Here is a 72,089-nt window from a genome sequence, read left to right on the forward strand (position 1 = left end):
CACCATAATGATCTTGTTGCGCTAGCTGGGATCTCTCTCTCTCTTCATCTTACACTAAGCTTTCCTCATTATTTGTTATTATGGAACCCATGATATTTACTTATTCGTTTACTATTGATGGTTATGATGTAACTGTTACAATAAAATTTTTTCCTCATATTATTGTATTAAAAGACTCTTCTCCAGTGCTAACAGATGATGAGTCTGAAAATATGGATATTTCCCTTAATCTGTGAAATACTCAACGACTAGAAATTTATTTTGATTTACTTTATTGCTGGGTTACTCTTTTCTGTAGAAACATTTTACGGTTGGGTTTTTTTTCTGTATAAGCACTTTACGGCTGGGTTACTCTTTTTTGCAGAAATACTTTACTGCTGGGTTACTCTTTTCTTTTCTGCAGAAATACTTTACAGTTGGGTTACTCTTTTCTGCAGAAGTACTTTACAGTTGGGTTACTTTTTCCTGTAGAAATACTTTACACCTGGGTTACTTTTCTGCAGAAACACTTTTCCACTGGGTTATTTTCTGTAGAAACATTTTACTGTTGGGCTATTTCTTACAGTATGCTTTTTAACCACACTGATGTGTCTGCTGTAGGGATTGTTTATGAGCCATTCTTGTAAGTCCCAATCTAGGCCCAAGGCATAAAATACAGTGAATTATTTGGATCTTCGCCAATAGCCTTTGGGCCGTGCATCGAGCCCATAGTTGAGTTTCGGTTTAGGCCCTCGACCCAATATAAATCTCATTTGTCGGAAAGGAAACTTTTTTGCTCCCGACAAACCCTAACACAACCCGTTTATTAAATGGGTCAATTGTGTCAACCTATTTATCAGATTTTATAAAAATGAAAATTTTTTTATTAAAAAACAAACAAATAAATATTTTTAATATAAAATCTAGAACTAAAAAATAACTGCATCATAAATAATTATTCAAAATTAAAGCATATCTCAATATCACAAATAATCAATCACAATATTTTAAAGAAAATAAAACACAACAACTAATAAGTTTATATACCTAGAGTTTGAAGGGTATATTGGTAAAATGTTATTTAATTAAACGAGTCAGACAAGTCAAACAGGTTTCATGAGTTGAACACTGTCGGGGGCGAAAAAATTTCCTTTCCGACAAATGAGATTTATGTTGGTTAAGGGGCCTAAACCGAAACTCGACGAAGAGCTCGATGCACGGCCCAAAGGCTATTGGTGAAGATCTAAAGAATTCACTGTATTTTTATGCCTTGGACCTAGATTGAGACTTACAAGAATGACCCATAAACAATCCCTACAGCAAACACGTCAGCGTGGTTAAAAAGTCTACTGTACGAAATAGCCCAGCAGTAAAATGTTTCTGCAAAAAATAATCCAGCGGTAAAGTGCTTCTGCAGAAAATAACCTAGCCGTAAAATGCTTCTGCAGAAAAGAGTAACCCAGTTGTAAAGTACTTCTAGCCGTAAAGTGCTTCTGTAGAAAAGAGTAACCTAGCCTTAAAGTGTTCCTGCAGAAAAGAGTAACTCAGCCGTAAAGTGCTTCTGCAGAAAAGAGTAACCCAGCCGTAAAATGTTTCTGCAAAAAAAAGTAACCCAACAGTAAAGTAAAACGAAATAAACTTCCAACTGCAAATGCTTCACAGATTAAGGGAAAACATCCATGTTTTCGGACTCATCATCTGTTAGCTCTGAAGAAGAGTCTTCTAATACAATAATATGAGGGAAAAATTCTATGGTAGCAGTTACATCATAACCATCAACAGTAAATGAATAAGTAAATATAATGGGTTCCATAATAACAAATAATGAGGAAAACTTAGTGTGAGATGAAGGGAGAGAAAGAAATCCCAGCTAACGCAGCAAGATCATTATGGTGCCAAGGCATGCTCGTGGATGTAGTATATATAATGAGTAGAGAGAGTCATTTGTGAGTAGTATGAGTAATGAGTGAGAGTGTATAGTACGGCTGCTGGGATTTTCTGCTGGAGGTAGATGAGTGTTTTTAAGTAGAAGTATGAGGGGTGTTTTTGAGCTAGGGGCTGAAGAACTCAGTTTCTATGCTTGAAGCTGAGAGCTTAGTGACTTAGAACTTTGCTGGAGTTTAGAGAAAGCTAGACAGAAGGGTTGAGTGAGAGCGCTTTTCTCTGAGTGTATTTCTTAATGTGTTCTTTTTCCCCCCTTGAAGCATTAATGGAGAGTTCCATATATAGTTGGATTTTAGGGGGTAATTAGCAAATAACTTCTGCTAAATCTTCCATAATCTTCAAAAAATCCTTAGAGAATCGTTCCTAGGATTTTAGCTAAGAGTGGTAAGCTCAACTTTTGGAAGATTCTTGCTATTTTGGGTAATAATAGCTGGGATTCTGACTTAGTATTAAATGTTGATTGACCTTGGCTGATGAGATTAGAGCATGCATTAGACTAATGATTTTGGTTATGCTGCTACTAGATCCAAAGCTCTCTAGGGCAGATTGTATCACCCCAAGCCAGGTGTCAACCATGGAGCCCTTGCTGGGAACTCTACTGGGATCCCATTGGTGCCCTCCAAACCACATTTTCCTAAGTTTCCCTATTAGGGGTTCATGTGTTTGGTCCATGAACAAGAGAATACACGTTTTTTAGCATGAAAATAAGCTGATTTCAAGTCGTTCAGGAGCTTTAATAGCCTGGTCATGGCTGCTCTTATTTCTTGTCTGAATGGGCTGGAGAAGAAAGAAGGGATAGCTGGCTGAAGCTTCCTAGCTTTCTGTCAAGTCACCTTCAGCTTTATGTCACATGAGAAATGATGAAATTTCAGCTTGTGAGGGAAGGGTTTAACCTCTAATGGACACGTGTCCTCTTCTGACCTGATTGGACAAGTTGGAACCTGATGGCAGTGGGCTCCAGCTATTGAATTGTACTGAGTTTTGGCTGATTAGCTCACGTGAGCTTCAGCTGTTGGGATTGTGTATGGGTTGGGCTGGCCCAGTTGGGCTTTGTAATTGAGCTTCTTTAGGCTTGGTTATCCCTACAAAATGATGAGTTTTGCCATGGGTGATATACATGGACTTTTATAAATTTTGTAAGAGAGGTATTTCTTGAGAAGTTAGTATTTATATTTCCCATGAGTGAGATATTTAGTATATGTGAAATAAGTGTTTAGATAATATTTGAGTTTTGTAAATATGTGCCAAAATAGCATTTGAGCTTTATAAAATAGTTGCCAAAATGATATTAGACTTTTAGAAATAGTTGCCAAAATAATATTTGGGCTTTTGTAAAATAGGTGCTAAATTAATATTTTGGGCTTTGTAAAATAAATGCCAAAATAGTATTTGGGCTTTTGTAAATAGTTGTCAAAATGATGGCTTTTAGAAATAGTTGCCAAAATAATATTTGGGCTTTATGAAGTAGTGCCAAATTAATATAGTGCCAAATTAGTATTTGGGCTTTGTTAAAATAAGTGCCAAATTGGTATTTGGGTTTTGTTAAAATAGGTGCCAAAATAGTATTTGGGCTTTGTGAAATAAATGTCAAATTAATATAGTGCCAAGTTAGTATTTGAGCTTTGTAAAATAGTTGTCAAATTAGTATTTGGGCTTTGTTAAAATAGTGCCAAATTAGTATTTGGGCTTTGTTAAAATAGTGCCAAATTAGTATTTGGACTTTGTTAAAATAAGTGCCAAATTAGTATTTGGGCTTTGTGAAATAAATGTCAAATTAATATAGTGCCAAATTAGTATTTGGGCTTTGTAAAAGAGTTGCCAAATTAGTATTTGGACTTTGTAAAATAATTTGAGATATTTGTAAAAATATTGCCGTGTAGTAACGGACTTAGTAAATGTGCCATGTAGCAACGGGCTTTGTGAAGGTACTGTGTAGCAACGGGCTTAGTAAGGTGCCGGGCTTAGCAAAGGTGCCGTGTAGCAACGGGCTTAGCAAAGGTGCCGTGTAGCAACAGGCTTAGCAAATGTGTTGTGTAGCAACGGGCTTAGTAAGGTGTTTTGTTGGGCTTTTTGGGTCTTGCCCACAAGTTAAATGATTTTGGGCTTTTTGTGGATGAGGTATAATTTTGTGGCCCAATGTTGGTAGCAATGTGATGAGTATTTTTGTGAAAACCCAAGTTCGATACGATGTGGGATATAATGGGTAATATTTGTGAGAGAGCCCAAGGTAATTTGTGGGGTTTATATATAGGGAATATTTGTGGGAGCCCAATAATCATGGAGAATATTTAAGTAATATGTGGGAAATATTTATGTGGGCTTTGAAATAATTCTTAGGCTTGTGTGGATATTTTGTGAGTGGACTAAAGAAATTAGGGGCTTGAAAATTTGTACCTCAACAAACACTAACCCAACCCGTTTATTAAACGGAACAGTTGTGTCAACCCGAATATGACACAAACCCATTAAGGGTCCGTTTGGATATAGCTGAAAACTGAAAATTGAAAAACACTGAAGCAAAATAATTTTTTAATGTGTGAAAAACACTGTTCATGCCTAAAATCACTGTTTATGAACAGTGACAGATGCGCGTCCAGAAAAAAAGGGCTGAAACGCAAACGCACTGCATTTTAGCCCAATCCAAACGTTACCTAAGTCTCAACCTATGACTTGATAATTTTGTGTCGTGTCGAGTTTGCGGGTTGTGTCCAATTTTGCCATCCTTACGTTTGAGATTCGTTTATTTTGGTGAAACTGAAAACTTTTTGGGACGTATGAAAATTAGCTGAAATAGTATAGTAAAACTTATAAATAGTACCAAAAGTGCAGTGAGACTTATGAATAATAGTAAAAATAAACTGAATAGCAAAATAAGTTGGCAAAAATAATCTTTGCCAAACAAACACTTGCTGTATTTTTGAAGCATTCGATAAATTTTGGATATTTCTTTTTTCTTTTTTAAGGAAAGACTTGGGTTTAATTTTCTTCTTTCTACCAGTCTTTTTGGAGTGTTTGTTAAAGTTTTTGGATAAAATAATAATAATAAAGATAAAGAAGCTGAAGCTAAAGCTTGTTTTGATTGTTTATCCTTGGAGGACACCATTCTTGATTGGTCGATCTACGCTTATATCAGCAACATCCGTAGTGTTTCTCTTAGTTTTAGTTCTGCTAAGTTCAGTTGGGTTCGAAGCTTGGGCGATGCAGCCGTGCATAAAACTGCCAAATTTGCTCTAATTTCCTTTCATTCTTTTTATTTCACTAATGGTAATCTACCTCTTGTTATTGATATCAAGTATGCTTGTAAGGCATATTACCTTTCTTGTTCTCCTTGTTTGGTTTAATGTTATTGCAAATTATCAAAAAAAAAAGAGAAGAAGTTATACATTATGTAAGTTTTTTTTTTTGTTTTTAATAATCTTACATCATTTAATAGCTTTTTGTTGTTGGATTAATATAAGGCCATAAGGAGTAGAGCCACACTAGGGCCCAATGGTGCCCTAGGCTCTCTAATTTTAATAATTTATTTCTTATTGCCCTTATAGCTACTACTTTTTAATTTAGATTTTGCCTGTGATTTCTGTCAAGGTCTCATTTGGGTCATCTTGACATTGTTATGTCTAGGAGGGAAATACTGGGTTTTCTGGTACATACATTGTGTATTAGCACATTGGATTGTGTGTGTGTCTTGTTTAAGATAGAGTTGGTTTGGCTTTTGAATTTTAAGGAGAACCAAAGTGACAATACTCCTATTTTGGTCAATTTGGTAAAAAGGTCTGGTTTGCAACTTTATTAAAGTTCAAAAAATGGAGAAAATATTGTTAGGGTAAGTTCCACTTTTTTAAACAAAAGAAAGCTATTACAGGACAGAAACTTGTTAGTTTTCTTTCCAGCACTCTTGGCAATAAGAATCACAGCCTTAAAGCTTCATTTTTTTGGAATCATAGAAAATATTTAAGTATATGCACATTGCGCAAATCTTGCTAAATGAAGTATTCTTAATGTTAGTTGAGTTATTGGAACTACCCACCTGAATGTTGTGACAAAATTCATAGCCCCTAGCTTGGTTGTGTTGACTTGAATTATAGGCCAAAACATGATCTTGTGTATAAAAAGCATATCATCAATGTAGAGAATGGTGTGAGTTCCAGTTAGTTTAAACGGTAAAGTCTTTTTCCTTGAATAAGGAATCTAGGTTCAAATCCTTCCTACACTAAAAAGAAAACCATTAATATCTTGGCTTGATCAGTTGATCATACAAAACAATTATTATGGAATAGATGCCATAGGTTTCAAATTGTATCATATCTATATAATGAAAAATGTAGAGAAGAAGATTCAGTGGTTCTAAAGCAAAACACCTTATCCAAATAGTGCAGCACCAATGAGCTGTCTACCATTATAGTCTGACAACAAAGACTTTATATTTTGAACAAGTTGTCGGCATTCATGAATAAGATTTAAGCTGCTAAAGTTGGCAGCAGCGTTTATTCTTTAGAGTTCAGAGCTCTTGTTGTTGTACTACTAAGTGGCCTGAAAGAAAAGATTTGTAGGTTTCTACTGTTTAGCTCCCTAAACAGAAATAGGGGGGAATTCAAGAAAGAGAAGATGACTTAACATATTGATATGTATAGATTCTTCTGGGAAGCACGGGTGCGGTGTTTGGGCCGCCGCACCCGTGTCCGACGAGGCTCGACGCGGGGAGGTGCAGGCGACGCCACTGTCTGCGCGTCCGTGCCGCGTCGGGCATTAAAATAATAATATTTTCGGTGCGATTCTCGCCGATACGGCGCCGACGTGCGCGAAATCGGGCTGCCGCGCGCCGATTCGGCCAAAATCGGTCCGTATCGGTCGCAACACCGATACCGGCCGATATGGCCGAAATTCAAAAAAAAAAAAAAAAAGGTGCGCAACGCACCATTTTACATGGCCGAAAAAAAAAAAAAACGCAAACAGTGCATTTTGGAAAAAAATTTAGAAACCCTTATAGTTATAGCTCTCACAGATCACTCTCAGCCAAAACTCTCTTCAATTTTTTTTCAAGTCCGGTTCTGCTCTCAAGTCTCAGCCGACCCAGCCTGCCTCTTCAATCTTCACGCTTCTCTCCCACTCTCTGCCTTCACTCTCTCTCCCATTCTCTGCCTTCACTCTTCAACACATCTCATTTTTCAGCGCTCCACTTCGTCTCCCTTGCTCTCTGTCTCCCCTCATTGTCAGGTATCATAGCTCTCACACTCACACTCTTAGTTAATTGTTAATAGATGATTTTTTATTTAGTTAATAGTTATTATGATTTGTGATTGTGTTGTGAATCTATGATGAGCTGATTTTTTTATTTATTTTATTTTATTTTTTGTGAGTCTTGTGACACAATGGTTTAATTTTTTATTTAGTTAATAGTTATTATTACTCAGATTTGTGATTGTGTTGTGAATTCTGTGATGATCTGATTTTTTTATTTTATTTTTTTGTTAATCTTGTGACACTGGGGTTTGATTTTTTATTTAGTTAATAGTTATTATATATTTGGAAATTATTTGTAGGTTAAATTGAATCTGTTGAATTTGCAATGGATGAAGCTACTAGCACAAAAAGTTCACCTTCATCTAATGAAGGAGTGCCAAATGATGAAGCTCCTCTTTGGCAGTATGTGACTAAAATAGAAAAACCATCTGGTTCTACTGTTAAATCAGGTGGAAACACACACTTTAAGTGCAACTATTGTGGTAATATTTATTTGGGATCCTATTCTAGGGTTAAGGCTCATTTATTAAGAATTGTTAATAAAGGTATTAAAGTATGCCCTAGTGTGACACTGAGCCATAGGTTGGAAATGCAACGAATGCATGATCAGGTTGAGAATGATAAGTTAGAAAGAGAACGGAGAAGACAAATTCCCTTATCCCCACCTCCCCCAAGCCGTGGGCCTATTGGGAGTAATCCCTCATTTTGGACACAAGAAGAGAGTGATAGTACAAATCCCTTTGATGGTAATAAGAGGAGGAAGGTTGTGAATCCTACAGTGGAGAAATTATTCCAGAATAATGCTAGACATGAATTGGATAGTCAAATTGCTAGGATGTTTTACACCGGTGGGATTTCGTTTAACTTTGCAAGGAACCCATATTATCGTAGTTTCTATTCATATGCTGCTACTCATAGCATTCCAGGTTATGTTCCTCCTGGATACAATGCCTTGAGAACAATACTTTTGCAAAGAGAAAAAGCTCATCTTGATAGACTTTTGAAACCAATTAAGGACTTTTGGGTTGAAAATGGTGTAAGTATAGTTTCTGATGGATGGTCAAATCCACAAAGGAGGCCTCTTATTAATATTATGGCTGTATCAGATGGGGGTCCAGTGTTTATTAAGGCAATTGATGGGTCAGGTGAGTTCAAAGACAAACATTATATTGCTGGGGTGTTGAGGGATGCTATAAAAGAGATTGGACATGAGAAAGTTGTCCAAGTCATCACTGATGATGCTAATGTGATGAAGTCTGCTGGAGCTCTTATTGAGGGTGAGTATCCTAAAATATTTTGGACACCCTGTGTTGTCCACACTCTCAATCTAGCTTTGAAGAATATTTGTGCAGCAAAAAACACTGAAAAGAATGAAGTTACATATGAGGAATGTAGTTGGATTACACGTATTGCTGATGATGCATCCTTCATACGTGTTTTTATCATGAATCATTTAATGAGGTTGGCAATGTTTAATGAATTTTGTCCATTAAAATTGCTTCAAGTTGCTGATACTAGATTTGCTTCGGTTGTTATAATGCTAAAAAGGTTGAAGTTGATAAAAAGATGCCTTCAAGCCATGGCTATTAGTGAGCAATGAGCTTCTTATAGGGAGGATGATGTTGGAAAAGCTCAAAAGGTGAAGGAGATGATTCTAAGTGATCTTTGGTGGGATAAGATTGATTATATCCTTGAATTCACAGCACCAATTTATGATATGATACGAGTAGCTGACATAGATAAGCCTTGTCTTCATCTTGTGTATGAGATGTGGGATTCAATGATAGAGAAGGTGAAGGTAGCAATATATCGGCATGAAGGCTTGGAAGATGATGAGTATAGCTCATTTTGGAGTGTGGTGTATGATATACTTATTGATCGTTGGACTAAAAATTGTACTCCACTACACTGCTTGGCTCATTCTTTAAATCCTAGGTAAGTACATTTATTTTCTATTTTCTTTAGTTCCTCCTTCTAGTAAAACACACGTTTCATTTATATTTGTTTTTTAATCTTTAACTCTAGGTATTACTCCACTGAGTGGCTTTTGGAGAATTCAAAACGCATCCCTCCACATCGAGATCATGAAATTTCTACGGAAAGGAGCAAGTGTTTGGATCAATTCTTTGAAGATGTGAATGAATTAAATGTGGTGAAGTCTGAGTTTGCTGCATTTTCAGGAGGGAGGTTTCCTTCACCAGCTGTCTTGACAGATAGGTGGGTCTTACAACCTTTGGTTTGGTGGCAATACCATGGCTTCGCATTTCCAACTCTTCAAACCCTTGCCCTTAAACTTCTTGGACAACCTTGTTCATCCTCATGTGCTGAGAGGAATTGGAGCACATACAAATTTATTCATTCCTTAAAAAGAAACAAAATGGCTCCTGCACGCGCTGAGGATTTGGTATATGTGCATTCTAATCTTCGACTCTTGTCAAGGCGCAATGCGGAGTACATAAATAGAGATACAAAGATGTGGGATATTGTAGGAGACTCTTGGAATGAGAGCGACATACATGGAGGAGCTGGAATTCTTGAGAATGCAGCTCTTACACTTGATGAGCCAGAGTTGGAGGCCATGGTTATTGGGAATGTTAGCACTAGTGTTACTACTAGTGAAAGTGAAGTTCAAAGTGAAGCTATTGATCTTGATGACGATGAAGTTGGTGTTTGATTGTCTTGTTGATGTATCTTTTTTTTTGTTTTAGTTTCAAACTTGTGAGTTGTATTTTAATTTTCGAACATCATGGAATGTTTATATAATGGAGTTGTATTCTAGTTATTATTTACTATTGTTCTTAAATTTGGTATATGTTTATATAATGTGAAAAAAGTATGTTTAGCAATATATTAAAAATATAAATAAAAATATTTTTAATAATTTTTTAATCGCCGCACCCGCACCCTACTTTTTCAGAAATTGTTGAGTCCCACACCTGCACCCAAATCCCGAAACGCACCCGTGTTTCATAGAGATTCTTTCCTGCTCCTATTGTCAAAGGCCTATATACTACCAGAAGGCTGAACCACATAACAGTTTGTACAAATGGATCATAAGCATCTTTGAGATTTCATGCTCCATTTCAAAATTAGGCTCATTATGATGGCTTTAACTTGACCCAAAGATCAGATATTTTTTTTTGTCTGATAAACAAAACAAGAGAGTGTATGGCAAACTATTATATGTTTAAAATATACTATTTAACAAAAATGTCACATCACGTGAATAATTGAAATTTAATTATGCATTCTCCTCTTCCATATTAATACATTAAATGTCTTCTCACAGATGCACACATAGATATGGAGTTTGAAGCATATGTGCAGAAATTATAAACTCTGTACTTTATGCCACCATGCTCTATTCTCTCTATGTCTTTCCCTCTCTGTGTATGTGAGTCACTTGCTGAGTAGTACATATACCTATATGCAGGCCTGTGTGAGTCCCATTGTACCCCCTTATTGGTACAAAAGATTCTGTTCTTATGGAAATAAAGTCCACTGCATTGGCTCCTGATATTTCTCCAAGTGGGGACACTCAACCCTTTATTCCTCTTTTAGCTCCATCACCGTTGACACCATTCACAAATAACACTTTGCCAATATTATCAGGTTTTCCTTACCTTCCCTTTATGGCAACTGCAAAGCCTTATAATTTAATTGGATGCATTATTCTCTGTGATTTCATCTTTAAAGGCTATTGCCACAAACTATTGTATCATATGAAGTAATTCTGTCCTCCACGCGTGTTTAAACTAGAACCGTAATTAATATTTGTTTGTCATAATTGTAAAGTTGTGATTTCCAATCATATTGTGTTGACTTTAATTTCGTGCCAAATTTTATTGTAATTTCTTCAATCATTTTCCTTGTATGCATGTGGGTTTAATTGCAAGGGATGAGTGTGAGAGATCGGTGAAGAATCAAGCTTCAAAAGTTGAACAAGTGGATTTTGTGATTGGCACGCGACTGTCTCGCCAGAAAGCAACCCGCGAAATGAGCCACGTGTAGAGCACATGACTGGAAGATGAAGAGTCATGCCAGGCTGGAGTTTTCGTGACTGTATTGCGGGTAAGGCCAACTCGCGAAGGACCTGCGAAACTTTTTGTTTGGCAAAAAGTTGTGTTTTGCTTTACCAAGTATTTACCCACACAATATATACGCTTATTACTCACAAATTGTAAGGAGTGCTTTTCAGAGAGAAAACCCTAAAAATACACTTGAGAGTTAGAGATTGTTATATCCACAATCATCTACACATTTCCTTGTGGTTTTTTCTCAACTCCTACCTCTTTATCTCTATATCTTTGAGAGGTGCTTGCTCACTCCCAAGTGCAGGAGATCGTAACAATATAATTCTCGGAGTACCGAGGTTGAATCACAAGGAGCATGGTAAATTCAAAGACAATATAAGTAAATAATAATTTTGGTGAAGAAGAAAAATACTTTTGCTTGGTGATTATTAACAAGAATAATAATAAAAACTGATTTAAATCAATAATGTAAATACTAGGGTATCGGGGTGTTTTCCTATATTGATATGAGATTCTTTGTGATCTAAGACAATATCTATTTCATAATTGATTGTTCTTATACAATTAAAAACTTATGATTCGGTTGAACTGAGACAATTCTAGAATGTATGATAACCTCAATTAATAATGCGGTCAGAAATTTTTTTCAGAAAAACCTATTCACTTTAAAATCTGATTTCTATTTGAAACTATTAGAAATTCATCTAAACAATTAGAAAAACATGATTGAACTTATTGAAAGCATGGAAGAACTAATGCATCAAAAGATCTAATCGAACAATCAAATATGTTGTTGATAAAATCTTAGAAAGAATCACATTGAATTTTCATACCATTTAGAAGAAACATAACCCCTAGCCCTAGCAAAGAGTTTAGGCTGCCATTAGAGAAAGGAAAATACAAGTTTTCTCTGTCAAAAATTCGTTCTCCCAGCCTCCCTTCCAAACCCTAACATAAAAGTGTCCAAAAGAAAATAAAATTGTTACTATTTTAATTTCCGTCCAGGTTTATAGAGGTAACTTGTGAGTTAATTTCGACCTTCAAAAATTGTGAATTTCGCAAAACTCAAAACTGTAAAATTGTAGATAATTAAGTTACAGTTCCAACCCATCTAGTCTTGTGTCAATTGGATTTTTGAGGAGATAGATACGCCCAAAATACTGATTAGTGCTCAGATTAGATTTTTCCTTTTCAGATTCTACCTCTTTGATTTCTTTCCTTATTTGAAGCCTCCAATCATGGTAGGCGATCCAAGCACTCCAGCTGCACCTCCTTAGACATTTAAGCATGGTCTTTTAGCTCCACTTAATTTTAGTTTGGCCTTCATTCTCTCACAAATTCCTGTAAATTCATCTTTCTCACATGATTTCCTGAAAGTAGAAAATTACACACAATGGATGACATCTTATTCAAGAAATTATGTAAAGATAAATAATAGGGACTAATGTAAATCATGGCTTAATTATATAAATTAAGCATAGTAATAAGGAGATAACGCCCACATAAATATATAATAAGTATACATTTTAAGGCGTTATCAAGAGGTTGCTAGCCCAAATACTAACACACCCATACTGAGTGTAAAGTGAGATTTTGGTATTGCTAGGAAGCATTAGAAGGTGCCATTCATTGATGGATGCAATTAGGCTGAATTGCGGGATCCGAAAAGTTAGAGAAGACAAGGCTCCGAGAAGTCAGTTGGTAGTAGGAGCTTGGAGGGCTCAAGTATATGGGGTATACTAAGCTTGGAGGGTCTTTTGTTATTCATGTGCTCCAACTTTATCCTCTAGTGGATCGATTTCGACTTAGAGGGTCGCGGAGAGATTTTTCGCCGAGTTTTTCGATTTTCTTTTTGATAACATGTCTTGGTGTTATCTTGTGTTTGCATCTCTCTTTCCTTACTCTTGTACTTTAATTTTATTATTTATTGTTCGTGTTGAGGACACATTTTTATGTAATTGGCATATCCTTTGACAAAATGCACTTTACTTGTATTTGGGTAAATCTAAGTAGGTTTAAGATGATTATTACAAGTGGTTAAATTGAAGACATGAAGATTACTGAAGAACTGCTCAAGAAAAGTGCAAACTGTAGGTCTCGATACCTCCTCGATAGAAGCTCGATTTGTCGAGATTCATTAAAGCTCGACAGATGTCCTGATCGATCGAGCTTACGGGTTTCAGATTATAGCTAGCAACATTTTTACTCTAAAAGGCTATTTATTTATAGGTTTGTATAATTCTTATTGAACTAGGAAAGCCCAAGGTTTGTGTAAACCTATTTAGAATAGGAGAGCCCATTAAGCTCCTATTTAAAGGAGGTGGAAAAACAAAAATCTAACCCTAGAGAGCTTCATAAGGTTTTCTTTTTGAAACCTTAGTCTCCTTCTACAGAAGAAAGAGTTATTGCTGCATTTTTTGTACGCCTTTGGGTTTTGTGACCCAGCAAAGTCTCTTGCACCAATATTGAAGATCTTATTAGTGTTTCTATGTGAAGCTGCTGCAAATCAACTACCACAATCAAAGGGTTGCTGTGGAGTTAGTCACGTACTGGGATTCGTGCAAAGGAGTAAGTTGCGTATTGGGATCCGCGCAATTAGTTAGTCACGTACTTGGGAGCCGTGCATTGAAAGGAGAAATTGTCACTATAGAATGAGTCTAATTGGGTATTGGGGTAAGGGTTCAACCGTAGGTTGGTAAGGTACTTTGGATTCCTTTACTTGTAATCACTTATTGTGATAATAGTGGAATTTCGGGAGTGGTGACCTTAAAATCACCCAGTGGGGTTTTTGCTGTGTAGGTTTTCCCCATTCGTAAACAAATCACCGTGTCATTTAATTTCCGCTGCATACTTAGTTTAATTGGTGATTTGTTTGTGCTACCATACACTTTGCATGTTAACTTGATTAATTAATAACTTGGCTAATTAATCAACTTAATTTATCACAAGGGGTCAATACATTTTTGGCTTATCAAGTGGTATCAAAACAGACACACTTTGATTAGGTTTTAATCTTTGCTGTGTGATCCATTGACCCCTGTTGTCATGGAAACTCTTGCTTCTTTTGATTTGCATGATCTTGTGTTGAATGATGATGATGATATTCAAGATGCCTATTGCAAGCTTTATAGTTTTTGTATGAAATCTCTTGAATGTTCTACAAAATTAAAAACTAAATTTAAAAAGGTCAAGTTTGAAAAAGATGATTTGATTGCAAAATTGGATGAAACTAATAATTTGAATAAAAATTTTAAAAATCAAATTTCATCTCAAGTGGACAAAATTAAGAGTTTGGAAGAGCAACTAGTTGAATTTAAAACTGAAGTTGAAAATTTAACTAGTGCCAAACTTGTTGTTGAGTCTAACTCAAAAGAAAAAGATTTTTATATTCCCCCATTTAAAAGGAATAATGAAGAGTTGAAGGCTAATATTGCTGGGATAGACAAAGGTAAGCAATCTGATGTTAACGTTGAAGTTTCTAAACCTATGTCTAAAACTCCTCCTAGACTGAATAAAAATTCTAAATTTGTCCCCACTTGTCATCATTGTCATAATGTTGGTCATTTTAGGCCAAATTGTCCGAAATTGAGGTCTCTGTCAACCTCTAAGGTTAGACCTCCTTCTAGGAAGCCGAGTAGCTCTAAAACTACTCATGTTTGTCACCATTGTGGTGCCTCCAATCACACTTGTCCTAATTGTTTCAAGCTGTTTCCTCATAAGCGAGTGCCCAATAGGTCTCATCCTTTGTCTAAAGGCTCTGTACCTATTCTTGGTGAGTTGTTAAAAGTTTTGAGCTTTTTAACTCAATTTCAAGGGAATTCTAATTCCTCTATGTCCTTTAGTAGTCATACTAGGACGCGTGCCTTTTCATCGTCATGGCCAAAGAATTGTGCTGTGTGGGTGATAAAGGAGCCTAAGACTTAAGTGTCTTTTCTGTTGTCCTCAGCTTTAATTCTTTCTATCTAAAGTTGGACTCTCTTTGCTTGATTTCTTATCTGCTTTTGGAATCATGCTTTCATGCATTTGCATTTTTTTCCTATCTTGTCTTCATGCATCTGCATTTTTCTTTCATGCTTTCATGTTATTGTCTGTTTTTGTTTAGTTGTTTAGTTTTTATTTTGTGTTGTTTTCAAAATAAAAAAAAATTGAAAAATGCAAAAGCAATGTGTGGATGTGTACATCGGTTCTTGTGAACCTTAAAATGGCCATTGAAACAAAGTTTTCTAAATTTTGTATCTCTTGTAGCTTAGATGAGCATTCTTATGCACAACTAAGCAAGTGAACTTTGTGGCTCTTTATTTGTGATGAGTAAGGTTAAGTGATCTCTTGTACTTAACACTCATATCACTCTTTTTGACGGGTAGGACTAGAAAATCCTAAGAGAAAGACATAAATAACCATCTCACCATTGTTACCCGCCAATCATGATATGACATCTGTATGCTTCGGTATAGCAAAAGTGCAATGTCAATGACATCTGTATGCTTTGGCATAGCAAAAGTGCAATGTCAAAAGCTTAACATAATTGGGTATTTCTTCTCTCTTTTATATACCCATGCATGGTTTGCTTAATAAAAAGAAAATATGCAAAGAAAATAAAAGCAAAAAGATCAAAAATGCTTTAAACATGATTGCAAGTGTGTTTTTTAGGAGATGTGTGAGTTATAGGATGTACCTCAAAGGTGATAGTCCCCATCAAATAGTTATGATTGTGTGTAAGTTAAAGTGATTTTCTCATATCTTAAATCGTCATAACATAGAGACACTTTTGCAATCTTGCGATGTTTTTCACACACAACATGCAATATTCTTTGCTACTCTTGATATATGTGCAGGTACAATGTGATTTGGTCATCACAAGGTTTACATGCGTTGATGTATGCTCACTAAACTATCTTGACTTGTTTTTGAAATATAAAATTGGTTAGACGTGTTTAGTGTGTGAGTGTGTGTTTTGAGATCCATGTGCATTAAATTGTTGTTGAGAGATGATTTTGAGAGTCTAATATGTTGATTGGATCTTTGGTTAAGTTGCATGCTTGATTGCATTCATGTTTGTGTTTTTCCCTTCTCGAAAAACTGTTTTGAAAAGCAGGCTCGACACCTCCTCGATATTTGGCTTATCTATCGAGCTCTTCAGTGCATCTTATCGCAATCTCGACACCTCTCGATAGCTAGGTGGATCGATCGAGATATCTCCTGTCTGCTCGATAGATTCTCGATAACTTCTCGATCCATCTAGGTTGGCTTCTTCTCGATAGATTCTCGACACCTCTCGATTGATCGAGATACCCTTGCATGCATTTCATTTTTCTTTGTTTTTCATTTTTTTTTCCTTTGTGTCCATAGCATCTTGTTTTTCTTTTTCTTGCAGGTCTATGGTTCCTTGTTCTCCTCGTTCCCTCTGTATCAGTTTTCTGTCTATCTCCGGTCAAGTATTTTGACTTTTTATACCCTTTGGCAATCGTGTCAAAAACGGGGAGAAATTTGAGAATTGAATGTCATTCCTTAGAGGGAGTAATAGACTTAGGGGGAGAACTTCATGTTAAAGGGAAGAAAGTTTTTTGATGTAACTAACTTAAGGGGAGAGTTAATTTGATACACATTGATTTTGATATATTTTTGTGTTGTGTATCTTTTGGTTTTGTAACCATTTTTACATACATGATGCTTATCAAGTGGCATATGTGATGATATATGTGTTTCACTCTTTATCTCACATGTGTTGTTTCTTTTTACTTTTTATACACATGTTTCTTATTTATTTAACTTGTCATTGTTTTCCACATGGTACCTTGATGTGTTTTGTTTAAGTGCCTCTCAAGAAAGACAAGTTAAAGCCAAGTCAAGATTCCGAACCTTCTTTTTGCAGCAACTTCCAAGGTTCAGATCTTTTAGACTAGGCTTATTTATTTTGTAATCTTGAGTAGAATGTATTCTAGGACATTCAATGTACTCTAGTGGTTTTGTCACGGATTGCTAAAGAGGGAGATTGTTGGGGACATATTTTTATGTAATTGGCATATCCTTTGATAAAACACATTTTACTTGTATTTGGGTAAATCTAAGTAGGTTCAAGAGATCATTACAAGTGGTTAAATTAAAGACATGAAGATTATTCAAGAACTGCTCAAGAAAAATGCAAACTGTAAGTCTCGATATCTCCTCGACAGAAGCTCGATCTATCGAGATTCATTAAAGCTCAACAGATGTCCCGATTGATCGAGCTTATGGGTTTCAGATTATAGCCAGCAACGTTTTTACTCTAAAAGGCTATTTATTTATGGGTTTGTATAATTCTTATTGAACTAGGAAAGCCCAAGGTTTGTGTAAACCTATTTGGAATAGGAGAGCCCATTAAGCTCCTATTTAAAGAAGGTGGAAAAAGAAAAACCTAACCCTAGAGAGCTTCATAAGGTTTTCTTTTTGAAACCCTAGCCTCCTTCTACAGAAGAAAGAGTTCTTGCTGCGATTCTTGTACGCCTTTGGGTTTTGTGACCAAGCAAAGTCTCTTGCACCAACATTGAAGATCTTGTTGGTGTTTCTATGTGAAACTGCTGCGAATCAACTACAACAATCAAAGGGTTGCTGTGGAGTTAGTCACGTACTGAGATTCGTGCAAGGGAGTAAGTCGCGTACTGGGATCCACGTAATTGGTTAGTCATGTACTTGGGAGCCATGCATTGAAAGGAGAAATTGTCACTATAGAACAAGTCCAATTGGGTATTGGGGTAAGGGTTCAACTATAGGTTGGTAAGGTACTTGGGATTCCTTTACTTGTAACCGCTTGTTGTGATAATAGTGGAATTTCGGGAGTGGTGACCTTAAAATCACCCGGTGGGGTTTTTACCGTGTATGTTTTCCCCATTTATAAACAAATCACTGTGTCATTTAATTTCCACTGCATACTTAGTTTAATTGGTGATTTGTTTGTGCTACCACGCACTTTGCATGTTAACTTGATTAATTAATAACTTGGCTAATTAATCAACTTAATTCATCACAAGTGGTCAATACGTTTTTGGCCTATCAGTTCGTATGTATGCACTAGAGTAGATTCGGTGATTGCGCTTATTTTACTCTTGTTCTGCACTTAGATAAGTTAGAGTAAAAGCAATCTAGTCATGATTTTAATATTGGGGGTTTAAACAAGCTATTGTGTTTTAGCATAAATACGACCTTTCAATAATTAAGTAGCAAGTTTTATGTAGCAAAACACTAGTGTAAGTTTGGACATGTATGGTCTGTGGACCGAGAATATAGGGGGATTCTAGAGCTATGATAAGAGAATGGATGTTGGAGATTACATGGTGGTGTAGTCTTTGTCATTGGCAAGATCAACCACTAAATCAAGTTCACTTCTACAAGGACAATGTGTGGAGAAGGTCAAATGAGATAAATTTCGAAATATAGATTCAAGGATATAGTACAGTGTTTTAACCAAATAAATGATTAGGAATAGTTATTCTATCCAAGTTGCTTATTTGCTTGGCAAAAATATTGACTCATCTTTCCTGCATAACCACCGTTATAGTGAAACAAACACATCACGCCCCAAATCCGTATAATACAAGTTTAAGTACATGATTAACTCGTGGGTTCCACAGTTTTGGGTTCCAAGAGTGCAGAATGGGAGTGACCAACAGGCAGGGACACTTTGGGTGTGGGCGAGGGTACTGAGTAGGAGCAGGAAGCCTAGGAGGCAGCAACACCCTCGTGCCCACAAATTGCTCTGAAAGCAATTGGTGGAACACAACAACAGGTCAACATGGTATTCAACAGCAGAGACATTTTCTCCTTGTTGTCTCTATGGGTGGGAAGGGACTAGAGTAGGGATGGTTTTGCCTTTTGGTTTGATACCCAAAACCCTTTATTTATAGTTTCTAGTTTTCTTAGCCTCCAAGGCACATACATGTGTAGTGTAGATGTAGAGTATCATTTGCTGCTCAGAGCACTCTAAATGATGCCTATCAATTTGATTAAAGGACTATAGACACTTTGACATGCTGTGTGTGTTTGCATGTGTGTGAGGAATTGGCTGATACTTTTGAGGAATCAGGTGATCATAAACTAATGCTCCTATAGCATGCCTGATTTCTGGTGGATCAATCAATCAAAAAATCTTATAGGGGACCTAAGTGTAAATTGATCAACTCATTAATGTAACAACTCCTTATTCCCCATTAAAATTGAGCATCTTGAGCTCTAATCAAATGAGAAATGAAGTCTGTAAGTTTCCAAAAATCGTGCAAAAAGATCAATAATATTGATTCAATACAAAACGGCACCTAATCAAATCCTATTATGAATAAGGATTCTAATCCTTCTTGGTTTTCTTGAAACTCTTATGCACAATTTTTGCGGCCTTCTGTTCCTAATTTTTTTTTTGAAAAAATTTAATGGTGATTTTATTTGTACCTCTTGAATAGAAATGAAATCCTAGTGAAAATCTCAAAACTGTAGATTTTAAGGCTTAGCCTCACAACTTTGGATTAGGTTTTCTTCTTCGCTAAGTTTCTCGACTTCTAAGACTCTAAGTCCCTTCTTGGCAGCTTCCAACGGCCCTCTCTATGCTTAAGAGAGAGTAAGGTTTCTTCTTTGTATCAATCCCAAAACCCTAGCTAAATTAGGAATTAATTCTCTCTCTCTCTCTCAATGAGAAACGCTAGAGGTCCACCAATGTTTTTAGAAATTGCTCAGTGACCCTTTATTCAACTATTGATGCTATTTATTAAAACAAAACAAGTACCCCAAAGTTTGTTTTAATAACTCCAAGGTTCTTGCCAAATTAGATTTCATTCAACTATTTTCTTTTCCTAAGTGTTTCATAAATGGTAGGAAAAATAACAATTTAACCCAAATCCAATACCTAAGTTGTTTAGAAAGGATTTTTGTTTTTTAAAGAAAGAATGTTTAGAAAGAAAAATACTAAATCAGTTAGAAAATGAGGGGGTTTCAAAATGTTCCCTAAATATTAATTTGAAACAATGAATGGATAATGGATCTTTGAATATGAACCATAGCCTTCAGTAATGATGATGTTTTGTTATAGTTCTTTTGACCAAATAGTAAAAAGGGTAAATTTTGAAAATTATGGTAAGTTCCATTTTGGTCCTTAAAATTTAGAAGGTACAGATTTTTCCTCAAAATTTGAGGTCAGTTCAATATTGTTCCATTAAATATGGTGTTAATTTGATTTTGGTCCCTTAAATGATAAATCTGTGGTTTCATCAATTTGGTTCAAAAAATATTGGGTGTTTCAACATCCATTTAGTCAAATATACAGAAAAATAGATGGAGGGACTAAATTATTTCCTTTTTGAAATTTTAGGGACCAATCCAAACATTTAAAATTTGAGGGACCAAAATTGAAATTACACCCAATTTCAGGAACAAAAAGCATATTACCCTAGTAAAAACAGAAATGGTAATACTCAAGTAGGAAAGGTGGAAGCCACAAATGGACTAAAAAATTCATGGGCCCATCTTTTAACTAAGTGGTACTTCTTATCTATATCTATATATCTATATATTACTAAAAGTTGAAGCATAGCGTTTAATGCTGCTGCGCTCACATTAAGCCACATCAGCGTCCACGTCATTATCTTTTTTCTTTCCATTTTCTTATAATTATTTTTAATATTTTTTTATTTCATATTTATACTTCTCCAAACTTTCTCCCTCCCTTACCTTTTCATCTCCCCACTATTTCTCCAACCTTTCTTCTTCCCTCACCTTCTCATCTTCCCACTACCCTCTACATTAATATCATTCTTCATCTTTCCCTTCATCTTCCTCTATTTTTGTCTCTTCTTATTCACACCCTCTTACTATAAATTTGCCACAATCTCTTTCATTCTATGCATAGTTTTCCCTTACAAAAAAAAGGCTCTCTCTCTCTCTCTCTCTCTCTCTCTCTCTCTCACACACACACACACAATTTTTGGGTGGATTTTTATTCTTTATTTTTCTTGCGTCTTCGCTTTAGGTTGATAATTTTTTATATTCTTTAATCTACTTTAGGTTAATGCAATGTCATTATCTTTTTTCTTTCCATTTTCTTATAATTATTTTTAATATTTTTTATTTCATATTTACACTTCTCCAAACTTTCTCCCTCCCTTACCTTTTCATCTCCTCACTACTTCTCCAACCTTTCTTCTTCCTTCACCTTCTCATCGCCCCACTACCCTCTACATTAATATCATTCTTCGTCTTTCCCTTCATCTTCCTCTATTTTTGTCTCTTTTTATTCACACACTCTTACTATAAATTTGCCACTATCTCTTTCATTCTATGCATAGTTTTCCCTTACAAAAAAAAGGCTCTCTCTCTCTCTCTCTCTCACACACACACACACAAAATTTTTGGGTGGATTTTTATTCTTTATTTTTCTTGCATCTTCGCTTTAGATTGATAATTTTTTATATTCTTTAATCTACTTTAGGTTAATGCAATTCAGTTTTGTTTTTTTTAATTGTTATGTTTTTTTTTCCTCTTTTTGATTGTTAAATGTTATCCTTTTGCGTTATAAATGATTATATATAGCATATAAAAATATAATATTATTCTACTACATAGCATGATTTGGATAATTTAATTTGGTAGTTATTGTAATTTGATAGCATGATTTTTATAGTGCTCAATTTAGATGTTAAACTATGAGACTTTAATCATTTTTGTTTTTTTTTTTTAATCATTTGTGGTGGACAAAGTACTCTTAATAATTGTATTAGAAGTACTCTATAATGCCATTTATTTAGAGAAAAACAAATGTTGGCTAAACAAAAATTATTAGATAAGAAACAAATTTTATCTTTCGCAATTTTACTCTAATTATTATTATTATTTTATAACAATGCATATATAGAAATTTAATTCTTGGATTTTACTAATAATTTTTTATTTGATAATCTGTTTTGGGTGGACGAAATTACAATTTCTATAGAGAAAATAACCTTAGTAGATTATAAACAACAAATTGTTTTCCTAATTAGTCATAGTTAAGTTTTATTAATTTTTTTAGTTACTTTTTTCAGTGTTTTGGATTGTAGGCAGAAAAAATAAGTTTGAGAAAGTTTATTTAAAATTAAAAGAGTAATTTTCAAATTTTATATTCTTTTTAATGATTCACAAAATGTTATAAATAACTATTATTAAAAAATAAATATTTTCGTTAACTTGCCTTTTGAATTTATGAGAAAAATTGTATTTTTTTTTTCATTTTAGTGCAACAAAAATGATTAAATTTATGATTTATGATTGTTCCTATATTACATTTATGATTATTCTTATAATAAATAAAAATATAATTACAAAATACATTACTCTTTATTAAATTAGTTTAAATTGTATAAAAAAATTTAATAAAACCACCATAAAAATAATTATCATGTGCAACGCGCAGGTTTGTGGCTAGTATTACTAAAAGCTTAAGCGTAGCATTTAATGGTGCTGCTCTCATGTTGTGCCATATCAGCTGCTATGTCATTTTCTTTAAAAAATAAAATAAAATTTCCTTCAATTTTAAAATGGTTTTTACAATTTTTAGACCTATAAATCACAGTCCTATAAATATAGCCCACTACTTATTTATTTACTTCCACTATCATCCTATAATAAATTTGTATAATTAATCTATTACACCTCTTATTTATTTAGTCCCACTATCAAGCCCAACCCAAAGCCTTTTCAATTCAGCAAGCCTTTTCAGTTTAGCTTAAAGGAAAAAGAAATTAAAAATATCAAACGTTCAAGCCGGTTTGAAAAAAAAAGAGAAGGGGGAAGCGTTCGGGGTTTTGCGTGACCAAATAGAAACGTGAGCACAGAGAGAGAGAGAGAGTTTGAAGTATGTAACGTAGAGGGAAGCTTAAAGGGAGGAGGAAAAAAAAAAAGGTTGAAGCCTTCAGGTATTGCGTGAGAAAACAGAGAGTTTGAAAGCTACCTACCTTCCCGCTCTACCATTTCTCAGTAACGGCTGCCTATCTGATTTCCTTCCTCCCTTTATTCCTTTCCACATGGTTTATAGATACTGACAGAACCTCCCTGCTTGGTTGAGGTATCTCTACATCTCAATTCTTTTTTTTTTGGGTGCAAAACTTTTATACTCTGTTTATATTAATATGAGACTTTTTTTTTTTTTTTTTTTTCATTTGTATGTGTTTGTGTTTATATTAGACGAGCATCCTCGGCATGCCATTGATGTGTTTATGAGATTGCTTGAATGCCATTGATGTGTTTGTGAGCTTGCCTAAATGTCGTTTCAATAGTGCTATAATTTTATAGTAAAAAAAACTATTTTATTTTACCTTGGTTTATTTGGAAATATCTCAAGTCTCATTTTTTTAATGTGTTGTGGCTTATTGGAAGAATGTAAGACTCTGAAGTAGTGAAGTATAATGTGTTGGTGGCACATCTCATCCATTCCAAGGGGTTTTAAAGTGACTTTTCATCTCTCTCGATTGCTTATATTCCATGACTGAGGGAAGTAGTTTGATAGTGGTATACTGGAGTTTGTGTGGTTGTTAAGAGTGGGTATTGCTGGATTTTAGGGATTCATTGGATGTCAAGTATGTGAGTTTCTATTGTATTTTAGACTACATACAAGTATATGGTGAATTAGGGAGAAATTTTATTAAACAGATAAAATTGAGCATGGAAGCCCAATATAGTGAAGTGAATGAAAGTTAACGCTTCTGGCTTTAATTTAAATAAAGTTTTGGACCTGATTTTTTTAGGGAAAAAGAATGAAATCTATAACCTTACATAAATATTAATAAATTTTGAATTAAGATTGTGAGTTGATTTCATTTGAGGTCAGACTTTTGGAAATTTTAGGCACCTAGGTTTGGTAGATCCAAATTTTGCTACTAAAGTTGAAATTCCTTTTTTTTTTTTTTTTTTTTTTCATTTCATTTGGAAAGGTTGGGGAGGGGGGCATTCATGGTGAGATGAATTTTCTTTGATATTTAGGTAGCTTGGATCTCAGTTGGATAATATTATTGTTTCAAGTATATTACAAAGTGCTGTATAATAGTGCTATAATTTTACAGCCAAAAAACTATTTTATTTTATCTTGGTTTATTTGGAAATATCTCAGGTCTCATTTTTTTAATGTGTTGTGGCTTGTTGGAAGAATGTAAGACTTCCAACAATTGATATTAGAATCAAAGCAAATTGTTTTTGGTGTTTCAATTTTTGCAGTGAGCTTTCTGCATAATTCTGCATAATTTTACTGCATAATCCTTAGCAGCCAAAAAAACTATTTTATTTTACCATTGTATACTACATCATTTAGATTGATATCCACTTCCAACAATTGATATTAGATTGTGCTTCAATTTCAAGATTGTATAACATGGATTGGGTTTTAGAATCAAAGAAAATTGTTCTTGGTGTTTCAATTTTTGCAGTAAGTTTTTTGCATAATTTTACTGCATAATCCTTGGCATGCCATTGATGTGTTTGTGAGATTGTATGAGTGTTGTTTCAAAAATAGGAGCTGTTTATCAGATTGTACTTTTCATTGATGCTTCCATTGTATATTACATCATTTAGATTGATATCCACTTCCAACAATTGATATTAGATCTGCATAATTCTGCATAATTCTCAAAAGAGTTTAGTAATTTAGTCTTCTTGTGAGATCCATTCTGTGACATAAATACTACCAAAGGCCAAGCTTCAAAACATGGTTATATACACAATACTTTTAGAAGTACTCCCAGGCCCTCCAAACCTGTTTCAAAATTATCTCAGATTATTTTATATTTAAAGGAGTGCTCACATGGAGTGAGCTGAACCAAGAGTTGGTTACAAATATAAATTAGAAAGAACATGTACCAAATGTGTTCAGCAATAATTTTGTCAGTAAATGGAGTGAGGTCCAAATTTAGTAGATTTTCCATCCTATTGATAGTACCATTTTCAATCTTCACAGCAAAAACTTGAAACTTAGTTGAGCTTTTAGATGACCATTCGTTATTCTGTTTCAACAATAGAGAACTCCACATCTTTGTTGTCATGGGACTTGAACTCACAGAGTTCGTTGTAATTCTCATCTGCCATTGTGTAGAGGGTGCTAAAATCTGCGCCATGTTTCAGTTGCTCCCCACTGTGAAAAAAAAAGGCTTTGGATTTAGACTAAAAAGTTTAATAGATTGGAAAGGTTTTGAATGATGCACTATGATTCAATATGGTTCTTATAAATTTTCACTAAAGCAAACTCAATAATCCTAACCAAGACCATCACAACACAGTGTCATGAATATGATGAAATCTCAAGTAAAATGAATGCCTAGACAACTGATAAGTTTGCATCTCTCTTTTCCATCATATGTTATGTTGTATCATCATTTATAATCATTGTGGAGATATGAATACCCAGCAACAAACATTAGCTTTAGAGAGGAGGGGAAAAAAAAAAACCAAAGTTACAGAATCAGACTCACTTGAGTTGAAGCACAATTAAGCAGTTGAATTGGTTATAAAAAAAGTCACACTCACGTACAAAATGAATATGAGAAAATTAATAATTGTGAAGGACAGTTTGGAAAAAAATTGTAATCCTCAAATATGAAGTTCAACATAGTTGACTTTGTGGCCAATTATTTTATGACTCCATCCTAAGAATTGGCATTTACTGATTGAGAAAAAAAAAAAAACTTTTCAAAAAATTCCTTTGCATCATCAGGTGCTCATATTGAAGTTCTTTTGGAATTTCACAATTCAATGCAACATTAGGCTTTTAGATAAGAAAACAATAAGCAAGAAGTGCTTCAAAAGCAATGACTAGGCTTATTACCATCCAGTCATAAACTTTTTGGAAACCCAACTCTGAAGGACAAAACAGCATGGCTGAAAAGAATGGTTTGTAAGTGATTGTAGGGAGAGGAAGCTCAGTTAAAAATAATTCAAATTATTTTATAAATTGCAAGGAAAACAAGTAGGCTACTCAACATTGGTTTGTAAGTTTTGAATTACCCTTACCCTCACAGTTTCAGTCTCATTTAATGAGCAACTTCATGATTATGAACACTAAGTTTTCAATGTGGTGGTACTAATTGAAATTTTCCAAAAGGTGACAACGTTGGTTGGATATCCAAGTTGTTTAGAGAGCTTGGTGGTGGCATTAGAAAATTAATTGATGTGGATTCCATAGATTCCCATATTTGCTGGGTGCTTAACATGTTTGACTGGATTGTAATGCCTGGACCATGTCTCAAAAGATATTTACTTCTATGATAATGTATTTGCAAAGACATTAAAGTAATTTTGTACATGTAAAAATCTGTTGCACACCATTTTCATGCTTTGCTAGGTAGCTTTTTTGGAACGAATTACGGTTTATTGTTAAGAGTTAATTGTATAGCCGCTTAAAGTAACTGTATGTTGGTTTTATTAACTTGAGTTGGGTTGTAGCTGAATTTGTTGATTTGGTTCAATTTGGTTTGGTTAACGTGTGGGGAAGTTCTAGGTAGGGATAAGCCAAAAATAGTGTGACAATCATGTAGTGTAAAATCAGGCAATATTGTAGCAACTGCAGAAAATTTCCCAATGCAGCATTTATACCTGTAAACTTTCATCCGATCCATTGTCTCTTGCCACAAACTGTGATACAAAAGCCACATCATCACCTTCCATAGTATCCCATATGCCTTTTGGGATATGATTTTGTAGATTCTCTTTTGTAGCGCACAATAAATAACCGAAGTACATCAGCCATGTGCCTCTTTGGTCCACAAGTGTCATAGATAGATCCAAAGTTATTACCACTATGGAGGTAGAGGTAGCAGTCTATCTGGATAAAAAACAAATATGCGAGCGGTCAGAGCTTGATACACTTGCACATAGTCAAAACATATTACTTCTACTTTTCTGCAATGTATTGTTTGATGAGTTGCTTTGCTGGGAAATTCCACTATTGCCTGAAAAGTTTGTGTAACCAAAGAAAATAACCAAAAAAAATAGGACATTGTTGAATGAGTTGCTTTGCTAGGAAATTCCATTGTAAATAAAGTTGGAATGTTTCTTCAAGTATGTCCAACACTCAATTATAAATGAAATGAAAAGGCTATGCTAAAATACTTTTATATTATCTTTTGGTATGCTTGAATAATTTTATATTTTCTTTTGGTTGTGTAGGGTGTTTAGTTCAAAAGCTGGATTGTTTCTTCAAGTATTTGTAACTTTTAATTATAAATAAAATGAAAAGGCTATGCTAAAATATTTTTTATATTTTCTTTTGGTGGTGTAGGTTGTTCATATTTTCTACCAGTTGATTACGGATTATGTATTAAATTGCAAATTCAACAGCTGGATTGTTTCGTACAGTATGTCCAAATCTCAATTAATGAAAAGACTATTATAGAATTGAGATTGTATTATCTTTTGGTGTGCTAAACTAATTTTTATATTATCTTTTGGTTTCTACCAAATTATAATGGATTATCTTGGGGGAATTTTATAAATAAAAATTTTTCCAAATACTTTAGAATCACATGATATTCAAATTTTGAGATATCCGTCAGATGAGATTGTAAAATAATTTAGTAAAAATTCCAAATTCTTTAGAATCACATGATGTTCAGATTTTGAAATAACTGTCAGACGAGATTGTAATATGTTTAGAGATTAGATATTTTCTATTGAAAAACATGAATGGTGCAAAAATATCACATAAAAGGTCTTGGTGTTGAATGATGTGGACACTTGTCATTGTTCTGATTACTATTTTAATCACCAGTTACTCACAGCTATAAAATGAAAAGGCTATGCTAATTTTTTTTTGGTTGTGTAGGTGGTTCATATTTTGTACCAGTTGATTACAGATTATCTATTAAATCAAAAGTTCAACAGCTGGATTGTTTCGTAAAGTATGTCCAACTCTCAATTAATGAAAAGGCTATTATAAAATTGAGATTATATTATCTTTTCGTGTGCTAAAATAATTTTTATATTATCTTTTGGTTTCTACCAAATCATAATGGATTACCTATTTACAGGATTTAAGATTTATAGAGAAGGGTATATGAAAGGCTTCTATTCAAAAAAAAAAAAACCCAAAAAAAAAAATTACAAATAATTGCAAATAAATTCAACAATCACTCATCCATACAACAATCAAAACACTATACATTACAAAAAAAAAATATATATATATATACACCAAAAATAGCATAAAAATGCACTCTCCACAATCACAAAAATGAGGATGCAAAATGAATTACCAACAGATTTTTTGCTCAAAATATTTTCCAATGTTGGAAGGCAATCACCAAAATTTTTAGGCAACATCAAAATCAGGTACACAACTTTAAATTCAAATCTCATGTTTGTTACTTTTACATGAACTCGCCACTTTTTCCCTACTAATCACAATCAACCACATCCAAAATTGTGGCACAAAATATTGAAATCTTATATTTTCTCTTTTTATTAACTTTTTACTATGACGTAGTGCGCAATTCTATAGTCATCGTTATATTTCTAAAACAAAAATTATTTATAGCTTCATCAATCATATATTGCAATTAAAAACAAAAATTATACACTCCCTACGAGCCGAACAGATGCAGGGTTTTTCTTTATGGCTACGGCCCTTCACATTAAAGTTTCATGTGTTAGACAGATGGTGTATTCCAAAGTCATGACATGAATGATGTTATATAGTCAGCGTGATGCGAATATATATATATATTTTTTTTTTCCTTCCTCATTACAATGTTGATCCGAATATCTCAACTTTCAATTTTCTCTTTTTATTAACTTTTTACTGTGAAGTAGTGCGCAATTCTATAGTCATTGTTATATTTCTAAAACAAAAAATATTTATAGCTTCATCAATCAAATATTGCAATTAAAAAATAAATAAAAAATTTTACACTCCCTAGGAGCTGAACAGATGCAGAGTTTTTCTTTATGGCTATGACCCTTCACATTAAAATTTCCTGCGTTACACAAATGGTGTATTCCAAACTCATGACATGAATGATGTTACATAATCAGCGTGATGCAGATATCTAGATATATATATTTTCTTCCTCATTACAATGTTGATCCGTCTATCCCAACTTTCACTTTTCTCTTTTTATTAACTTTTTACTGTGAAATAGTGCGCAATTCTATAGTCATTGTTATATTTCTAATAGAAAAAATAATTATAACTTCATCAATCAAATATTTCAATTGTGATGATAATAATGTTCATGTATAATTCTTAGTATATGATTATTGTCTTGTTTTGTCACCAGTTGATTTTTTCTAAAGCATTAGTTTCTTAATATGTCTTTTCATTTTTTTAAAAAACAATTGCAAACGATTCAATCGGTTAACCAAAAGGAAAAAAGTTCTTCACCACATTAATCTAATTGGACTATCCAAAATCCATTATTCCTTTAAAACGATGAAGAAAAACTCATTCATTAATGCTTTAGGGCTGCAAACAAACAAGCACTATTTTGGGTTGGAGCTCACAAATATTTTGTACAAGATTAAACTAAAGTGGGAAAACAAATCCTTCTTCAAGCAAACATAGCAGGAGACAAAAATGCAAAGCATGGACTCGCAATTGCGTTGTTATGCGAATCAAATGATGAAGGAATACAAATACTATTATCAATTCTAAACCAATCAGATGGAAAACAATTGCTGCAAAACTTTTAACAAATCCTTCGACATACAGTTTTTGGAACAAACACATTTCGCATCCCAAAAAACCAAGCATGCAAGAAAAATGGAGTGGGTCATTGGGATCGTGAATGCCCTTACCCATATGGAAATGAAGAATTACATGTAACATGCAAAATGTGCTCAATTGACTTGGAAATGTACAAATTAGCCAACCGAGTTTGGTAGAAATTATGTTTCCAAAAAGCATAATACAATAAAATTTCTTCATCCTATTTATAATACTAATCTTTATCTTTAAAGGAATAGATCTTTTATTATTATTAAAATTTATTTAAAAACACTTAAAACAACTTAATTATAGTCCTCTAAAGTTTTCACCAAGCATGATGCTAACTTCGAATTTATAAAATCCTTTCTATCTAATTTTAAGTTAATTAAATTTTACTAACTTAGGAAGACAGATGATCAGCTCTGGATTGACTACAAGGCCAACTATAGTTGTACCATTTCCACATCTAATTCCAAGACAATACCTTCTATCATCATGAATCCTACAATATATTGTTTATACAATTATCATGTAGCTTAAGTAGTAATACATTCAAAAATATTTCAAATAATAACAAGATCATAAAAAAAATAACAACGCGCAACGTGCAGGTCCGCGACTAGTTCTATGTAAAAGTTAAACCAGTTCGCTTTTTTTCATTGGATACTTTGGGAGTGAAGATCTTAATGAAAATCCTTTCAGATCTCTTCCATCCAAATGTTTAACTGGTTTCTACTGGTTATCTTTCAGGACTCCGTACATTAAAATTTTCAGCTGCTGAAAGTGTGATAAGCATAACAGCAACCGACTGCTGGGCTTCTTTTGCACCATATTTGGCTAATATAGTATGTTGTCCTCAATTTGATGCCACACCTAGTGATTATTATAGGACAGTCCAGTAAATAATCTGGGATCCTTGCTTTGAACAGGACTCATTCTAAGCATTGCCTCTCAGACGTTGAGAAGATCCTCGTGAGTCAAGGAGCAAATGATAATCTCCAAAGTATATGTTCATTTCACCCAGAGAACCTCACAAAAGCCTCTTGCCCCGTTACTGATGTTGATGAATTTGAGAGGATTGTGGACTCTTCTGGACTTTTGGCTGCTTGTGGAAGGATTGATCCGGTCAATGAGTGTTGTAACCAAGTTTGCCAAAATGCGCCTCTATCTCACCTGATCTCTCAAGAAGGATTGATGATTGCACAAATCTTGTCCTCCGATTTCTGGCCAGTAGACTTGATCCTTCTTCAGCAAATAGTGTTCTTAGAGGACTTTCAAATTGCAATGTAAATAAAGGTTAGCATGAAAACTGAAAATAATAAATAAAAAGAAAATAAAGAACTCATACATCTTGGAAATTTAGAATATGACAAAAACCATATGAAATGCTTTTTCAAAATGATTTGGACCAATCTGTTCTACGTATGACTTTCTGATCTTCAAGTTTGTTTTACTATCTGGTTCAGTCTGTCCACTGGTTTTTCCCAACATGACAGATGTTGTGAAAGAATGTGGAAGCATTATAAGTAACCAGACTTCTTGCTGTAAATCCATGGAGAGTTATGTGTCCCAATTGCAACAGCAGAGTTTTCTCACCAACTTGCAAGCCTTGAATTGTGCTGCATCACTTGGCATGAGGTTACAGAAAGCCAATATCTCCTACGATGTTTATAATCTTTGTCATATAAACCTCAAGGATTTCTCTCTTCAAGGTCAGTTTTATTATATGCCCCCTAAATGAGCGAATGCATTCCTATTTCAACCTTGTAGGAAGAAATGATATTGATATATGTTCTTCTTTGTGATTAATTTGTTCGTGATGGTGAAATTTACAAATGCAACACACCAGTTGGATCACAAGGTAATGCTTTTATTTTGAAAATACTGCTATGTAGCTTTTTAAACTTCATAATCTTGGAGGTTTCAGTTTTGATGTTCCTTGTAGTTAACACTTGAGCACCTCTAGTCTTCTAATTGGTGATTTTAAAAAAGTATTATATATAGGAGAGGCTTTATTCAACTTGTTAGCTGTTACCTTTGCTCCTATTTCCTCCTGATCTTCTAGGATGCAAGTCTTTTAGTCAATTTTATCACCTTAGAAGATTGGTTTTGTAAAAGTCTACGTAATAAATAGTTTCTTTGAGATCAGAGTTTGAAAAGTATTTCAGCCTTGCTACATTGAGCTTCTGCTCTTATTTGGTTAAGTTAATAAATATGACCATGAAATTGCATGTCCTGCCTCCCTCTAGGGAGATGTGTTTGAATCATGATAAAACTTGAATGGAGTTAGATACTATGCAAGTTGTGGCGTACAGTCAGTAGCAGAGCCAGGATTTTAGTCTAGAGGGACATAATTAAAAGTGAAATTAATCTAAAAAATATTAATAACAATAATAACAAAATAAATAAACAATTGTAAGCAAATATGAATATATTTCATATTATTAAAATAAATAAACAAAAATAACCAATTCATAGCTACTAAAAACTTTACAAACTGATGAAGTAAAAATGTGATTAGTGTTACTTAAAAAATATAATGAATAAATGTTTGAAATTATTTTTTTAATTGGTAACATGCCAATTTGTAAGACATAAATAGTAAAATTTGTAATATCTCTAGCATCATTCAAGAATAAAATACTATAAAAAATAACATAAATCATGCAAATAATATAAATAATAATATAAAATATAAAATAGTGAAATGGGGGCAAGTTTCACGTTCAACAAGACAAAAGCATGGTTTGGTGTTTGAGAACTTTTTTTTCCTTTCTTTTCCCTGTGTCAGAGCCGCTTTCAACTCGGTAGAAGTACTTTATTTTCTCCTCCATGTCAGTTTGTAATTTTAAGATTACTAATGTTGGAAAATTTTGGGAGGAGTCAGGGGGGGCAGGTGCCCCCTCGCCCCCCTCTGGCTCCGCCAGTGGCGTACACTTGGTCCTATAATTTATTTTATTAAAAAGTAATATATTTAGGAATTATTAATAATAATTATACATGCATTACACTGCAAAATGTACATGTTAGAGCATCCACAGTAGTGGAGTTAAAAATTTAGTAATTTAGCTCCACTAAAAGTTACTTTATCTATTTTATCTACACACATGCTGCAGCAGTAGATCTATTTTAGCTTTCAACACAATAAAATAATATAAACATCACAATAAAATAATATATCTACCACAATAAAATAATACATCTCACTACAATAAAAACACCGCAATAAAAAAGTTAATGTGAACACAAAATAAAAAATTAATTTTTTTTTAGCTCTCATGAACAGTGCACATCTATCTATCTATAGATGTGCACTGTAGCAATGATAAAAAAATATAGATTTAGCTCCACTGCTGCATGCTTCTTTTTGGTGTTTTGGTGGAGCTAAAATAGCTATATAGCTATTTAGCTCCACTGCTGCAAGTGCTCTTAGTAATCTAAATCTTACATTTACACTTCTGGAAACTCCATTCTACAGTGAGACTTCAGAAAAGTAACTTGTTTCATCTGTCTTTTCTTTAGAGTCTGGCTGCCTTTTACCAAGCTCACCTTCAGATGCAGCATATGATAAAACTTCGGGGATCAGCTTCATTTGTGATCTTAATGATAACATTGCTGCTCCTTGGCCCTCTAAATCTTACGTACCTGCTTTGTCTTTCCTAGTTGCAGAGCCGTAATTGTGGACAGCAAAGAAATTTCAGAAGTCAGATATTGAAACGTAAGAGAAGAAAGAGAAAAGACCCTTCAATTTGGCTTCTTGTACATAATTGTATTTTTTGGAGTTTTCGTCTGTTAGTTGAAGAGACCTACTGCAATTAAACACAAAATGACATGTGCAATGAGGGCAATCCCACGTACGTAAGCTTGCTATGCGTGTCTAATTTCCCTTACATCCTTATATTGATAATATTTAATTTTATCAGAGATATTCACCCCCAATTATTGTTATCATGGTTTTTCTCCTTGAATTATCTCATGAAATCCTCCGAAGTATGGAAGGAAAGAATAATACTAGAGATATAAATTATTTTACAAATTTTTTTACAAACTGCTCATATGGTGAGTAATTATTGGTGAATGAAAAAATGATATTAATGGTAGGTTTAAATGAAAATTAATAAAAGGTTTGCCACATCAATATTTTGTAAAGGACAAAGTTTAGATACAACATTAGTTGTAGTCTTAAACTATAACCTTACTCAATAAAATAAATAATATACATGTCAAATTTTGTGTTAATCGGATATTATTTACTATATAATTTATAAACTTATATTTTATGCATAATTTTAAATTACAAAAACTTGCAATTTAAAACAATTTATTGATGACATAGTTATTAATCTTTAATTTTCTAAAAATTTTACAAACATGAAGAATATAAGAAAAATATATCATTCAATGGTAGATTTGTCAAAATTTATTTTCAATAAAAAATATTCAGTAAAATTGTAACCTAAAGGTACAACCAATTTTGTAACTAAATTTTATCTTTCTGTAAAAATATTATAAAATAATTTGTGATTATAGTATTACTAAAGAAGGAAATACTCAAACATTTCTCGGAATGTTGGTTTCATTTTCTGGTCAGATTTGGAAACAAAATAACAAAATTATGTTGGCTTCCTTTTTAGATATGATGTATTTTTTTTTTTAATAAATAAAATTTATATGTGATGGTTAAGACTTACGGGTCAATCCACATGTATTGGCAAAGTTTGTAGCTTCTACATTAATTGCATACTTCCAAACCTTTCATTTTCATCTGACCAGCCACCCATTTTTAATCGAACCTCATAACTCACTTTAAGAAAAGAAAAAGAAAAAGAAAAAGAAAAAAGAAAACAAAAATCGTCTGTTTTACGTGAAGTATTTCACTTTATACTCTCCAACTATTTTTTTTTTTTTTTTTTGAGAAGTATACTCCAACCAAAGTAATTTTTTTTTTTATTTGAACATCTCCAACCATAGTAATTAAGTCGTGTGTTTGATTTTTTTTCTTATATCATATACTAGTTTGGTTATTGTATAAAGATGAAAAAAAGAATGTGGCATATTAGTATTGATGAAACAGAGAAGTGCATCCAAGCTGGGACAGAGTATTTTTATTACACACAATAACATATTGATGAGTTTAGTTATATATACTCCTCTCATTTTTTATCTCCTCTCTACTAGCTATATCCACCGCCACTAGCATATAAATACATACCAACAACAAACACCGCAAGCACCACAAAGTCTCATCCCCAACCCTCAATGAGGTCTTCAGAAGATAACATCAATGAGCCCTTGCTCCAAAGCAATACACAATCTCCCTCTTTGTCATCCTATTCATTCACCACAAAGCATCAATCAAGCCGCGAGCTTGAAAGGATTTTGTCCGACGATAGCGTGCCTTTCTTGCAGCGTCTACCAGCCGCTACATGGATTGAGTTCAAGCTCCTCTTCTACCTTGCTGCTCCGGCTGTCATTGTTTACATGATCAACTATCTCATGTCCATGTCCACCCAAATCATTGCCGGCCACCTTGGTAACCTTGAACTTGCTGCCGCCTCTCTTGGCAACAATGGCATCCAAGTCTTTGCCTATGGCCTCATGGTAATATTACTTGCTAATCTCTCTTTTTATCAACGATACAGTCTTTTGTTTAAATAAAAAGAACTTGTGTTTGGATCTATCTAAAAAAAAAAAATCAATTAGTGTCTCAATATGATTAATATGATTATAAAAAACAATCCGACAAGATAGACATCAATCCTATCGAATCAATAAATTAGAATATGTACCTACAAAGTTTGAAAATAACAGTTTTCCTCTCATTCTTATCATCTTGGCCAATGTTTTTCATTCTTCCACGCGCAGTTAGGCATGGGGAGTGCTGTGGAGACGCTATGTGGACAAGCATATGGAGCACAAAAGTACGAAATGCTAGGCATATATTTGCAAAGATCAACCATCCTTCTCACTTTAGCAGGTGTCCTCCTCAGTATCATCTATATCTTCTCCAAGCCCATCCTAATATTTCTTGGTGAATCACCAAGAATTGCATCTGCAGCAGCAATTTTCGTCTATGGTCTAATCCCTCAAATCTTCGCATACGTTGTAAACTTCCCTATCCAAAAATTTCTACAATCTCAAAGCATTGTACTCCCTAGTGCAATAATGTCAACGGCCACACTAGTGTTACACATTTTGCTAAGCTGGGTTGTAGTGTACAAGATTGGGCTTGGGTTGTTAGGTGCATCATTAGTGCTGAGCTTGTCATGGTGGATTATAGTGGTGGCACAATTTGTCTACATAGTGAAAAGTGAGAGTTGTAAGTATACGTGGAGGGGGTTTAGTCTGCAAGCATTCTCAGGATTACCGGGATTCTTTAGGTTGTCAGTGGCATCAGCGGTGATGCTATGCCTAGAGACGTGGTACTTTCAAATTCTTGTTTTGCTGGCGGGATTGCTTCCGAACCCTGAGTTGGCTTTGGATGCCCTATCCATTTGGTAAGATATGTTGTTTATTTCTTAATTCTAGGAAGTAGTTTCTTTGTTTTGTTTGTTTGTTTCTTTCTAAATTCTACTATATAGCAGTAATGAGTCAATCTGGCCACAACACTTAGATCTTAGTTCGAATTCCCCTAATCCTCACTACTGTGTTGGTGTTCATCTTCGTATGTGTTGCCTTGAGCTTATAGGGGTTGCCACGCTCTCTTCCTATGCAATTTTTTATGACCAGAAGGAAAGAAAAAGAGTCAAACTGGCAACTAATATATATGTATTCCTTTTAATTTCTCCACTATATTTTAATACTTACCTTGATTGGATTATAATACTATAAATGTTGCATGTAGCATTTAACATTTACCATGTTTAGAAATAAAAATATTCTTCATGAATGCGTATTTTCTGTCATACTTTATATATTCCTTTTTATACTAAACTAATTATGGTATGTCATGTGTTTGATAAGTTGTTTCTTTCTAAAGTCTAGTATTTAGTAGTAATGAGTTAAGTTGGCCATAAAATACTAAAAATATTACAAATTTTAATACACAATAATTACAAATTGATGTGACAATAAATGTGATTAATGGAATTCAACCATCTTATAAACAAATATTTGAATTATCTCTTTGTAATTAGTGACACATTAATTTAATTTATAAACTTAAAGTAAAAATTGTAGTACATATAGCACCACTCGCCACAAAGATGTCTTCCTTTGCATCTATCATTTAATATTTACCATATTGAGAAAACCTTAGAAAGGTAAAACCTCTTCATATATGGTTTCCAATATTTCTACCATAGTTTTAAGTGGTCATAACAGCTACCCAAAAATCAAAAAGAAGAGAAACATTAAGTTTATTTATTTATTTTTTTAATAGGGAGAAACTTTAAGTTTATAATTAAGTGCAATGTAATGTTACACTTAATGACTTTACATTGGATTAATTAATTAATTTTTTTTTTTACAAATCAACTATTTGATTATATTATTTATTTACACTCTTATACTTGCAAAATTTTAATTGATCAAAAACCAATAATGGCCTTATAAATCAAATATGTAAAATTTTAAGTTTTGTATTTAAACTAAATGTATATGTGTGTGAAGCTCCCTTTTGAAAACTTGAACCTTGACCTTTGCCTTCTACATTCTATAAGCATTTATACTTGTTGAGTACTGAGCATTGCGTCAAGTTTTATTCTATTGATGATATGAAATTTGAGAGGAACATAAGAACGAAGAGAATGAACTTTTTAAATTTTAATTTACAATAATAATAATAATAATAATTTTTTCAAGGGGAGGGGGAAAATTATTATTGTTAAGTAATATAATATTTGTTAGTATTATATTAGGTTAACATAATAATTTAAGAAAAAAATCTCAATTTACAATGTATTAAGTATTAACAATAATAAATTTCCCATATAAAAAACAATAATAAATTTCCATTAATAGAACCATATAAACCTATCATTACCTGTAATTTAAAACCAATCTCACTAAATTTTTATCCTAGGCTGTTAAAATATCTCAATTATTGACAATCTTTTAACTGACTTGTAAGCATAAAACCCTCTTTAATTTTTATTTTTTGTTGAGAAAACACTTTTATTTTTTGTTGAGAAAACACATGAAACTTTATTAACGCAAACCGGTTACATCAGCCGAAAACCGACTGCAACAACCCTAAAGTACATGTAGTGAAATATCCTCTATTTAAATAGCACAACCTAAAACATTAAGAGAATTAAATGCAAAAAAAAAAAAACATTAAGAGAATTCTTAGCCAAACAAGGGGCTATTGCCTTCTTTCCTTGAAACCCGCTTTGACTTAAGGCACGAATATTAAAGCAGTCTAGCCAGTGCTTTAAAGCATATGGTCCCGCAAATGGATGAGTCCTATCTCTGTTGAATTTGTCCATATCTCAATTCTGCAGTCTAATTCTGATGCGGTCCCTACAGCATTTAGTATCACGATCAAAAAAAAAAAATTACACTACCTTGTATTTACAGTTTCATATGTTTAATTTTTGTCAATAAGCCAAACCCCATATAGTTGATTATTATTATAAGAAATGTTAACAAGCCGTGTTTGTTAATGATCCCTTTTATTAGTCTCACTTAAAAAAATGAAAAAATTACTATAAAAAATAAAATAAAAACTGTCATAAATTGCATAAAGTTGCCATTAAATTACAAAAAAAATTGTTAATGACGGGCACCTCTTGGTGCCCATAAGACAACCCTATTATTATTATGTTTTGAATGGGATGCTATTTGCATTTGCAGCACAACAGTATCTGGATGGGTTTTCATGATCTCGGTTGGCTTCAATGCAGCTGCAAGGTCAGTCAGTCTTGTCACTTTCTTCATGATCCGGTTGGAATTTATTATTATTATTTATTCTATATGAATAATTAAATTAATTTAGATACCACACATTAAGTTCAATTGAGTGTCCTACTTAGATTTGCTAAGCATTAGCAACACAATCGGTGTTGATTTAGCCTTCCAATCATAGCCACAGTGCAACACAGTCGTTTAAGAGATGAAGCTAACACGTTCGCACAGTCCTATATGTTACTAGTCCGTTGTTATATCAAATCACATGTGTCAATTAATATATAAGCACATGTTTTACATTGTAATTATTCATTAGTGGAAATTATTCATATTTGTTCATGATGATGAGAAATTGCAGTGTGAGAGTGAGCAATGAGCTTGGAGCTGGAAATCCAAAGTCAGCATCATTTTCTGTGACGATTGTGACATTGATCTCCTTCATCATCTCTGTGATCTCAGCATTGGTTGTACTTGCTTTACGCGATGTTATAAGCTATGCATTCACTCAAGGTGAAACCGTGGCCGCTGCTGTCTCGGATCTCTGCCCACTTCTCGCCCTCACCCTCCTCCTCAATGGAATTCAACCTGTCTTGTCCGGTAAGATTAATATCAATTAATATTGATGCGCAAATAATTATTGGTGTTCATTAACATTCATGTCTTATATATCTTAAACAAGCTAGCTATGGTCTTATGTGATAGTCCATGACAATAATTTGAAGGGGTGGCTGTTGGGTGTGGATGGCAAGCTTTCGTTGCATACGTAAATATTGCATGTTACTACGGGGTTGGAATACCATTGGGTGTGCTTCTCGGCTTTTATTTCAAACTTGGTGCCAAGGTACTTCATTTTTTTTGTTTCAATATGTAGTGAGATTTCAATCTAAAATATTAACGTTTTGACAAATGGAAAAGATGAAAGATGTGGTAATTATTCATTGTGATGCTTATATTACATTGTTTTATATGTATAATATATATAGGGGATATGGTTGGGAATGATCGGTGGCACAGTGGCGCAAACTATCATTTTGATTTGGGTTACGTTTCGGACGGATTGGAATAAAGAGGTAAGTACTTTCAAATCCTAAGCTCTCATGTATAAATAAGTAAACATCACAATCTGGGTTTTCAATCTACAGCCTGGCTACATGCAAATTTTACCTATTAATTAATGGAAAATGTTAACGAATGACCTAAGATTAAGAGTATTGATTTAAGAACTATTTTTAGAAATATTATTATGGAAAAATGATAAAGCAATTAATGTTATTGACAGTTTTTTATATTTTTCGTAAAAGTTGTGTTAAAATTTTCTTAATACAGTTTATTAACAATTGCCTCAAGGGCATCTGTTAACATGACCTATGTTTTTGCAAAAAATAAGGCTCCGTTTGGGAATTCATAAGGGAATGGAATGGATGGAATGATCATAAGCGAATGGAAAGAAATGGAATAGAATGGTATGTATTTAAGTAAGGGAAATGAATGGAAAAGAATGGAATCAAGTAATCTTGATTGGATGTTTTAAAATAGAAGAATGGAAATGAGTGAAAATGAATGGAGTGTAAATAATCTTGTTTGAGAGTAACATGGAGGGAATGGAATGGAATGTAAAAATTTTATAACAATATTACTATTAGACCCCTATTTTAAAATAAATAGTTGAATATATAGGGGTATTATGTTTTAGTAAAAAATTCATTAAATCTAATTTTATTCCCTTTCATTCCTCCCAATTTTGAGAGAATGAAAATTTGAGATTTTAAGGGAATAGAGAGGAATGAGTGTTTCCTCCTGTCCATTCCATTCCCTCTTATTTAAACTTCCAAATAAGGAAATGGACTTTACATTTCCTCCATTAAAACTTTCAAACAAGGGAAGGAAAGAATATTCTAAAATTATTCTTTTTATTCATTTCCATTCCATTCTCTCCTCCCAAACGAGGCCTAAGAGTAAGGCTAGAGATACAAATTTTTTTACAAAAAAGTTTATAAACTGCTGATATGTTGAGTGGTTATTGGTAAATAAAAAAGTGATGTTAATGGTGAGCTTAGATGAAAACCAATAAGAAGTAAGTTACATTACCAGTTTGTAAAAATGTTGTAAAATAGTTTATGAATGTAGTATTACTCAAAAAATAAATGCTGGCATTTGATTTTGGTCTTAGCCCACTTATGATATGACCCACCAATTAGACCTGCCTTTTGTATCTAATGTTGAACCTGTATATGAAAGTTGAATGCAATTGGGTCAGATTGGGTTAGGGTATTGCTGGCTACGCCTGACCAGAATAGCCAACCCAAAAGAAGGAGCAGGTGAACCACCTTTGTCCATGAAATACATGCAACTTCTTAAAAATGATTTGAAAATTACAAGCAATGCCAAATTACCAATCCTATATGTGAGTCTGACAACAAGATACAGTTACTAAAACAATATATGTGGCACAGATTGCTATTGTTAAAGTATTAATTATGAGCCATTTCTAGTTTATGTCAAATCAAATTCTATGTTAAATTACAGGTGGAAGAAGCTACCAAAAGGTTGAACAAATGGGAGGATAAAATGGAATCACTTACGATGAACTGAAACTAGTTTTGAAAAATGATCTCGATTAGTGCATTGAATTGCACTAGTGACTGTCTGACTTTGCAAATTGGGAGAGCCTGAGGTACGGCATTTGGGTAAAATTATGACAAATTAAACAAAACTTTCTGAGTTAGAATTCTTCTTTCACTGTATACCATTGTGGCATTGCATATTATTGAAGAACAGAGAAAACGTGATAGACATTGGTATGTAATGTATGTCAATTTTTTTTTCTTTCTTTTTCTCTCTCAGCGATTTTTCTTTTATTTTTTTTCTTAGTAATTTCTATCTTCAATAAAGTTTATGAACTTTGGACAATCATGAGTAATGATCATAAATAGATAAAATGACATGGTAAATCTATTATAAATCTCTCTTTGTATGATTGTATCACTTCAATTTTATCGAATGTTTTCGATCGAGGGTACCTATGATAAAATTCACTAGTATAAAATTTATTAAGATTCAACATATAGCTTGTGACAATGAGAGATCAGTGTTTTAGTATTAAAAAGCTCTCAAATCCTCAATTGTCATCCCAAGATTTGCATTTTTTTTCGTTCCCTGACGTAGCCAAACTCAGATAAGGGCTTCAATAAGTGATTCAACATATTTGTCCCAATGGATAAGGTCTCATAATAAATTATCCCATTGTAAATTGGCTGTTTATAATAAAATTTTGGACGAAAAAAGAGAGGATAAGACTTCTGTCTTAATTTCTACATACTGCCAAAATACATTGTTAAGGAGATATAGCTTCTAACACATTATTTCAAGGAGTTTAATTATACGGTCCTCATGGTGGACCATGTCACTTGTCCACTATTCCACTAATAAAAGACTTTCACTTGTTTGAAATTACTGAGTCAGTAACCAGTTTCTGTTTTAAAAAAAATTCTGATTCGGTAATTTTAAACAGGTGGGAATCTTTTAGTGGAATGATGGATTACGTCACTTGTTCACCATGAAGACCTTATAATTTCTCACACACATGAAAGCAAAACTCAAATAGCAATTAGACAATTATCTAAACATTCAAAAGAAAAAAGGAAAAAAAGAGGTTATCTAGATATTACATTGTTCTTTGTTCTTGCTCTATAGACTTGTAGTAGCTTAATTAAAGGCTACGTCCCTTCCTTGGCATGAGATGGTTTCGAAGACATCAGCTGACTTCATATTTCAAGATATTTAAAATAAATATTCTTATTAGGAATGGTTTCCTAAACCTTTTCACTGCTAAGATGAGCTATGCCCTCAGAAACATATGGAATCCTCCTAACTGGAATGTCTGCCTCTCAAATGATGATGACATCTCCCTTGAAAAGGAAGTTTCGCCTAGAGAGATTTGTGCTGCCGTGTGGTCTGTAAAGCCTTGGAAGGCCCCAGGTCCTGATGGTTTTCATGCGGGCTTCTTTCAACAATTTTGGCCTATTGTTGGCAGTTCGGTTGTCCTAGAAATTCAAAACATTTTCAAGACCAAGTGCATTCCTGCAGATTTGAATCACACCCATATCACTCTCACCCCAAAATGTGACAACCCAGAATCTCTTGGGAATTATAGACCCATTGGTCTTTGCAATACCATTTACAAGGTGGTCACTAAAACATAGTCAATAGACTTCGCCCCATGTTATCCAAGCTAGTTTCGCCTCTCCAAACAGCCTTTGTGCCTGGTAGAAGAGGGCTGGGTAATGTGATTATTGCCCAAGAGATCATTTATACTATTGGGTAGAAAAAAGGGACAAAAGGGTACATGGCCATAAAGATCGATCTGGAAAAAGCTTACGATCGGTTAGAATGGAACTTCATTCGAGATACTCTCATTCTCTTCAAATTTCCCAGGACGCTCTTGGATCTAATTATGAATTTTATCTCTTCCTCCACTATCTCCTTACTCTTCAATGGTGGAGCCCTTGACCCCTTCCAACCCTCAAGGGGAATTAGGTAAGGAGATCCTTTGTCACCTTACATCTTTATTCTCTGCATGGAAGTGCTTGGTTTTTTGATTAATGATAAGTGTGATTCTAATTTATGGAACCCAGTTAAAGCATCCAGAGAGGGATTGACCTTTTCACACTTATTTTTTGCTGATGACCTTATGCTTTTTGCTAAGGCTGACTTAAAAAATTGTCACAGTGTTAAGGAGGTGTTAGATACTTTCAGCATGCTTTTAGGGCAAAAGGTTAGTCCTACCATATCTAAGGTCTACTTCTCCCCAAATGTCTCTGAGGACCTCAAACTTTCTCTTTGTGATATTCTGGGTTTCCACTCCACCTCTAATTTAGGTAAATACCTGGGATTCCCTTTGAAGCATGCTGGATCCACAAGCCAAGAGTATAACTTCATTATAGAAAGAGTTTAGTCCAAATTAGCTGGTTGGAAGGCGAACCTTTTATCCTTCGTTGGCTGAGTGGTCCTTGCCCAATCCTCCACTTCGGCCATCCCTTCTTACATAATGCAAGGTGTTGCTCTCCTTGGAAAGGTCACTAATGCTATTGATAAACTCAATAGGGATTTTATTTGGGGCTCCACCCCGGATAAAAGGACAATGCACTTGTTGAGTTGGAACAAAGTCACTAAACCAAAAAAGGATGGTGGCTTGGGTTTACATGCAGCCTGACCAAAAAATTTAGCCTTGGTAGCAAATTTGATGTGGAGACTTCATCATGAAAAGAACTCCCCTTGGGCCCAGGTTCTTACTAAGAAATATCACAATAATTTTAACTCTAATAGGCGATATTCTAACACCTGATCTGCCATTAAATAAGGCAATGTGGTCTTTACCAAAGGAACTAGATGGCAAATTGATAGTAATTCTCACCTGAAATTCTGGTTTGACAATTGGTGTCCTCTTGGAATTCTCAGGAACCTCATTGAAGGCTCTTTAAATGCCTCGGAGGAACCTTATTGGTCAGGGATGTCGTCTTGAATGGAGTTTTGGATTTCAGCCGAATTTCCTTCCACATCTCTCCCCAACTCATCCTTTCAATTAAAGCTATTCCCCTTAGATGCAGCTTAGAGAAAGAGAATACTATCATCTGGTCTTCCTCACCAAATGGTGATTTTGAACCTCAAAATGCTTATAAAATTGCTGCCAACATCGCCAATTCCCCTCAGTTTGATGGTAGTTGGATATGGAAATTGGATATCATTCCTAAAATAAAATTTTTTTCTTTGGAAATGTTGGCTTCAATGCCTTCCTACCAACGCCTCCTTATCTCATAGAGGCATGCAAATTAGCCCCACTTGCCCGACTTGCATAGAGTGTGAAGAGACCATTATTCATGTGTTAAGGGATTGCATCATTGCTAAAGATTTTTGGATGAAAAGCCACCTCCCATGTCCCGCCTTAGATTTCTTTGGTTTGGACCTGAAAAACTGGCTACTCAAATTCAGTCATTCAAACAAACCTCATCATAGCGGCTCCTTTCCTTGGAAGATTCTTTTCCTTCATGGAATTTGGTTTCTCTGGTTGCAAAAAAATAACAGCATTTTCAAAGAGGCTAGATCAAATCCCAACCTTGCTTTTTACAATAGATCCTTAGAGTTTCATCTAATCATATCTCCTAAAATCACTAGTAGGCCTACTAATCCGATATGGGTTAAATGGGAAAAACCAAGCCCTAATTAGTTCAAATTAAATGCTGATGGATCTTCTTTTGGCAATCCTGGTAAGGCAGGGGGTGGGGGCATCTCAAGAGACCATGATGGCAACTAGGCCAAGGGATTTACTCGAGCCATTGGCTTGGCTTCCAGCCCTATTGCTGAACTTTGGGAGCTAAGAGATGGTCTCATTATATGCAACAATCTTAATATTTAGTCCCTTGTTGTTGAGATGGATGCTTCTATGATTATTAATATGCTTTGCAATGACAATGCTCGGTCTAGATCCTTATCCCCTTTAGTTGATGATTGCAGAATTCTTCTCAATAGGATCCCACAGCACAGAGTTCAACACTACTATAGGGAAGCGAATAGATGCGCTGATGCTTTGGCGAAGATGGGAGCAGATCACAGTACATATTTTGTTTATTTTGATAACCCCCCTTGTGTGTATTTTGAATCAAATCAGGCAGGATGCCTTCGAAACTTTGTATTGCAGGCATAGTAGTAGTTGTGCTACTATGCCTTAGTTTTTCTTTTCTTTTCTTCTATTGTATTCCACTTTACCCACAAAAAAAAAAAGTTACAAAAGGAAAACAACAAGAGGAAAAAAATAAAGACAAAATTTAGCTACAAAATTAATTGTAGCTTAAGGTCACAAACTCACTCAATAAACTAAATATTACAACATATTTTGAAAATTTAACCGATGAATTGCATGTTTTTTACGCTCTTAATGCACATGTTAAATTTTGTGTCAATTAGATATTATGTACTATATGATCTATTAGAAGAAGATGTAATCCAATGGTGAATTTGTCAAAATTCACCTCTAATAAAAAGATATTAAGTAAGTTTATAGTCTAAGACTACAACTAATTTTGTAGCTAAATTTTATCCAAAAAGTAATACTTGAGGAGAAAAAAAAAACCAAAAAATTTATTGTTACCATTCAAGAGTGTTATATGTTTAAATTATTTATGTAATAATTTATAATTTATCATAAAAAAATAAGTGTGTAAGTTATAAAATTTGAAAATAAATAATTATACAAAAAATTCCATAATTTGACATTATTCTTAAGTTAAATTAGAAAGGTTTGGATGCGCGCAATAGTTGTTAGTTGTCACTATGCCTGGTTTCTAATTGTTATAATTTAATCATTTTACTAGTTTAACAATAAGTAATAAAAGTGGTACTTGATGTTTATCTATTACTTAAAAAACACTTCTAAATGAAAACTTCACTATGAAACATTCACAACATGACTGATATTTTATCTTTTTGAGTTCTAATATTCACAACATGACTGATATTAAATCTTTTTGGGTTCTAATATTAAAATATCGTTTAGTACGTATAGGAGTTGTAAGTGCACAATTGCACCTGGCCCCAAGAACAGTTATAGGTCCAGGCCCAATGAGCCTTAAACAATATGAATTTGTAGAGTGTGGGCTTGAAACCCAGGTTAGAAGTGTTTGAGGATTAAATGACAAGCCAAAGATTATAAACACTTAAAAACAACAAAGAATACTATAAGTCAATCTGCTCGGACATAAGCCGAGAACTGTTCTTATATTATTTCTCTCTCTTTTTCTCTTTCCTTTAGGTTACAAAGAGGGGATCCCCTTTACTGTCTTAGATTGCTCTTTAAATACTACTCTTTTGAATAATTTGTACACGTGTTGCCTCACCTCCCCCTTAGCCTGGATATTTCTTTTCTCAGTGCCTTTGAATAGTAACCAGAAGTTTCTCTTCCACTGTTCAGGTGTCACTTCCCCATAAATGCGGCCAGGGTGGTAGGTGCAGGGTCTTTAATGTGGAGGTGGCAGCCTTTATCTTTGACATTTCTTCAACACCGGTGTTTCTGGGACATTCTAGGGTTTCCCCCTTTTAACCATTGGCCTTAACCGTGTCATCCCCTAATCTTTACTACGAAATCCCAAGTTCTTCGGTGTCCATCCGAGGGTAAGTTCACCCTCGGCTGGATCCTCGGATCCTCGGCGTATGGGCCGACCCATAGTACTAACAAATTCTAAACCCAGGAGCAGGTCGGCCTTCCTTAACACGGCCCAAAAGGCCCACATTCTCATCAGGATCTTTTTGCCCCCCACAATAGCCCCTCAAAACTCTAATTTTCAACGTCCGAGGAGAAAAATAGGGTTTTGATCCGACAAGAACCTACTCCACACACTTTGTGAGTGATGGCACGTGTGGAAATCGTTTCGCGTCCCAGAAGATGCCACTTGGCGGTTTTATTTTTCAACAACGCGCGTATTTATTACTGTAAGTTACATTTTGCCTCCCACGTTCAACGGTGAGATGGGCATCCAACGGTCCTCGTTACTCCACGACATTTTAGGCGGGACAAATATAATTTCGAGGCCGCCTTTTCGCACGTCGTGACGCTTCGGGAACCTGCGCCTTCATTTAATTCATCAGGGACTAATCCCATCAAAACATCAACAATCATACTTTACCTGCAGAAAATCGTGGAAACCTGTACCTTCAACTTTGTAAGTTCTTGCTCTCTCTACTCTTAACCCTTTCTCCTCGGATACAGTCCTCGGCTGTCTTCGTAAATATTTTCCCTTTTAGAGTTTAGCCTTTCGTTCCTTTCTAATGGGTAGGTTTAAGTGTTTAGTTGACACCGCCGCTGGGATGGAAGGCTTTAGGGCCAAATACCGTATTTCCAGTGATGTAGGGTTAAAATATTGCCCGGCAGAAGCCGTGGCCGGTTCTAGGAAAGAGGGAGAGGTTATCATCCCAATGATAGCTTTTATAGAGGGTGGGATGACCCTTCCAATGAAACCTGTAACTAGGGAGTACCTTCGCAACCACCGGTTGTGTCCCGATCAGTGCCTCCCAAACGTTTTTAGAGTTTTGGGTAGCGTAGATGCTCTGAACGAGCAGATGGGTTTAAACCTCACATGGCACGATGTCGTGTTTCTATATGAGTCCCATAAACTTTCCAACGTAGGTTACTACATCAAGTCCCGTTCTAGTGTCATTAGGTTAATCTCCTGTCTGCCCAAATCCAACAAAGGCATAAAGGACGACCACCTGATCGTCTCTGGGAATTGGCACGACGGCTTCCACTGCCCAGTTGAGTGGGGGAATCCAGGTGCGATGCCGTAGAATTAATCTTCCCACAACACAACTTCTTATAACACACCCAGAAATGCATATTCATACTTAAACTTGTTAAATATCTGTGTGAATCTGACCAGGTTTGTTTGTTTTGATGTCTTTTTTGCAGATAAACAACACGTGCGTCCTCGTCTGAGTCACTGTAACGTCGCAGATCTAAGCCGAGTACTTCGCTCCGAGGTGTTCGTTAGCGAAGACTTACAACTCCGGGCTGCTCATCTCATTCTAGGGTACACTCCCATTTCCTCGGACTTCCAGGAGATAGAAAACGCCATAGTTGCGGGTGACCGAAGACGAAGGAGGATAAACGTAGCTCGGCCCCACTTTCTGGACGACCGCGACCTCCCGGACGCTCCTAACACCGTTTTGTACAACCGGCCTATAGCAGCCATTCCCCTAACTGTGCACTCACAAGCAACTGTCGTTCCAGAAGAGCAGGTGTCTTCTTCGCATACTCTTGACGACGAGATAGATCAATTCCATCTCGAAGACACCGAGAGACCTCGCGGGAATCAGTTTGTTGTACTCTCCGACGAGGAGGAAGAAGCCACCGAGGCCTCTGGAACTGCAGGGCTGGTGGTTGCCCTACCCAAGGACGAATCCGAAGAAAATATGGGAAGAATGGAGGGTCTCCTCACCAGTAGAGCTGCTAAGGTTGCAGAGAAAAAGACGGGGACGTCTCAAGTTCCCCCATCTTTACCACCTCCCCCTCCTCCAGCTGAGCCAAAACTTCCAGCCGAGGATCACAAGAAGAAGAGAAAGGGGGATACCGATGGGACGATCAATAAGGACCCCAAGAAGCCACGACAACAACTCCCTCCGGTCCAGCAGCAGAAGCTGGACAAAGGCAAGGGTAGGGCCCGCTCGGTTGAAATCGGGGAAATCAGGGACGAGGCTGAAGTGCGCCGAGCACCGACCACCTGGTCCCCGGATCTAAGACTGGACGGCGCACCCATCTCCTGCCAGTCCAGTATAAGGGCGGTTCAACAAGGCCATGCCCACCACTTGGCCGAAGTGTTGGAACGCCCTCTCCTGCTGCCCAAGGACATGGAGACCTTGGAAAAGATGGGCCAGCCACAACTATTCCTCTCACTAAAAAGAGACTTAGCGCTGGTAAGTTTTTTCCCTTTTTTTTAAAGAAGATTCCACTTTTAACAATATTTATAAATGAGTTTTTTTTTTTTTACAATTCCTAATTCCATCATACTTTGTTACAGGTTATTCAGGAGGTATTTGTAGCCGAGAAGTTTATAGAAGACACTCGGAAAATAGCCAGAACTGAGCTCGAAATCAGGCTGGAGACTGAGAAGTCCTTGGGCACAGCCCTTGCTGAGAATGAGAAGCTGACCTCAGAGGTGGTTGATCTGAGGAGAGAGAAAAATGGGGTCGAGTCAAACTTAAAGACCATGAAGACCCAGATAGAAGGACAGCGTAAGCTCCTTCGCGAAAGAGATGAAGAGCTCTCCCAAGCTCAAAGGGAGTGCTCGGATCTGAAAAAGGAACTGGCGCTGATGAAGGAAGAAGCTAGCTCCTTCCAACTCTCTCTCCAAGCTGCCAAGCAGGCAAGTTTCGATGAAGGGGTAGCAACTACCGAGGAGCAGCTGACAGAGGAGTTCACGGCTTTGTGCCGGAAATACTGTCAAAAAGTATGGGGGGAAGCTTTAAACGTAGCAGGAGTTCCCCAATCTTCGGATCTGAGGAAGTCCGAGAACGTTTGGCTTCCCCTAGAAATACAGGAGATTGAAGAGGCTCCTGCTGCTACTCCTACCCCCGAGACAACTCTTCCTGCTCTACCTCCAGTGGTCCCACAGCAAATTCCTGATCCTACAGAGCCTTCTGGTTCCAACAAAGAGAAGGAAGGAGGAGGGGATGCAGAGAAGGACTTGAGCCAGACAATTGAACCTAACGTCCTTCCAACGAAGACAGCAGATAAAGGAAAGCAAGTTTTGACTCCTTTTGAGCTGGAGTTGAGAAAGACCGAGGGCACCAGTACCTCTCAGCAAGACCCCCCTCCAAAGGCTTAAGACTTATCTTTAGGACTTCTCTTTTTCCATATTTGAATTATATATGTAATGTATATTTGACTGATTAATGAAGAACAATTTCATTTGCTTTCCACTCGGGTTGTATCTGTTTTTACTTTATTCTTTTTGTACTTATTACAAAAGTTTCCCATTAAGTCATAGCAAAAGTTTCTCAGAGTACACAAATCTAACTCCAAGGATTGCACAATCATAACTTCCACATAATCATGCGCATATTATTAAAGATTTAATAAAAGGTGACATGGTTAATATATTTGAACAATGCCTCGATTAAAAAGAAGAGAGGATCTCATATAACGATTAAACCCTTGTAATGCATAGCACTGTTTCTAGTAAGATGTAAGATCCGAGGACCATTCCTTACACAAACTTACTTAACACTTAATGATATAGAACTTAAGATCCGAGTTAATAAACAGTAACGCATTAACATCCAGACATAATAAGGAGATAACTTTGATCAAAGTTATGGTCCGAAGATAAGACTTAACCAATTCTCCGTTTGATTCTTAAAAATTATAACTTCAAATGTAAAATTTCCCAAAACAGGAGGTCCGAGAACCCGGCATAGCTAAGGTTCTGTTTAACAAATGACAAGACATCGATTTCCACAAGGTTTTTGGTCCGAGGACTGCACTTAACCAAGTTTCTGTTTGATTCTTAAAAATGATAACTTCAAATGTTAATTTTCCCAAAGCAGGAGGTCCGAAGACCCGACATAGCTAAGGTTCTGTTTAACAAATGACAAGACATCAATTTCCACAAGGTTTTTGGTCCGAGGACTGCACTTAACCAAGTTTCTGTTTGATTCTTAAAAATGATAACTTCAAATGTTAATTTTCCCAAAGCAGGAGGTCCGAAGACCCGACATAGCTAAGGTTCTGTTTAACAAATGACAAGACATCGATTTCCACAAGGTTTTTGGTCCGAGGACTGCACTTAACCAAGTTTCTGTTTGATTCTTAAAAATGATAACTTCAAATGTTAATTTTCCCAAAGCAGGAGGTCCGAAGACCCGACATAGCTAAGGTTCTGTTTAACAAATGACAAGACATCGATTTCCACAAGGTTTTTGGTCCGAGAGCGGCACTTACCCAAGTTTCTGTTTGATTCTTAAAAATGATAACTTCAAATCTTAATTTCCACAAAGACGGAGGTCCGAAGACCCGACATAGCTAAGGTTCTGTTTAACAAATGACAAGACATCAATTTCCACAAGGTTTTTGGTCCGAGGACTGCACTTAACCAAGTTTCTGTTTGATTCTTAAAAATGATAACTTCAAATGTTAATTTTCCCAAAGCAGGAGGTCCGAAGACCCGATATAGCTAAGGTTCTGTTTAACAAATGACAAGACATCAATTTCCACAAGGTTTTTGGTCCGAGGACTGCACTTAACCAAGTTTCTGTTTAATTCTTAAAAATGATAACTTCAAATGTTAATTTTCCCAAAGCAGGAGGTCCGAAGACCCGACATAGCTAAGGTTCTGTTTAACAAATGACAAGACATCAATTTTCACAAGGTTTTTGGTCCGAGGACTGCACTTAACCAAGTTTCTGTTTGATTCTTAAAAATGATAACTTCAAATGTTAATTTTCCCAAAGCAGGAGGTCCGAAGACCCGACATAGCTAAGGTTCTGTTTAACAAATGACAAGACATCAATTTCCACAAGGTTTTTGGTCCGAGGACTGCACTTAACCAAGTTTCTGTTTGATTCTTAAAAATGATAACTTCAAATGTTAATTTTCCCAAAGCAGGAGGTCCGAAGACCCGACATAGCTAAGGTTCTGTTTAACAAATGACAAGACATCAATTTCCACAAGGTTTTTGGTCCGAGGACTGCACTTAACCAAGTTTCTGTTTGATTCTTAAAAATGATAACTTCAAATGTTAATTTTCCCAAAGTAGGAGGTCCGAAGACCCGACATAGCTAAGGTTCTGTTTAACAAATGACAAGACATCAATTTCCACGAGGTTTGTGGTCCGAGGACTGCACTTAACCAAGTTTCTGTTTGATTCTTAAAAATGATAACTTCAAATGTTAATTTTCCCAAAGCAGGAGGTCCGAAGACCCGACATAGCTAAGGTTACGTTTTATAAATGACAAGACATAAATTTCCACAAGGTTTTTGGTCCGAGGACTGCACTTAACCAAGTTTCTGTTTGATTCTTAAAAATGATAACTTCAAATGTTAATTTTCCCAAAGCAGGAGGTCCGAAGACCCGACATAGCTAAGGTTCTGTTTAACAAATGACAAGACATCAATTTCCACAAGGTTTTTGGTCCGAGGACTGCACTTAACCAAGTTTCTGTTTGATTCTTAAAAATGATAACTTCAAATGTTAATTTTTCCAAAGCAGGAGGTCCGAAGACCCGACATAGCTAAGGTTAAGTTAAACAAATGACAAGACATCAATTTCCACAAGGTTTTTGGTCCGAGGACTGCACTTAACCAAGTTTCTGTTTGATTCTTAAAAATGATAACTTCAAATGTTAATTTTCCCAAAGCAGGAGGTCCGAAGACCCGACATAGCTAAGGTTCTGTTTAACAAATGACAAGACATCAATTTCCACAAGGTTTTTGGTCCGAGGACTGCACTTAACCAAGTTTCTGTTTGATTCTTAAAAATGATAACTTCAAATGTTAATTTTCCCAAAGTAGGAGGTCCGAAGACCCGACATAGCTAAGGTTCTGTTTAACAAATGACAAGACATCAATTTCCACGAGGTTTGTGGTCCGAGGACTGCACTTAACCAAGTTTCTGTTTGATTCTTAAAAATTATAACTTCAAATGTTAATTTTCCCAAAGCAGGAGGTCCGAAGACCCGACATAGCTAAGGTTCTGTTTAACAAATGACAAGACATCAATTTCCACGAGGTTTGTGGTCCGAGGACTGCACTTAACCAAGTTTCTGTTTGATTCTTAAGAACAGTAACTTCATGCGTCAGAGGTAGTCATAACTTTGAAATGTTCACCGATAAAAGCACATTTTATTAATAATAATATCTTCTAAGATTATTTACATTCCATGGGCGTGGTACAATTCTTTCATCTAGGTCAGCTAGCCGATATGACCCTATGCCTGCTACTGATACAATGCGGTAGGGGCCTTCCCAGTTGGGTCCTAACTTACCCCAAGCTGGGTTCTTAGAGGTACCCACAACCTTTCTTAGTACGAGATCACCAGGTGCAAGTGGCCTTAGCCTCACGTGGGCGTTGTAACCCCGTTTTAGCTTCTGTTGATAATAAGCCATCTGGACCATCGCTGCCTCGCGCCGTTCCTCAAGCAAATCTAAGTCTTTTTCCAGGAGTCCATTGTTATTCTCAGGGCTAAAGGAGCTGGTCTTTAGGGTGGGAAAACCAGATTCCAGAGGTATCACCGCCTCGGCTCCATAAGTCATAGAGAATGGAGTTTCTCCAGTGGACCTGCGCGGTGTGGTCCAATACGTCCATAGAACATGAGGGAGCTCTTCTACCCATCTGCCTTTCGCATCATCCAACCTTTTCTTTAGCCCACTGACAATGACTTTGTTAACGGCCTCGGCCTGCTCGTTTCCTCGAGGATAAGCTGGGGTGGAATACCTATTTATAATACCCATGTCACCACAATACTTCCTAAAAGCCTTACTGTCGAACTGAACACCATTGTCCGAGATGAGTGTGTGTGGTATACCGAATTTGGTAACGATGTTTTTCCAGACAAACTTCTTGGAGTCAATATCTCTTATATTTGCTAAGGGCTCTGCCTCAACCCATTTAGTGAAATAGTCTGTTCCCACAAGAAGCCATCTTTTATTGCCAGCAGCTTTCGGAAATGGCCCTACAATGTCCAAGCCCCATTGTGCGAAAGGCCAAGGGCTGGAGAGAGGGTTAAGAACCCCTCCAAGTTGGTGAATATTAAGAGCAAACCTCTGACACTGATCACATTTCCTGGCATAGTCTTGGGCCTCTCTTTGCATATTGGGCCACCAATAACCCTGAGTCAGAGCTCTGTGGGCCAAGGATCTTCCCCTAGTGTGGCTGCCACAAATCCCTTCATGCAATTCTTCTAGAAGCCCCTCCGTTAAATCAGGGTGTACACACAACAAGTACGGTCCTGAAAAGGATCGTTTGTACAGTTTTTGATCCTCGGACAGCCAGAAACGTAGCGCCTTTCGGCGTATCTTATCTGCTTCGGATTTGTCCTCAGGAAGGACATCATCCCTAAGAAAAGATACGACCAGGTCGATCCAACTAGGTCCAGGCCTTATTAGATGGATACGAGGCGCGCTGGTAATGACAAGAGAGGGCTCTAGCAAATCCTCAACGAGGATAACCCTAGGTAAACCTTGAGCCGAGGACGTTGCCAACGTGGCTAAGGAGTCTGCATGGGTGTTTCCGCTCCGAGAGATATGAGTTAAGGCGAAGGAGCCAAATTGAGTTTGCTGACGCTTAACCTGGGCCAAATATTCCTGCATCCTTGGATCTCTAGCCTCCATGGTCCCCGTGACCTGGCCGACCACCAGTTGAGAATCCGAGAAGATGTGGATTTCTCTTCCACCCATCCTATGCACCATTTTCATGCCTACCAAGACCGCTTCGTATTCGGCCTCATTGTTAGTAGCCGAGAACGCCAATCTCAAAGATTTTTCGAAGACAATTCCCTCTGGGGACATAAGAACAGGTCCAACACCAGATCCTCTCTGATTAGCCGCCCCATCCACATACACTTTCCAAATCGGAGGCATGGCAGCTGTAATCACACCAACTGATTTTTCATCCATGTGTGCTTCTTTTAGAGTTTCTTCCAGTAATGGCTCGGCAAATTTCGCCACCAAGTCAGCGAGGACCTGGCCCTTCACCAAGGTGTGAGGCTTATACTTTACATCAAAAGCCCCCAGGATGGTCCCCCACTCTGCTATCCTTCCTGAGTAGTCGGCGCTACGCAGAACTGCCTTGAGGGGCAATTGGGTCAGAACAACCACTGTGTGGGACTGAAAATAATGGGGAAGCTTTCGCGTGGCATGAACCACGGCCAGGAGCGCTTTCTCTAAGGGTTGATAACGCACCTCGGCATCACCCAAAGACTTGCTAACATAATATACCGGTCTTTGCACCCCGCTATCATCTCTTATCAGGACCAGGCTGACCGCGTGGACGGCCACTGCCAGATAAGCAAACAAAATCTCATGTGCCTCTGGACGAGAAAGAATGGGTGGCCGAGATAGATATTGCTTAAGCTGTTGAAAGGCTAACTCGTGGTCCTCGGTCCATTGAAACCCTTTCCACTTATTCAGCAGTTGGAAGAAAGGACGACACCGGTCAGCTGACCGAGATATGAACCTGTTCAAAGCGGCAATCATTCCCGTCAACTTTTGAATTTCTTTTAGGTTCCGAGGAGGCTGCAAGTCCTGAATAGCCTTGACCTGCACCGGGTTTACCTCTATGCCTCTATGAGTAATCATGTATCCCAAGAACTTCCCAGACCCCACGCCGAAAGAACATTTTGAGGCGTTGAGGCGCAACTTGTACCTTCTCAGTATCTGAAAAGTGTCGGCCAAATCTTTCATATGTGAGGGGATTGTTTTGCTTTTCACCACCATATCGTCAACGTATACTTCAATGGTTTTCCCCATTTGCTGTTCGAACATTCTGGTCATCATCCTTTGATAAGTAGCCCCAGCATTCTTCAGACCGAACGGCATGACCTTATAATGGTAATTTCCCGTCGGTGTAATGAATGCAGTCTTCTCCTGATCCTCTAGTGCCAAGGGAATCTGGTGATAACCCTGGAAGGCGTCTAAGAAACTCATCCGAGGATGTCCGACAGTGGCATCCACCAGTTGATCAATACGTGGCATTGGGAACGAATCTTTGGGACAGGCCTTGTTCAGATCAGTAAAGTCCACACATACCCTCCACGTTCCATTTTTCTTTTTAACGACGATTGTATGAGCTAACCACTCAGGGTAGAAAACTTCTTTGATAGCCCCAGCCCTTTTGAGTTTAAGCACCTCTTCCTTCATAGCCTCGGAATGTTCCCTGGAAGATCGCCGAGGTGGCTGCCTTCTCGGAATGATAGCCGGGTTGACATTTAGGTGATGACAAATGAAGCCCGGATCCAGGCCTGGAGCTTCATAAGGATCCCACGCAAAAACATCAACATTATCCTTCAAGAACTCTAACAACTCCATTTTCTCTTGGTGTGGTAAAAGTACACCGACTTGGAAGAATCTCTCCGGGTCATCGGCCACTGGAAACTTCTCTAATCCCTCGCACTGTGTCTCATCTCCTGTCACCACTCCAGATGAATCAGGAGCCGTTAACTGCTATAAATCCTTGTTGATCAAAGCCGAAGACTCGGCTTCTGTCTGATGCAGTACTGCAGCCGATATGCACTGCCTGGCTACTGATTGGCTGCTGAGGATTTCCTCAATACATTCCCCCGAGGGGAATTTAACTTTAACATGTAAGGTAGAGGAGACGGCTCCAAGCGCATGCAGCCAAGGCCTGGCAAGGATGGCCGTGTATGGAGAGTACGCGTCAACCACGATGAAGTCCACCTCCACCGTTTTTGAGCCGGACTGAACGGGCAAACGGATCTGTCCCCTCGGCACAACGGCTCTCCCTTCAAAGCTTATAAGTGGCGAGTCATAAGGAGTAAGGTCTTCCAACTTCAACCTTAACCCCTTAAATAGATCAGGGTACATGATATCTGCACCGCTGCCCTGATCTATCATCACCCTTCTCACGTCATAGTTCCCAATTCTGAGGGTAACCACAAGAGCATCGTCATGGGGCTGGATGGTCCCTACCTTATCCTCCTCGGAGAAACCTAGGACGGGCAAGGTGCCCTTCATCCTCTTCGGCCTACTACCTACATCCTCGACCTGAGGATGGGAAACTGCCATCACCCTAGTGGGACCTGAGCCGGTCCTGCCAGGGGCAGCGAAGATAACATTAATTGTTCCCAAGGCTGGCCGAGATGTATTGTTCCTCTGGTTGTTTGAACCAACTTGACTGACCTGCCCAGTGGGCTGACACAAGTGCTGCTTCAACTTTCCCTCACTGACGAGCTGCTCTAGATGGTTCCACAGGGTCCGACAGTTCTCGGTAGTGTGGCCTACATCCTGATGGTACTGACAAAAGAGATTTTGGTTTCTTTTCGCAGGGTCCCCTGCCATCTTGCCTGGCCATCTGAAGAAAGGCTCTTTACGAACTTTTTCTAATAACTGATGCACCGGTTCTCGGAACACAGTATTTACAGCCTGAGGTGCCGCCGAGCCGGATTGCCCGAAGTAATCCCTCCTCGGCTTGTTGTTGTGGTATCTATCCGACCTGAAATCCCTTCTCTCCTGCGGGATAACCTTTTCCTTTCCCTTCCCTTGCTGCTGGTCTTCTTCTACCCTCTTGTACTCATCAATACGATCCATAAGGCGGCGTACACTGCGGACGGGCTTTTTCGTCAAAGACTTTCTTAGGTCGTGGTCAGTAGGGAGACCTACCTTGAAGGTATTAAGCACCACCTCATCAAAGTCACCATCTATCTCGTTAAACATCTCCCAGTATCGGTCGGAGTATGCTTTCAGTGTCTCCCCTTCCTTCATGGCCATGGATAGCAGCGAATCCAATGGCTGAGGGACTCTGCTACACGTAATGAACCGCGAAGCGAATGCCCTAGTCAGCTCCCCAAACGAGCCTACGGACCCAGATTTGAGACCGTTAAACCATCTCATAGCCACAGGTCCCAAGCTGGAGGGGAAAACTTTACACATCAGAGTCTCATTGTGAGAGTTCACCGCCATCCTCTGGTTGAAGTGACTCACGTGCTCCACCGGATCAGTCCGGCCATTATAAATGGTGAAGGTGGGCTGGGTGAACCTCCTGGGAAGCCTCCCCCTCTCAATCCTCCGCGAAAACGGAGATTTAGAGAGTTGGTGCAACGCCCTACTCATAGTATCGTTGCCTAAGCCCCTAGAACAAAGCTTCTTACGTCTACGGGTTGGCTGGTCGCCCTCCTCACCGGAGGACGTTACACTGGTGGGGGACCGCGACCTTGAGCCGTAGCCAACTCCCCTATCCTTCTCCGAAGAAGAACTAGACGAGGACGGTGAAAACTTGCGTTTAGCACGACGTAACTTCCTCTTCAAACGATTGATTTCCCTCTGCATGTATTTAGATCCCTCGTGGGTGGTGATACCCCCGCCATGAGTATGGCTAGCGCCAGGGTATTCTGTATGGACACTCCCTTCACGATCCCTTCGACGTTCAAGGCGTTCGAAATGGTCTTCCGGTTGTGATCCCTGTGACTCTGCATGGTGAGAGCCTAAGCCTGCCATAATATTCCTACCTCTTCTAGACTAGATTTCCCACAGACGGCGCCAATTGTAAGTGCACAATTGCACCTGGCCCCAAGAACAGTTATAGGCCCAGGCCCAATGAGCCTTAAACAATATGAATTTGTAGAGTGTGGGCTTAAAACCCAGGTTAGAAGTGTTTGAGGATTAAATGGCAAGCCAAAGATTATAAACACTTAAAAACAACAAAGAATACTATAAGTCAATCCGCTCGGACATAAGCCGAGAACTGTTCTTATATTATTTCTCTCTCTTTTTCTCTTTCCTTTAGGTTACAAAGAGGGGATCCCCTTTACTGTCTTAGATTGCTCTTTAAATACTATTTTGAATAATTTGTACACGTGTTGCCTCACCTCCCCCTTAGCCTGGATATTTCTTTTCTCAGTGCCTTTGAATAGTAACCAGAAGTTTCTCTTCCACTGTTCAGGTGTCACTTCCCCATAAATGCGGCTAGGGTGGTAGGTGCAGGGTCTTTAATGTAGAGGTGGCAGCCTTTATCTTTGACATTTCTTCAACACCGGTGCTTCTGGGACATTCTAGGGTTTCCCCCTTTTAACCATTGGCCTTAACCGTGTCATCCCCTAATCTTTACTACGAAATCCCAAGTTCTTCGGTGTCCATCCGAGGGTAAGTTCACCCTCGGCTGGATCCTCGGATCCTCGGCGTATGGGCCGACCCATAGTACTAACAAATTCTAAACCCAAGAGCAGGTCGGCCTTCCTTAACACGGCCCAAAAGGCCCACATTCTCATCAGGATCTTTTTGCCCCCCACAGGAGTGACATTTTATTGTCTAAATTTATTTCAGATAGTAGAATATATAACTAGAATAAAATAACATTTAAAGTGTATGTAGAACAATAAAACTTGATTTATAATAAAACACGATCCGAAGGTTTACTTAACAATAGGATAACCTATAATAACTAGCTAGGCTGATAGTCTCAACCTGCAAAAAGTTTTTAACAAAATCCATACATAAAATACCCATCAACCCAAATCACCATTGAAGACCAACTTAAAACAGGTCTAAATATTACGACATTACCTACAAAACTTTCTCAAAAAAGGAAATTATGAGTTTGCATGAATATACTATGTAAAGCAGTGGCGGAGTCAGGATTTAAGTGGAGAGGGGGCAAAATTTGTATATGATATATGTACTATCATAAAAAAAATTTGTATACAATATATGTACTTTCAAATATTATAATAGCTAAGTGCAAAGGAGTTTTATCAGGGTTCATCATGGATTGTGGCTTTCCAAACAGTGCACTTTGCTTTCCACGTTGGTATGCAAGACTGCATTTTTGAAGGGATTAATCAGGGCCTTTTTGCCAAAATGCAGTAGGGAAACATTAAAACTTATGTGTAATGCATGCTAGTGGAGGACTTGTGGTTACTTATTTGTTCAGGTAGAGTTATGCTCTATTTCAAGGCTAAAGAAACATAGTGAAATTTTAGTTGGCTAAATTATCATAAGTGTGATTGATTAGAGCTTTTGGTTAGATGAAATTCCTTACAAGATAAGGAAGATCTTTGATCTAGATAGCTATTTCTATCAAAAGAGAAAAAAAAAAAAAAAGGTTCGGGGTTTTTAATAAGTATTAGCTATGAAACTAATAAGGGTTTCTTTTGGGCAGGCCGGGGGCAGAAAAAAATGGATAAAAACCATTTCTTTTCACCCCTAATGTAAAGTATACAATGTAGGTAAAATAATTATACATTTTCTTTCAAAATGACAAATATTAGCCACATTTTTCCTTACAATGTAGACTTTACATTGTACTTTAGTAAAATCAATTAAACTTGTCATAAACATTTGTTAAGTGTTTACTAGTAAAATTACATGTAATATAATTTATTCAATTAAAAAAATTGAGCTTATATTATGAAAATAATTAAATATTTGACAATTTATTCAAGAAATAGGTTTTTGCATTTCCTCTCTTTTTAATTACATGTAATATAATTGAAGTTGATTATCCAAATTTTAGAACACAAAATAAGTATAATTTACGGGTTATAAGATAATTAATTTTTGGAAAAATATTTGAAAATACATTCGTTGCGCGGACAAAACATGGGTTAGTGTGGACAAGATCCTAAGGAATGTCCATTTAGTTAAAAATAAGTTATTCTCTATAATTGTTTCTCAAAAAAAAAAAAAAAAAAAAAAGAAGAAGAAGAAGAAGAAGAAGAAGAAGAAGAGGAGGTTATTCTCTATAGTCAATTATGATACGGGACTAGGAATTGGATGATATACGTTTATAATGATCTTATATGGATTAAAATATTTATGAAACTAACCCCAAATATGATGGATAAAAACCATTTCTTTGCTAGATATTTACAATTGTTTTTTGAAAAATTACATTTTAAACCTATAGTTTAAGGGTGTAATAAATTAAACAATATAATTTCAATAGTGACAAAATTAACTTTGTGGTTTTAAAAGTAACAAAAAAAATTATATAATTTCAAAAGTAATAGATTAAATCATGAAGTTTCAAAATGTAACAACCCTCAGCTCTTTTAAGTGAAATAATATCGTCTTTGGGGTTTAATACATGTTGAAGTTAACGGCCCGTTTGGTAAGAGATTTCTAAAAATATTGTTTAAGTGTTGTGAAAATATGTGTGGGTGAAAAAATATTGTAGAAATACATGTTGTGTTTAAACAATGAAAACTGTTATTTAAACAACAGTATTGTAAGGACACAATTCGAGCTCGAACCCATAGTCAGAAGGGGATGGGCCTGAAAAGCATTTTTACAATAAAATTTGTAGAGAGAGGGCTTGAAATCTAGGTTCTAATGATGTTTAGATAACAAAAAATAATGGGTTTTGATCACAATGATACACATAAGGAACTGTTTATATGAATATGAAAGAAATCTTCTCCTCGGACACAAGCCGAGGATGACTTATATTACTTCTTCCCAAGATAGATTACAATTATGGATAGTGAGTTTTACAGTGTATTTCTCTCTTTTTTCTTTGATCCCCCCTTTTTGCTGAAGGTCCCTTCTTTCTTTTATACTCCCTTCTTCCTTTCCTCTTCATCTTCCACGTCAGGGTTAGATTCCTGGTCTAGATACTTGTCCCATCCACCTCCCTTGAAGTCTTTGGAGATAGGAGCAAAGTTCAACTTTTATGTTCAGGTCTCACTTCCCCATTGATGCGGCCAGAATAGCAGTTGCAGAGCATTCAATGCGGGGGTGGTGGTAACAGCTTTATTTCAAATATTCCACCGCCCATCTTCTTATCCTTCACATTTACTGTATCTAACCTTATCTGTATGATTTTCGAGAACATAGCCTGTGGATGTTAACCAACCCTTCCCTTACCTCGGCTTCACATAACCAATGACATAATCTTCCTCGGACTAACTTCTTGTACATACTTGCTCAGACATTATCTCTTTTTTATTTAGTACTGCCTTTATGAGTTAACATTCATACACCCTCGGACTGGGCCTTTAGCCCAAAGAGTACTCTTGGGCCACCCCACACATATTTCCTGGGCCCAATGACCCTACAATAGCCCCTCGAGATTCTCATTTCGTTACCTCGGGAGGAAAAGAGGATCTCGACATCTGTCACCGTTAGCTTGTATACACCATACATCTTTGTTGCCAGGGATGATGACTTTTGAACAGCCCGAAGCGCATTCCTGACGTATCGGCATGCAGAACGTCTTCAAATTAAATTCTGACGTCCTTCTGTCCCCCACGCTCAGTGACGTGATGCGCATCCAACGGTTGAGGATAACATAGAGTCATAGGCGGGAAATTTCCCACTTTATGATTTTCACTGGTATAAAAAGTAGCAATTCAAACTATCTTACACATTTACAACACCCATTCAATGTATCTGCCAACCTTTCGCAATCTACATGCGCCCTCACCTTTACCAAGAACTAGGCCAAGGTGACTTTGTCATTCTTAAAGTAAGTTTTTCTAGACTCCATTTTTCATTATTTCTCTTATTCTTTCTTTCTCTGGTGTTTTACTTCTCCTTGGCTCATCTGTTTTCTTAGTTCTTCCATCGTACCCACACTTCGCTCCAAGAAATGGGTAGATTTGCATCCCTAGTAGATTTAGAAGAAAAAATAGAACAATTTAAGGCTAAGCATAGGATTCCATCAGGGGTGTCCCTTAAACACTGTAAGGAAGGAGAATGGTTCCTAAAAAGGCGAGAGGGAGAGGTAGTAATCCCGATGAGCACCTTCATAGAGGGAGGGATGAAAATCCCCATGGGGACAATTATGAGGGATTACCTTAGGGCCTTTAGGTTAGCTCCTACCCAATGCGCCCCTAACATGTTTAGGATTTTGGGCTCCGTAGATGCCTTAAATGAAAAGATGAATCTGGGACTCACCCATCACGATGTGAACTGGGTTTACAACCTCCACCACCTAAAGGGATAGAGATATTACTTAAAATCTAGGCATCCCGAAGTTAGATTAATCCAATGTCTCCCCGATTCCAACAAGAATTTAAAGGAAAAACGTCCTAATCATATCAGGGGACTGGCACGATGGTCTTCCCTGTCCGACAAGGGAAGGGGAACCAGGTGAAGTTCTGGATTCAACTGATCTACTTCACAGTTACTCTTTTTTTTTTTTTTTCATATAAACTTGGGTTCATATAAAGCATTTACTTACTCTAACCTTGTTTTTTCTTCTCAAAACCTTTGTAGACCCACACGCAGCAAATCGCCATTCTCATCTTGTCAATTTCGTAAGATTAGACAGAATACTGTAGATTGAAGTTTTTATGCACTCAGACAGCCAGCTCCGAGTAGCCCATTTAATTCTCGGCTACGATCCCATCTCCAAAGCTTTCTAGGCGCCGAAGTGTATGATCAAAGCCAAGGATCCACGCTTACCCCTGATAAGCGTTGCCGTTGAAGGTTTTCTGTTACTTGAGGGAGCTCCTATTCCTCAAGGTACCCTGGTTACACAACCCCTACAACCCATACCAGATGGTGTTCCTCTAGTCCCTATTCCAAATCAGCCTACAATTGGTGAAGCAACCTCTTCCCAACTCAATATAAAGGAAGAAGAAGAGATTATTGAAGTATCAGATTCCTTCGAGGACGAATTTGAGGTCTTCGATCAACCCCCTTCCACTAAGGATCAAGATACTATTCTCGGCGATACCTTCCCAGCCCCTTCTCAAAGAGAAATTCACAACTCTGAGGAAATGGGTATCTAGCGCAAACCTAGACAGAAGCTGAAAGACCGAATGGAAGCTCCGGTGGGAGGCCAAGAGGTCCAGAAGGCTGCTCAGACTAAAATTCCTCAGACGAAGGACAAAGGCCTTGAGAAGTATTTTCAATCAAAAACCCCTCCTCCCCCCCTACCCAGTCCTAACGCACTGATCTAGCAGATCTTAAGCAAAAAAGGGATCAGCCAAGGGGAAAGAGGTAATCTAGGGAGGAAAAGACCTTCCCCCTAAAGATGTGGGGCCCGAGAAAGGAGCTAAGCATGATCGCATAGCGCAGACAAGGTCAGAGAAACGGATCGAGACCCGTGAGCCTGTGTCTGCTCCCATCTAGGCTCCAAAAATGACGATGGATGATCACGCGGTTATCGCTAATGCATCCATCAGGAAGTCTGATGAAGGAACTACTGCATGCGTGGTAGATGCGCTTGAGCAATCTCTCTTATTGCCTGAGGACATGCATGAGTTAAGGATGATGAGAGATCAAAATGTCTTCATGACGCTAAAAAAGGAGCTCGCCATGGTAAGAATCTTGCTTAATTATCTCTCGCTTCTTTCCTCTTTTACCCTTAGATTTTTTTGTTTTAACCATCTTCCTATGTCTCGAATATTATTTGTAAACAGGCTATCCAATCTGCTCATAGGGCTGAAGAGATTGCTATTAGTTCCTATAAAGCCTTAAGGAGTGAGGAGATAAGGTGTAGCAACACTCAGAAAACCCTTGAGGTATCAAAGAAACAGCTGCAAGAGGTCACCACTCAACTGACCAAGGCAAAAAGTGACTGGAAAAGTGCCAAGGTGGCATTAAAGACGATCGAGAAACAGGTCAAGGCCCAACGTTTTCAACTACGCCAGGCCTACGAGGAAAAAGCAGCGGCGAAGAAACAAATAGATTATTTAAAGAAAAACCTGAAGGAATTTGATAAGGCTAGGGAGGAGGACAACAAAGCAAAAGAAGAAGCTGTAAAGACCAAAGAAGAGGCAGTGGATAAGGCTGAGTAAGCCGGATACGAGGTCGGTGTGGCTGAGACAACGGAAGACCTCAAATCACAATTCTCGGAATTATGTAGAGACTACTGCCTCCAAGTGTGGAATGATGCACTCAGCCGAGCTAGGGTTAATGCCTCTTCTGCCCTCTAGGAGACAGAGAACGTCTACTATCCCCCAGCTATCCGAGTCTCTGCTCCACTCAGTGCCAATGATGACATTGTTAGTCAAAGGCCAAACGTTGAGCAAAGTAATGCAGCTGAAGACCCTACCTCTACTGAAGGCCAATCCAAGAAGGTTGAGCAACTTGAAGCCCCCAAAGAACATACTGAACCAGTAGGAGTGGCACATGAAGGTATCTAGCATCCTGAAGCTCCTAAAGAATCTTCCAAAGAAAAGGGGTCTGACTAGACATTAGAGCTTGTCCTAGTAACCATTCCCATAATCCTTAAGGAAGATCCAAAAGACAAAGGGACTGCTTTTGACTCTTCGGCCCAACCTCAGCTTCCAAAAGATCCTAAAGGCCCTTTGAAGATAAAGCTAAAGCAATGACTGCTCTCCTCTTCCTTGTTTTCCCTTTTACCTGTATTCTATGTAATTTTGATGACTTGAAAGTAATTGTACCTCCAAAGAAATTCGGATCAATGAAAAAGCAAGTTTATTTCTTTTACTTGATGTTTGCTTTGTTATCTTGTTCATATTACCTAATGCTTGTTTACCACACTTAGAACAATAGTCTGTTTCCTTTCATAAATTAATTAAAAATTCTAAGGAAGCAATCTGGAATGAATTTAGGCAATAAATATGTTCAATATACTTGAAAATGCTTTAAGTGATGCTCATGGGCTTCTATCCATTTATCACTATACCTAGGAGTCTTCAAGTTTTACAAGCAGAAGTGCAAACTTAGGCCTAGATCCAAGTTTAAACATAAATAGGCAAATGATCAATCATAATTAAATTTTAACCAATGCCCAATAGAATATCAACATACATGAGATACACGGATAACAAGAAGTGTTAATTTCCCTAAAGTAAATGATCTGAGGACCAGACACTTAATAAAATATCAATTTAGACGAGGTATGTAGTCCGAGGAGCCAAACATGACTAAGCTTTAGTTTGATATTTAGAAAAATGAACCAAAGTGTTAATTTTCTCAAAGTAGATGATTCGAGGACCAGACATACCAAGGTTCTGTTCAACACTTAATAAAACATCAATTTAGACGAGGTATATGGTCTGAGGAGCCAGGCATGACCAAACTTCAGTTTGATATTTAGAAAAATGAACTGAAGTGTTAATTTTCCCAAAGTAGATGATCCGAGGACCAGACATAACCAAGATTCTGTTCAACACTTAATAAAATATCAATTTAGACGAGGTATGTGGTCCGAGGAGTCAGGCATGACAAAGCTTCAGTTTGATACTTAGAAAAAGATGATAATCAACGCAATACAATGTCAATAAAAATAAAAAAGGCAGAAGTGTCTTTCATTAATAATAGTACCTTTGTAGGTTATTTACATTCCAGGGATGTTGTACAACATACTCATCTAAATCTTCAAGATTATAAGCCCCTATGCCCGCGACTGAGGTAATACGATAAGGTCCTTCCCAGTTGGGCCACAGTTTTCCCCATGCTAGGTTCTTTGTAGTGCCCAAAACTTTCCTCAGTACCAAGTCTCCAGGTGTAAGTGGCCGTAGCATTTTATGAGAATCATTCCTTTGCTTGAGTTTGTGTTGATAATAAGCTAGCTGAACCATGGCATTCTCCCGCCATTCTTCAACTAAGTCTAGGCTTTTCTCCAATAGATTGTAATTACTGCCTGGAGTGAAAGAGCTCGTCCTTAGTGTTGGTAACCCAGTTTCTAGAGGTATTATAGCCTCGGCTCTATAAGTCATAGAGAAGGGTGTTTTTCCCGTGGACCTTCGTGGAGTAGTTCGATATGTCCACAAGACATGTGGCAATTCTTCCACCCATCTTCCCTTAGCATCATCTAACCTTTTTTTGAGCCCATTGACTATCATTTTATTGACTGCCTCGGCCTGCCCATTCCCTCGAGGATAAGCTGGAGTTGAATATCTATTCATGATGCCTAGATCACAACAATATCTTCTAAAGGCCTTACTGTCAAATTGTAGGCCGTTATCCGAAGTGAGAGTATGAGGGATTCCAAACCTAGTGACGATGTTTTTCCAGACAAACTTCTTCGCTTCCATATCCCTGATGTTCAACAATGGCTCAACTTCAACCTATTTAGCGAAATAATCTGTTCCAACGAGCAGTCACCTCCTATTCCCTGCTGCTTTTGGGAAAGGCCCGACAATGTCCAATCTCCATTGAGCAAAAGGCCATGGACTAGACAGAGGATTACGGACACCCCCTGGCTGATGGATGTTGGGAGGGAACCTCTGACATTGGTCGCATTTCTTTACATAATCCTGTGCCGCTCGCTGCATATTGGGCCACCAATACCCCTAAGTAAGAGCTCTATGAGCTAAAGACCTCCCACCTGTGTGACTACCGCAAATTCCTTCATGCAACTCTTCTAAAAGTAACTCCATTGCTTCTGGGTGTATACATAGCAAATATGGTCCTAAAAAAGAGCGCTTATACAATTTCTAGTCTTCAGAGAGCCAAAACCGAGGTGCTTTCTTACGTACCTTATCTGCTTCGGACTTTTCTTTGGGTAAGATATCATCTTTGAGGAATGTCACTATTGGATCTATCCAACTAGGTCCCACCCTAATTTGATGAATTCGAATGGCGTCACTACTCGTCCCAGTGGGTTTCCACAGATCTTCAACAAGGATGACCTGAGGTAGGCTTTGCGTCAAGGATGTTGCGAGTGTGGCCAAAGAATCAACATGGGTATTTCCACACCTGGATACATGTAATAAGGAAAAAGACTCAAATTTGGATCGTATATACCTGACCTGGGTTAAGTATCCTTGCATTCTTGGATCTCTTGCCTCTAACTTCCCTTCCACTTAGCCTACTACCAATTGTGAATTCGAGAACATTTATACCATTTTTCCTCCCATTTTATGAACCATGTTCATTCTGGCCAGTAGAGCTTCATATTCTGCTTCATTATTGGTGGTCGAGAACCCCAATCTTAGGGATTTTTCAAAAGTAATTCCCTCAGGGGATATCAAAACTAGCCCCACGCCAGATCCTCTTTGATTCGCTGCTCCGTCAACATACACTTTCCACAACGAAGGTTCTTTGCCTGAGATCATGCCAACTGATTTTTCATCCATGTCTGATCCCTTAACATTCTCTTCTAATGAGGGCTCAGCAAACTCCGCCACCAGATCAGCAATGACTTGTCCCTTCATAGAGGTGTGAGACATATATTTGATATCAAAAGCCCCTAAGATGGTACCCCATTTGGCAATCATTCTCGTGTAATCAGCACTCCTAAGTATAGACTTAAGAGGGAGTTGAGTTAGAACAACAACTGTATGAGATTGACAGTAATGGGGAAGCCTACGCGTAGCATGCACCACTGCCAGATTGCTTTCTCCAACGGTAAATAATGCACCTCGGCCTCTTGGAGAGACTTGCTTACATAATAAACTGGTCTCTGTACATTATTATCATCTCGTATAAGCACTAGGCTAATGGCATGGTCAGCCACCGCAATATATGCGAACAAAACTTCATCAATCTCTGACCGAGACATAATGGGTGGTTGTGAAAGATAATCCTTAAGTTGTTGAAATGCCGAAGCACACTCCTCAGTCCACACAAATCCCTTCCACTTATTCAACAACTGGAAGAAAGGTCTACACATGTCCGCGATCGAGAAATAAACCGATTAAGGGCAGCAGTCATTCCTGTCAACCTCTGAACCTCTTTGAGATTCCGAGGTGGGTGTAAATTGTTAATTGCCTTGACCTGAGCCGGATTAACCTCATTTCCCCGGTGAGTTACCATGTAACCTAAAAATTTACCTGATCCAACACCAAAAGAACATTTAGAGGCATTAAGTCGCAACTTGTACCTCCTTAGCGTTTGAAAAGTATCATTAAGATCTTCCTTATGCATGGAAATTGCTTTGCTTTTCACCACCATGTCGTCCACATATACTTCAATAGTCTTTCCTAGCTGTGGGTCAAACATTCTTGTCATCATCCTCTGATAGGTAGCTCTAGCGTTCTTCAAACCGAAAGGCATTACTTTATAATGATAATTTCCCGTAGGAGTCACAAATGTCGTTCTCTCTTGGTCCTCCAAAGCCAAAGGTATTTGATGATAACCCTGGAAAGCATCCAAAAAACTTATCCGAGGATGCCCAACAGTAGCATCCACCAACTGATCTATCCGAGGCATTGGGAAAGAATCTTTAGGACAAGTCTTGTTCAAATCTGTGAAGTCCATGCATACCCTCCACTTCCCATTCTTCTTCTTTACTACTACTATATGAGGCAACCATTCAGGATAAAACACCTCTTTGATAGCACTTGCCTTCTTGAGTTTGAGCACCTCCTTCTTAACAGCCTCTGAATGCTCTTTAGAGGATCGCCGAGGTGGTTACCTCCTTGGTGCTACAGCTATATTGACATTCAAATGATGAAAAATAAAACTCGGATCAACCCCAGGGGCTTCGTAAGCATTCCATGCAAATACATCTACATTCTTCTTCAAAAACATAACCAGCTCCACCTTCTCTTCAGGTGGCAATTGAACTCCTATCTGAAAGAATTTCTCAGGGTCGTCGTTTATAAGAACCGTCTCAAATTCTTCACATGCAGGTTCTTCTACTGATGGTACCCTGGTCGTGGCCAGAGACTTTGATTGCTATGGCTTTCTGTCAGCTGAGGCCGAGGACCCCGGTTCAAGCTGATGTAGAATTGCAGCCGCCATGCACTGTCTAGCCACAGATTGACTTCCAAGCAGTTCCTCTATCTGATCCCTAGACGAAAATTTGATCTTGACATGCAAGGTTGAGGACACAACACCTAGAGTATGCAACCAAGGTGTTGCCATAATGGCTGTGTAAGGAGAATAGGCGTCTACCACAAAGAAATCCACGTTTACCACTTCTGGGCCTAATTACATAAGCAACCTAATTTGCCCCTTTGGTACGACAGCCTTCCCCTCAAAGATTATTAAGGGTGAATTATAAGCTGTAAGATCTTCAAGCTTTAAGTTTAACCATTTAAACAGGTCAGGGTACATGATATCTGAACCACTACCCTGATCAACCATCACCCTCCTCACATCGTAGCCCCCTATCCTTAGGGTAACCACCAAAGCATCATCATGTGGTTGGATAGTCCCGATTTTGTCCTCTTCCAAGAAACCTAAAATTGGTAGGATATTCGCTTTAATCCTCTTCGGCTGATCCCTAGAATCCTCGGCCAGTGTCCGAGCCATAAACATCACCCTGGAAGAATGAGAGCCAATCCTTCCAGGTGCAACAAAAATAACATTGATCGTACCTAGAGGAGGCCTTGATGAAGTGCTATCCTGGTTCACCGCCCCAGAGTGGTTTCCCTGCCCAGCAGGTCGATACAAGAATTGCTTTAATCTTCCCTCCTTAACTAATTGCTCTAAATGGTTCCACAGAGTCCGACAATCCTCAGTGGTATGACCCCTCTCCTGGTGATAATGGCAATGAAGATTTTGGTTGCGCCTCAAGGGGTCTCCCGCCATCTTATTGGGCCAATTGAAGTATGATTCATGCCTAATTTTCTCTAATAGTTGTTGCACTGGTTCCTTAAAAATGGTATTAACCACTTGTGGGGCGGTAGGACCAGCTTGCCTGGCAAAATCTCTCCCAGGCCTGTTATTGTTGTATCTTTCCGACCTGAAATCTCTCATCTTCTGAGGGATAACCTTCGCCTTTCCCTTCCCTTGCTGCTGATCTTCCTCAACCCTTTTATATTCATCAATGTGATCCATGAGCCGACGTACGCTCCTGACAGGTTTTTTGGTCAAAGATTTCCTCAAGTTGTGCTCCGCAGGTAGGCTGACCTTGAAGATCCTTATCGCCACATCATTAAAGTCCCCATCAATCTCATTGAACATCTCCTAGTATCTGTCTGAGTATGTTCTCAGGGTTTCTCCTTCTCTCATGGCTATGGACAATAATGAATCCAAGGGCCGAGGAACCCTACTGCACGTGATGAAGCGAGAGTCAAATGCCCTAGTAAGTTCCTTGAAAGAATTGATAGAACCTGCCCTCAAGCCATCAAACCACCTCATCACCACAGGTCCTAGGCTGGAAGGGAAGATCTTGCATATCAAAGTTTCATTTTTAGAATGAACTGCCATCCTCTGACTAAAATGACTCACATGCTCCACAAGATCTATTCGGCCATTATAAATGGTAAATGCTGGTTGTGTGAAGCGCCGAGGGAGCCTCCCTTCTTCCAATTTGCGTGTGAAGGGTGATTTGGAGATATGATGTAATGCCCTACCCATAGCATCATTTCCTAAGCCCCTGGAAGCAGAATTTTTACCCTTTCGCCTATGCAGGTTGTCTTTCTCGTCGAAGAAAGACTCATCCGGGGGAGTCCTTGACCTCTACCTATAATTGTCATCCCCAGAGCCCTCAGAAGAGTGATCAAAGAAAGAAGGAGTTCGCCTTCGCCTCTTGCGACGTAACTTCTTTTTTAGGTGGTCAATTTCCTTCTGCATGGCCTTAGAATTTTCCTCGTGAGGAACTCTACTTCCTCCCCATGAATAACTCTTACTTCTGCTAGTGTGCGTAGTATGTACACTACCCTCCCGGTTTTCTTCGTGCTCAAGATGCAAGGAATGATCCTTATGCTGAGACCCCACAGACTCCGCACGGTGTTGTGGTCCTGAGCCTACCATAATGTCAAACCTCTTAAAACACAAGATTTTCCATAGACAGTGCCAATTCTAAGGACACAATTCGAGCCCGAATCCACAGTTAGAAGGGAATGGGCCTAAAAGGCCTTTTTACAATAAAATTTGTAGAGAGTGGGCTTGAAATCTAGGTTCTAATGATGTTTAGATAACATAAAATAATGAGCTTTGATCACAATGATACACATAAGGAACTGTTTATATGAATATGAAAGAAATCCTCTCCTTGGACACAAGCCGATGATGACTTATATTACTTCTTCCCAAGATAGATTACAATTATGGATAGTGAGTTCTACAGTGTATTTCTCATTTTTTTTTCTTTGATCCCCCCCCCCCCTTTTGCTGAAGGTCCCTTCTTTCTTTTATACTCCCTCCTTCCTTTCCTCTTCATCTTCCATGTCAAGGTTAGATTCCTGGTCTAGATACTTGTCCCATCCACCTCCCTTGAAGTCTTTGGAGATAGGAGCAAAGTTTAACTTTTATGTTCAGGTCTCACTTCCCCATTAATGCGGCCAGAATAGCAGTTACAGAGTATTCAATGCGGGGGCGGTGGTAACAACTTTAT

The 72,089-nt window shown here is 37.2% G+C and overlaps 1 protein-coding gene across 2 annotated transcripts; it reads left to right on the top strand.

The window, feature by feature from the left end:
- The first annotated feature begins 35,026 nt into the window (after positions 1–35,026).
- On the top strand, positions 35,027–41,556 carry LOC142640937 (protein DETOXIFICATION 40). 2 transcript variants are annotated; one of them, XM_075815262.1, is made up of 7 exons: positions 35,027–35,478; positions 35,743–36,374; positions 38,674–38,730; positions 39,086–39,324; positions 39,450–39,568; positions 39,711–39,797; positions 41,254–41,556. In XM_075815262.1, the coding sequence occupies exons 1-7, from the start codon at positions 35,137–35,139 to the stop codon at positions 41,317–41,319; spliced, it is 1,542 nt and encodes a 513-aa protein (XP_075671377.1). In that variant the 5' UTR covers positions 35,027–35,136; the 3' UTR covers positions 41,320–41,556. The 2 variants fall into 2 exon arrangements, 1 of the variants encoding a protein (XP_075671377.1); XR_012845283.1 differs by lacking the exon at positions 41,254–41,556 and having other exon boundaries at positions 39,430–39,568.
- The last annotated feature ends 30,533 nt before the right edge of the window (positions 41,557–72,089 follow it).

The sequence above is a fragment of the Castanea sativa genome, chromosome 6 (genome assembly GCF_040712315.1).
Source record: "Castanea sativa cultivar Marrone di Chiusa Pesio chromosome 6, ASM4071231v1".
NCBI classification, from domain to species: Eukaryota; Viridiplantae; Streptophyta; class Magnoliopsida; order Fagales; family Fagaceae; genus Castanea; species Castanea sativa.

Excerpts from the sequence above, each read along its gene's own strand:
- LOC142640937 (XM_075815262.1), top strand. The coding sequence starts at position 35,137 with ATGAGGTCTTCAGAAGATAACATCAATGAGCCCTTGCTCCAAAGCAAT. Across the intron at positions 39,569-39,710 it reads ATTTCAAACTTGGTGCCAAG|GGGATATGGTTGGGAATGAT; the intron begins GTACTTCATTTT and ends TAATATATATAG. Across the intron at positions 39,798-41,253 it reads GGACGGATTGGAATAAAGAG|GTGGAAGAAGCTACCAAAAG; the intron begins GTAAGTACTTTC and ends GTTAAATTACAG.